The 60,948-nt window shown below is 38.9% G+C and overlaps 1 protein-coding gene across 1 annotated transcript; it reads left to right on the top strand.

Annotated features, from left to right (window-relative positions):
• Nucleotides 1-228: 228 nt before the first annotated feature.
• Nucleotides 229-44,677, top strand: SHCBP1 (SHC binding and spindle associated 1). Its single transcript, XM_075536903.1, has 13 exons — nucleotides 229-377; nucleotides 4,335-4,502; nucleotides 4,649-4,764; nucleotides 6,621-6,829; nucleotides 19,092-19,184; nucleotides 27,602-27,835; nucleotides 27,928-28,096; nucleotides 28,395-28,515; nucleotides 31,331-31,462; nucleotides 33,582-33,700; nucleotides 40,088-40,174; nucleotides 40,542-40,683; nucleotides 43,413-44,677. The coding sequence occupies exons 1-13, from the start codon at nucleotides 251-253 to the stop codon at nucleotides 43,736-43,738; spliced, it is 2,043 nt and encodes a 680-aa protein (XP_075393018.1). The 5' UTR covers nucleotides 229-250; the 3' UTR covers nucleotides 43,739-44,677.
• The last annotated feature ends 16,271 nt before the right edge of the window (nucleotides 44,678-60,948 follow it).

The following is a 60,948-nucleotide window of genomic DNA, read 5'->3' as shown; positions in this document are numbered from 1 at the left end:
CGGAAAAGATGGTTTCTCCCACGAACTTTTGAAGCTCCTCGTATTTAGTATAAACTGGTTTAAAAAAAAAAAAAAGGAAAAACGCCGTCACCCAATTAGTGAAGCCGGGGCGTGGCAGGGTGGGCGGGGCGGTTAGAAGGCGGGAACAGGGAACTCAGATCGCCTTTTGATTGGCTGCTGCACGGCCAGCCAATCCGGAGCGCCGGCGTGCCCACGTCAGCCCCGGCAGCGCAGCCCGCGGAGATTTGAAATGGCGAGCGGCCTGCTGACTGACGCCTGTCTGGAGTCTGACAGGATGGCGCCGGAGCCGGAGCCGGAGCCGGAGCCGGAGCTCGCGGGCTGGACCCCCGAGGAGCAGCCGGCCGGCGTCGGGAAAGGTGGGTGTCCTCCTCGCCGGGGCCTTTACCCGCCGCCGCCTGGGGTGTCGGGCCCCCGCATTAGCCGCGCTGCGGGGTGGTGGTTGTGGGAGCCCCACCTGCTCCTGGGGGGCGGGGAGGGTGTCAGAGTCGGCAGCTCCCGGAAAAACTCCTGACAGACCCTCAGCGTTCCTGGGGGGGGAGGGGGGGCTGCCGGGAGGGCGTGTCTTTGAACCGGGAAGTCCCCGCCCATCTTGCCTGGTCGGGCTTCCGGATCCTTGTGCCCTGGCATCTGTGGGAAAGGCTCACCTGCATCGCCAAGGGGGCCTTGAGTGACACCCCTCGCTCCCAGTGAGGACACTAGAGGCCTTTGTCAGCCAGCTTTCCCGAGCACCGGGCGCAGTTGATAGTCCCAGGGTCTGGGGAGCCGATTCGGAAAACATCTGGACGACCGGAGCTCAGCTTTCCACCGCTTCCTGCACATTTCCTGTTTAGTTGGTTCGTTTGTTTAACTGACGCCGAGCGGCGTCCGTTTCTCCAGCGATAGTGCGACTTGAGTCCATCGCTAACGAACCTGCTTAAGTAGCACTTGGCTTTGGCTTCTGTGTTTTTCCTTGTCCCTACAGCCAGGTGAAAATAAATAAGGGGTGAAGAGTAACTACTTCCGACGGGTAGGGAATTCGGTTGATGTGAAGTGTCATTTGTGAACGACACGGTGCGGACGGAGGGATAGTGGTGCTTCGGAGAGGATTCGGACTCTCGGTGACCCTCCGTCTGTGTTACTAAGTAGAACTGCTCGGTGGGCGTTTCTTGGAAGTCGATTGTTGTTGCTGTGTGGTGTCCTGTCGATTCTGATACAATCCTCGCATCTTTAGGGAAACTGAATGCCACGTCTTTCTCCCCTGAGCAACTATGGGTTCAAATACGCGATCCTTTGGTTAGCAGCTTCTCTACCAGGAAGGCAGATCAAAACCCGCTAACCAAATCGGCTATCGAGTGGATCTGCACTCAACACAACCCTGTATTCTAGGAAGTGGATCGCCTCACCTTTCCCCCTCAGCTCAGCTGGTAGGTTTGAACTACCAACTTTCAGGGTAGCAATCCAGGGCTTCCCTTCTGTTCAATTTTTAACTCTTAGATTAGCAGTCAAGTGCAGTGTGCACCTCCCAGGGACCTCACCAAATAATGGGGACTTTTATTTGTCTTATTTTAATAGAAGTAGGCATGCTATTTTTATCCTCCATTTATAGGCAAAGAAACTGAGGCCTTGAGATAATGTCATACAGCTGATAAGGCCCTGAGGTAAGGCTCCTGTGCATCAGGGTTTGTCTGAACTGTAGCCCCTTGAAGACACTGAGGTCAGGTCATTCTGGGGGCCACAATAGAATTTAGCAAAGAAATTGGAGGAAGGAGGAAATGAAAGTAGAGTGAGTGAGGAGGTGGAGGAAGGGAGAAGAGAGACTGCTGCTTGTAATGGTCTCAAATACTCTCTGAAACCACTGCTGGAAATTATTTTACTAATCCAAACATTTCATCTATTAAAAGTATCTTATTGCACAGAATTAGGTGTGCCATTGGCGGAATCATGCCTTATGAAACATAATTGCCTATAACCCAAACCTGATGTAATTAGTATTTTATAATCTTTTCCTTAGACATGTCACTGAAATTAGTGAGGAGAAACCTAGGAGCCTTAGTGAAGTAAACCATGTGCATTATTAAGAATCTCTCATCCCTTTCTCTGAAGGGCCATTGAGTGGCTGACAATGTAGAAAATAAGGGCAAACTTCAGCTCATATAATAAGGATTATAGCAAAAAATCAACTATAGCTCTATTTTTACTGCAGTTCTATTTTTACTGCAGTTTTTAGTAATTGCTTTGGAAAAAATGAAAGATCCTTGAACATTAATACATGCTAATGATTATACAGATCTTGCTGTTAGCTGCCAGCTAGTTGGTGCCCTTATGCCTGGTCCTGTGCTGTTTGCAGTCCTGGGCCATCCCCATGGTCATTTGGGGCTTGGGATGGCCATCCCCATGCTCAGTTGGGGAGCTGATTGTTGTGGTCCATGTGGTTTTCCTTGACTGATTTTCTGAAGTAGATCACCAGGCTTTTCTTATTCTAAGCCTGCCTAATTCACCCTAGTCTGGAACCTTCTCTGAAGGCTGTTCAGCATTCTCTTTACACACAAGCCTCCAGAGACAGATGGGAGACAGATGGTGGCTGTGCATGGCTGTGCATTGATACATTGACTGGGGATGGAACTAGATTCCCCTGCATGAGTGCATTTTGCTACTGAATCAGAATTATACTACTGAACCGCCACTGCCCCTTACATGTTCTCGTATGCCTTTGAGTGGTTTCATCGTAGCCCTATCTGACAGTAAAGCTGCTCAGTAGTGTTTTCTCAGCTGTAATCTTTACAGGAGCACATTGCCTGTTCTCTTTTCTCAAGGAGCTGCTGGTGGATTCAAACCACAGACCATTTGGTTAGCAGCCACGCTCTTAACCATTGAGCCACCAGGGATCCTTAGTAAAGACCTTAACTTGTATTCTTTTAAGTAGAAGGTGGGTGGTTTCCCCTGGATTAAAAAATGAACAAGCAAATCCTTCCTGTTGCCTTTTCCCAAACCTCACAGGACACAGTGCCAGGTAAGCTTTGGACTGCAAACCCGCCAGTTGCTCTGTGGGATCAAGGTAACCTTATCTGCTCCTGTAAAGATTGCAGCTTCAGAAACCTGAAATAAGGTCACAATGACTCACAATTGCCCTGATGGCAGTGGGTTTGGTTTTTGTTTTGGTGGCAGATCTTAAGTTGTTTTGTGTAACAGTTTTATTGATATATGGTTCACATATCATATAATTCAGTGGTTTAACTATATTTTAAAAGTTGTGCAATGATTACCACATCCGTTTTAGAACATTTTCTTTTTTCTTGTACTTATTAGCTCTCAAATTTTCCCAAACTTCCTTTGCCATAACCCTAAGAAAATATTGATCCAGTTACTGCCTCTATAGATTTACCTATCCTGGATTTCATAAGCAGAAAAAATAGAAAAACCCAAAAAATCCTAATAGCAACAACAACAAAAATAAGACAGATAAAAGAGAAAGCAGAAAAATATTTAAAACTAGGACAAATTTAAAATGGGGCCAAAAGGGAGGACAAAGGAAAAGGTGTCAAATTTTAACCTAACTTCAAAACCAAACTCACTGTCAATGAGTCAATTCTAACTCAAACCAACCCTGTAGGACAGGGTAGAATGCCCTCAGGGTTTTCTAGACTAACTTCTTAGTGAAGTGGAAAGTCTCATTTCTCTCCCACAGAGTGGGTGATGGTTTTGAACTGCTGACCTTGTGGTTAGCAGACCAAGTTGTAATCCACTGTACCACCAGAGCTCCCTCTTAGCCGAACTATAGCTGCATTAATCCACTTTCCAATGTACTCTTTTTGCTAGCACAGCGATTCACCACCAGAGGCTTAATCCACATGAGGATCCAACAGATGGATTTTGAGGCTTTCATTGTCATCCATAGCCTTCTGCAAACTGGGTGCTCAGAATTTATGTTCTATGCCATTCCCACCTTTTGTCTCTGGTTTTATTATTTACAGTCCTTGGATCACACAGACTTGTCTGCTTTTTCTGTGTGGACTTAGCTGACACTTCACTTCAATGGCTGTTTGTTTTAAGATAAATCTTTAAGACCCAAACACGATTCTTTCTGATAGCTGGACTCTGAGTTTTATCACCACAATTTGCTACAGCATCCATATTTTCATTGAGTCTCTTACTTTTTTTATTGTTCTGAAGTAGAGCTTGCATTTTGAGATGCTTAAGTTTGGAAAGCTAGTTTTTTGTTTTTTTCCCTTCTGACAATGATAGAGGTAAGTTACACCCAAATCTTCTATTTTGCTTGGATAGGAACACTGGACATGCCGGATATGGTTAAGAATGCTTATTTTTTGTTCTTTTAGGGTTGCTCCAGGATGAGGACTCCTGCAGTGATTGTAGCAATTATGTGAAGGCAGCTACTAGTTTACACAGTTTCGTGCTAGAAGGTAAAACACTTTTCCCAGAAATTTTCCAAACAAGTCAACTTTTGTTCTACGAGCGATTCAGAGCCTATCAAGATTACATTTTAGGTAAGTTCTTTCTTTTTTTCCTTATTGTTTAAAGGAGATTGTTTCAGACTGTCAGTGGTTGGGACCGATGAGAGTGGACCTAATGACTTTATTAATTTCTCTGCTTTGCGCAGTCTCGATTCTGACTGTGTTTAATTTGTTTGTAGCTGACTGCAAGGCCTCTGAGGTAAGAGAGTTCACAGCTGAGTTCTTGGAGAAGGTCCTTGAACCGTCGGGATGGCGGGCAGTCTGGCACACTAATGTGTTCGAGGTGCTGGTGGAGGTAAATTTAATTCTGTTGTTAAGACACTTGTCCTAGCTAAAAGCACTTTTACTTCATCCCGTTATAGCCAAAGTGCTTATTTTTAATGAAAGTTTATGAGCTGACTGAAATAGCGTGTTTTTCATGTCTAATTGCCATGGTGCATAATAAAACAACAACAACAACCCATGCGCATCAGGTTGGTTTTTCATTATGACTATCCTGTACAACAAAGCAGAGCTGCTTCACAGAGTTTCTAAAGTCGTGAATCGTTATGGAAGGAGATTGCCACATCTCTCTCATGGGGCAGCTAGTGGGTTTGAACAGCCAACCTTTTGGTTAACAGGTGAGCACATTAACCACTGTGCTCCCAATGTGGTGCCTAAAGTGCACTGCAAATCTTACAAGCAACTGAGGGGGAGCTGCCAGGGTGCTTTCCATTTCAGTGTCCTTTGATAGGGCCGTGGATTATCAAGTATGATGTGGCAAGAAGTATTTGAGATCATTTTAAAAATAAAGAGGCCTAGTTGTGAAGTCAACAGTGCTTCAATTTTTTTACCTTTTTAGTAGTAGCCTATTAAGTAGCTGAAATCAAATAGACAGGTTAAAACTAGCCCATTTGTTGCCTAACAAATTTGTTCATGTGTGGCTAATTCCTTGATAATGTGCCCTGCAGAAAGCTAAAAACAATCTTAATTTTCAGCCTACTGGCTCTTTTACATTAGATTTGCACTCTAATTACAGTTGTAAATTTTGCTCAGTGTTTGTTAACTGGACCACAAAAAAATCCCTGTTAAACTAAGATGTTAAACCAAGAAGTGTGAATACAAGGGGCTGCTGCAGTGTCTAGAAAATGACATCACATACCACAGTGATTATAGATGAGGCAGTGGGTTACTATGAAGAAAACTTGATGCCTTTGAATTATGTAGTTGCTGAAGAATATTGAACATGGTCTACCAGAAGGAATCTATCTTGGGAAAATACAGCCAGGATGTTCCTTCAAAGTGAGCAGGGTGAGATTTCATGTTGAGACATGTCTCTTTGGACTTGTTATCAGCAGACACAAGTTCCTCCAGAAGGGCATCATGTTGGATAAAGTAGAAGGTCAGCCGAAGAGCGAACGGTTCCCAAATGAGAGGAGTGATAGAGTGGCTCTAACGATGGGCTCACATGGCCATGCGGGATGAAGTGGGACCAGGCATATTTCCTTTTGTTTTGTTGTACATGGGGCTGGTATGCATGGCAACAGTGGACTGCAACTGTTTCTTGAGTTTAAGTTTGAATTGTGCTATCATTGGTTGTTCAGAGCTATGGATTTGGTTATACCAGTGCTCCCCTCCCCCATCGCTGTTATTGTTTTAAAAGAGAAATGTGCCTTTGCTCATCATTGCATTTCCCAGGCCCAGAGTTGGCTTTATGGTATCTTATTGTGGTAGGAAAGATGTGAGGCCCTGACACTTCTTGGTCTTTCGGTCTCTCTCCCACCTCTCTTCCTCATCCTGCGTTTCCACAGCCAAGCTTGTCTTCACCACAGGGTCCTGCTGCTCTCCCTGGCTCTTCCGATGGCAGTGTTCCTTTTTTTCCAGCTTCTCCCCTCAGCTCCCTGACTTCCTCTGACCACCCCGGCAAACCCAAGCATCCAGGCTAGTCATTTTCATCAGCATCTTACCTGCTGATTTATTTGCCTTCCTGATTACAGTATAAACTCCATGAGATTAACATAGGCCTGTCTGTTTCTCCTTTATGTTACAGAAGGAGATCCCCTGCCCCTACCCCCCATTTACACTTTAAAAAATAACCAGGCTATTGTTGGTGTTTTTACTGTGTTTTGATTTTCCCTGTGTGAGGTCAAGCCATGTTATTTTTACTTCCAGGTCACAGACGTGGACTTCTCTGCCCTCAAGGCAGTGGTGAGACTTGCTGAGCCATACCTCTGTGAATCTCAAGTGAGCACTTTTACCTTGGAGTGTATGAATGAACTCCTTGAACTGAAGGAGCACCGGTTGCCCCTGCAGGAGCTGTGGGTGGTGTTTGATGATTCAGGAGCATTTGACGAGACAGCCCTTGCAATTGAGCATGTCAGGTAGGAAGAGAAGTTCCTTAAAAATAACCCGTGTCCAGAGATGTTGGGTGAAATGAAGTAAATCTGGTCTGTGTTCCACCCAGATTTAACTCAAACTGTAAACATGGACATTACAGCTTTGTCATATTTTAAAATGTCCAAAGAGAGGGGAATCTTTTCAATTCAAAGTAAATGTAATATGTTTAAAATATTCATTTTGAAGTAATGTTAGACTTATAAAATTTTTTTGGAAAAAAGTACAAAGAATTCTGTATGCCCTATACCCAGTAAATGTTACCAAAATATAGATTTTTTTCATTTGGTTTATGTCTATTTAGAAGCTGCCTTTAGAGTTCTGAAGCTTATGGTTAGCATATTTGAGTATGAAAGGAAAGAAAAAAATGAAAAATGTTATATTGTGACCTATTGTGACCTATCCGCTGATAGCCTAAGTCAAGACTTAATCTAAAACTATAGCCGTCGATTTGATTCTGACTCACAGCAATGCTGTCGGACATTTGGCTTGCTGGCAGGGCTCTCAAGGCTGTCAGCTTCATGGAAGCAGACTACCACCTCGTTCTCCCACACAGCAGCTGGTGGGTTTGAACTGCCAGCCTTTTGGTTAGCAGCTAAGTGCTTTAAACTCCTTATTTCAAGAATATGTCTGTTCAAAGAAGAGTCTCTCTCAGGCCACTTCCAGGACACTTGAGGGAAGTCCTTGTTTTTCTCTATTTTTTTTTTTTTTTAGCATAGTTGATTTCTATTTACACAAGTGTACCACTGATTCCTGAGTGAGAAGAAAAAGGCATACCTGAATTAATAGGTATGTTTTTCAGTTAAGTGTTTTATCAGATAGTTTTGGCTTTTTGAATCATATATATGTGTGTATACACATATGCATATATATGTACTTATCTTTTTTTATTCCTAAAGAAAGTTAATTGTAGCTATTTAAAAATGAAGTGGCCTCCCTACAGGAGCTGGAAGGCTGGATAATATAGTAATCATGATGTTAATAATTGTGCTTAGTGTTTTGAATTCTAAAAAGTATTTGCTTATTTTTCTATAGTTAGTTAACCTAGCTCTGCCAAGTTTAATTCGAATAACCTACAGAGAAGTAGACTTTCTCAGGCCCTCCTTCTGATGTCTCAGAAAATTTTGAATGTTATAACAGATATTTAATCCTAGGCCAAGCATTGTGAATCTAAAGAACCAGTTCTATTCCAGAATCAAAATAACCCTGTTATGTTTCTGTCAATTTCTGATAAAAGCAGCAATTAAAGCATTTGAATATGAAGTAATAATTGTTGATTTTAGGAAATTAGGAATAAGGGAGTTAGTCTCTATAGGTATAGAAGTTGATAGACAAGCATCTGGAATTGGTAATGGTATTATTTAAAGGCAAACTTGGCTAAATGTATTCTTTTTAAGGGCTCACATTCTGGTCAGTGCCCAGAAAAGATCAGATAGTGAGGTTTTCATTTGTTTTTTATTTCATAAATTTGAGTTCAGTGGGAGGGGAGACACCGTCAATCTAAAGATGGAAGCAGAGTATGTGAACCATTTGCTCCACTCAGAAACTCCCAAGACCCAGTCAGGCCACTGTTAGTAGAGTTAAGGGGTGAAGAAAGATTTGCTGAGGACATGGCATTTGAGCTTGGGTCTTAAGGGTTGGCTAGGTGAAAGGGTTGTGACAGAGCTGAGCAGCAGTGAACTTGGTGAGCTTAAGGACCTGAAAGGCCAGCATGACTAAAGCACAGACAGAATTGCCAGGGTTGAATGGTATAGAGCTTCGTAGGCCAATGAATCATTTTTTTCTTCAAAGAGACATTGGGAAGCTATAGGATAGCTCTTTTTTTTTTTTAATATCTAATGTGTCATTTATTGAAATGATAAAAACATGATATATTCTTCATGGGAAAGGATGAAAATATAACAGTATGCACAGCGAAATTAATATTTCACTACATATGTGGAATTTTTTAGGTATGATGTATGTTTGGGGTGTGTTGCAAATGTTAAGAGAGATTATGACAATTTTGATGGACAGTGCAAAAAAAAAAAAGAAAATAGACTAATTTTTTAGAAATCCCTCTTCAGGCTCTCTCTGCACCTTGTCAGCACAATGTATCCTCATTGCAACTAAAGCTAGCTGAACAATCCTGCCAAGGTATATCTTTTTATATTATTTTAAAATCATTTTATTGGGGGCTCATACAACTCTTATCACAATCCATACATACATCAGTTGTGTAAAGCACATCTGTACATTCATTGCCCTCATCATTCTCAAATCATTTGCTCTCCACTTAAGTCCCTGGCATCAGGTCCTCATTTTTCCCCTCCCTCCTTGCTCCCTTCTCCCTCCTGAGCCCTTGATGATTTACAAATTATTACATTGCACCTTGACTGGCTCGTCTCCTCCCCTAGACCCCTCTGCAAGGGAATCTCCAGTGGCTGACTAATATGCTTTGGGTCTCCACTCTGCACTGCCCCCCTCATTCACTATGGTAAGATTTTTTTTTTTTTGTTCTGATGATGCCTGATAACTGATCCCTTCAACAACTCGTGATCGCACAGGCTGGTGTGCTCCTACCATGTGAGCTTTGTTGCTTCTGAGCTAGATGGCCGTTTGTTTACCTTCAAGCCTTTAAGACCCCAGACACGATCTCTTTTGACAGCCGGGCACCATCAGCTTTCTTCGCCACATTTGCTTATGCACCCATTTGTCTTCAGCTATTGTATTATTGAGGTATGCACCCAATGATATGATTTTTTTATTCTTTGATGCCTGATAACTGATCCCTTCGGCACCTCGTGATCACACAGACTGGTGTGTTCTTCCATGTGGGCTTTGTTGCTTCTGAGCTAGATGGCTGCTTGTTTACCTTCAAGCTTTTAAGATCCCTACACTGTATCTTTTGATAGCCTGGTCACCATCAGCTTTCTTCGCCACATTTAGTTGTTCACCCTCTTTGTCTTCAGCGGTTGTATCATGGAGGTGTGCACCCAATGATATGATTTTTTTGTTCTTTGATGCCTGATAACTGATTACTTTGGCACCTCATGATCACACAGACTGGTGTGTTCTTCCATGTGGACTTTGTTGCTTCTGAGCTTGTTTACCCTCAAGCTTGTTTACCTTCAAGCTTTTAAGACCACTTGTTTACCCTCAAGCTTTTAATACCCCATACGCTGTATCTTGATAGCTGGGCACCATCAGCTTTCTTCACCACATTTAGTTGTTCACCCTCTTTGTCTTCAGCGGTTGTGTCGGGAAGGTGAGCATCATAGAATGTCAATTTAATAGAAGAAAGTATTCTTGCATTGAGGGAGTACTTGAGTGGAGGCCCAATGTCCTTCTGCTACCTTAATACTAAACCTATAAATATAGGCACATAAATCTATTTCCCCATCCTCATATATAAATATGTTTGCATATGTACATGTCTTTGCCTAGACCTCTATAAATGCCCTTTGCCGCCCAGCTCTTTTCTCTATTTCCCTTGACTTTCCTCATGTCCCACTCTCATGTTCAGTCCCCACCTGGGTTTCAGCAATTCCTCTTGGCTACATTACCCTTGATCATGCCCTGCCAGGCCTCCTCACCACCCTCCACACCCTCCTCACCACCGATTTGGATCACTTGTTTTTCCCTTGTCCTTGGGTTTGTTAACACCACTACCTTGCCCTCCACTTCCACCTCTCCCATGTCTCCCCGGAACTGCCAGTCCCATTATTTTCTCCTTCAGATTGTTCATCCAGCCTATCTTATTTAGACAGGCCTTTGGAGATAATATGCACAAAAACAAGACAGAGCAAAACCAAGCAACAATATACAACAAAACAATAACAACAACAACAAATCAATGACGAACAAAACGAAACACAACAAGAAAGAAAAGCTTGCAGTTAGTTCAAGGATTTTTTGTTTACCTTTACGAGTGTTTTCCAGTCCATTCTGTTGGGGCACCACGTCCTGGCCCCAAAGTCCTCCTTCAGCATTCCCTGGGGACCTCACTGCTCCGTTCCTTTGCTGTTCTGTTGCACCCCCTTAGTGTTTTGCTTCGGTGTGGCGGGATCAGATCAGGTGCAATTCCACAGTGTGTCTCTGGTGTTGTCCACTGTAGGGCTGTGGGTCAGTGAGGGGCATGTCATGTCTCATAGTAGGGCCGGCCATGTGGTCCTCTCTGTGGACTGGCTGCTCTAATTGGGGTCATCGTCCTCAGGGCCTGGTGGGCTAGGATGTGCTGCACTCTCTTCTCCTCCTGCTTCATCTGCTTCCGTGTGCTCCGATCAGATATGTCCCTTTCCTGGAGCTGCAGCTTCAATTGAAATAAATTGATCCTTTGAAATAAATTCTTCTGTGGGGAGGGACTGGTGTCCACATAATAGTTGGGATTGGGGCCGGCCCTCCAGACCTCTCCACTGGTTCCCTACTCCACGCCGGAATGTGGCATTCACACCCTGGGGCACTGGGTTGAAGTCTGGTCCCTCTTTCCTCAGGCAAAACTTGCAATAATATTCACTGACAATGTCAAGCAGGTCTGCCAGAATAATACATATCTTTTAAAAAATCATTTTATTAGGGGCTTATACAACTCTTATCACCATCCATACATACATCAATTGTGTAACGCACATTTGTACATTCATTGCCCCAGTACATATCTTATATAGCAAGTAAAGCATTGAAGTAGTAGGTCAATGTTGGTTCACTTCCTAGACAGTTCAATACTCTTGGGAGGGCTGTTTTCTGCTTCTTAACACACCATGTTATTCCAGTCTTATGTCCTCAGCTTTCAGGTGTATTTGTGGTAGAGTCTAGTTCACTTAGTAGGGTTTCCACATCAGGTTCCTCCAGTATGGCCTTTGGAGTATGTTGTGCACATTGAGGATCCAGGATTGAATCCCCCAGTGTTCTGTGGCACTTGACCTGGGTCCCCAGTGGGTGTACAGAAACTCGGGCTAATGTGGCTTATTAGGTGCATATTACCCACTTACAGTCCTCAAAAGTGTTGTTAGTCATTTCTCCCCCCTACTCCATTTTGCCTTCTCCCAGATATGTCTGCTTCCTTTTCCTCCCTCCTGACTTGTCCCATCAGTTTCTCTCATCACTCTGATAGGATTTTCTGTCAGTCTAGGGGACCTCATCATAACTTTTCCTGGCAGCCACTAAACAGTCATCCTCTCCTCTCCCTTTCTTGAAAATCTGATCTCAGCTGACTTGAGAACCCCTCTGCCAAAGTGACCTTCAAGGTGCACACATAGGGAGCATGGTGCATGGTTCATTGATACCAGTCATGCTCTTTATCAAGCTGTCTGGCTGCCCTGTAGAGCAGACTGGATGACCAGCAAACCTGAGCTTGTGCCTGCACTGGTGCTTGTCCCTACAGCAGTAGACTCATACAGTATTTGTCCTTTTTGTGATTGACTAGCTTTACTCAGCATATTGTTTTCCAAATCCCTCCATGTCAGGTGTTTCATTGTTTCATCAGTTCTTTAGAGATACATAGTATTTTATTATGTGTTATACCAATGTTTTGTTTTTGTTTTGTTTTTTTTAATCCATTCTTCTACTGATGGGGATTTAAGGTGTTTCCAACTTCTTACTATTGTGAACTGTGCTGCAATGAATGTGGGAGAGCACATATCTGCTTGTGGTCTGTCTCTTAATTCTTTGGGGGATACACCCAGCAATGGTATTGCTGGATCACGTAGTATTTCTGTTGCCAACTGTTAGGAATTGCCACATTGCTTTCCTGGGTGGTTGTACGTAGTTACAAGCCCACAGCAATGCCTAGGAGTTCCAGTCTCTCCACACCCTCTTAAGCATTTGTTGTTCTGTTTTTAAAACATTTTTTTATGGGTGTTAGATGGTATCTCATCATTGTTTTGACTTCCATTTCCCGGATCGTTATTGAACGAGAGCATTTCCTCATGTGCTTGTTAGCCCTTCTGATGCCATGCTTTGTAAATTGTCTATTAGGGTTCTTTGCCCACCTTTAAGCAGCTTATTCAGTTTTCTCTTGTTGTGGGCTTATAGCAGTAGTCTTTAGGTTTTAGTAATTAGTCTTTTGGTCCATTATGTCATTGCTAAATAGCTTTTCCCAATCTATGGGCCCTCGTTTTACATTTTTAATGAAATCTTTTGATGTTCACAGGTGTTTTGTTCATCTACTTTGTCTTCCACTGTGTAAGCTCCCTTTGTTATATTTGGTAGCCCAGGAATGTCCTGCACTAGGGCCCTTACATTTGTCCCAATTTTCTCATTGATAAGCCGTGTAGCTTTGGGGTTTACATTTAGGTCTCTGTTGCACCTTGAGTTTTATCGAAAAGGTAATTAATCCCCTTCCCATTTGATGTTTATTTGGCCTTTGCCCAAATTGGTTGTCTGTAGGCAAATGTGTTATTTCTGAGTTTTCTGTCCTGTTCCATTGACAACTATGGCTGTGTAGTAGGTTTGAGGTCAAGTAGTGCAAGACCACCTACTTGTTCTTTTTTTTAAAAAAGTTCTTTGCATATGCTGAGTTTCTTTCCTCTCCTTCTGAAGTTGGTCATTAGCTTTTCCATATCTTTAAAGAATGATGTAGAGATAAGGAACAGCATTGCACTGAATTGGTAGATTGGTTTAGGTAGTACTGACATTTTCACAATATTGAGTCTTCCTATCCATGAACAGGGGATATTCTTTCATTTTTGTTAGGTCTCTTTTGGTTTCTTGTAATAATGTTCTGTAGTTTTCTTTATATGTCTTTTGTTTCTTTACTTTTAAAAAAAATCATTGTATTTGGGGCTTGTACAACTCTTATCATCATCCATCCATTGTGTTAAGCACGTTTGTACATTTGTTGTCATCATTATTCTCAAAACATTTTCTTTCTACTTGAGCCCTTGTTGGTATCAGCTCCTGATTTTTTCTGCTCCCGCCCAAGTCTTTTGTTTCTTATGGTTTATTTCCGAGTAGATTAGTTTTCCTGTGACTGTTGCAAATGGTATTGTTTTCTTGACATATTTTTTGGAACTCTCAGTCTAACTGATTTCTGCTTGTTAATTTTGTTTCCTGCTACTTTATTCAATTCCTCAATTGTTTCCAACAATCCTGTTGTGGAGACCTTGAGGTTCTCTCTCTATAAAATCATATTGTTGGCAAATAGGGAGAGTTTCACTTGTTCTTTGTCCAATTGTACTCTTAATTTCTTATTCTCTTATTCTAGGACTTCCAGCATAATGTTGAATAAGAGTGGTGGTGAAGGACATCCTTGTGGGTTCTCGTGTCCAGTGGGAATGTTTTCAGCTTTTCTTCATTCAGTGAGATATTGACTGTTGGTTTTCGTATATATTCTTTATTGTGTTGAGGAATTTCCCATCTCTGTAACTTTTTATTAGGAATCAGTGTTGGATATTGTGAAAACGCTTTTTCAGCATACATTGGTATGATCATATGGTTTTTATCCTTTCTCTTGTGAATGTGGTGGATTACACTATTTTTTGAACCATCTTTCCCTGGTATGAATCCCACTTGGTCAGTATGTATTATCTTTATGTTATGGCCAGAATTCTATTGGCCAGGATTTTGTTGAGAATATTTTGCATCTATTTTCATGAGGGATATGAGTCCATAGTTTTCTATATTTGTGTGGTCTTTGGTTGATATCAGGTTTATGGTGGCTTTGTAGAATGAGTTGGGAGTTTACTCTCTCATTCTATATTCTGGAATAGTTTAAGTAGAACTGGTGACACTCTGAATACTTTGTAGAATTCTCCTGTGAAGCCACTGGTCCTGGACATTTTTAGGTTGGGAGGTGTCTTGATGAACTTGTTGATTTCTTCTTTTGCTATGGGTCTGTTCAAGTTTTTAAAGTCCATCTGCATTAATTTGTGAAGAGAGTGTATTTCTGGGTATTTGTTTATGTCATTTAGATGATTGAATTTGTTGGAATATAGTCTTACAATACTGTTACCATTCTTTTTATTTCATTTGGATCTGTTGTGATGCTACCTGTTTTATCTCTAATTCTAGACATTGTTGTCTGCTCTTTCTTTATCTTTGTTAACTTTGCTAGCAGTTTGTCAATTTTGTCGATCCTTTCAAAGAACCAACTTCTTGCTTTGTTGGTTTCTTGCTCTTTCTCTTTTGTTTCTAGATAATTTATTTCTGCTCTAATTTTTATGATTTATTTGCTTATATTCTTGGAGGGCCTATGCTTTTGACTCTTGTAATTGTTGGGGTTTGTGTTAATGTGTTGAAATTATTTTTTCCTCGTTTTTCTTGTATACATTAATTACTATTAACTAACCTCTGATAGCTGCTTTTGCTGTGTTCCATAAGTTGTGGTATGTTGTGGTATCATTCTTGTTGGTTTCTAGGACCCTCCTAATTTCATCTCTTACTTGAGCTAATACCCAGTCTTTTTTGAGTAGTGTGTTGCTGAATCTCTGTGTGTTTGTTTTTATTCCTTCTATTGATGACTTCCAGTTTTATTGTACTGTGGTCTGAGAAGATGGTTTGATTGGTCTCTGTGTTTGAATTTGTTAAGGCTTGCTTTATTGCCTAGCATTGGTCTATTTTGCAATATGTGCCATGTGTGTTGGAGAAGAATGTGTTTTTTTGCTGTTGGTTGGAGAACTCTAAATATCTAGGAGGTTGAGTTGTTTGAAAAAGACTGCTGTTCAGCTCTTCAGTTTCTTTCCTGTTGATCTATCTTTGATTGAGAGTGCTGTATTGAAATCTCCTACTATGATTTGATGTGGTGATTTCTCTTTTCATCTCTGAGAGTTTGGTTGATATATTTAGGGAGTCTTTTGTTGGGCACATGTAACATATATACTCAAGTATAAGCCAACCCGAATATCAGCCAAGGCACCTAATTTTACCACAAAAGCTGCATTAAAAATGTGCTGAAAAACTCAGCTTATACACGAGTATGTACGGTATGTTTATTATGTTATGTATTTTTAGTTTATTGATCTTTTGGTTATTATGTAATGTCCATTCTTGTCTCATGCTGTTTACTTTGAAGTCCATTTTGTTGGTGATTAATATTGCTATTCCTGCTTTTTATTAATTGCCATTAGCTTGGTAAAATCTTCATTCTTTGACTCTCAGTCTGTTTTTGTCTGTGAGTTTGAGGTGTGTCTTGAAGGCAGCAGATTGATGGATTTTGTTTTCTAATGCAATCTGCTACTCTTTGTCTTGATTGGTTTATTTAGTTCACTGACATTCAGTGTTATTCAAAGTGTAGATTATTTGCTACCATCTCATTATTTGTTTGGTATTTTCCTTCCTCTTTTTTTGTGTGGGGCAGTAGGGGTCATTTATCCATGTCTCGTTTCTCCTCGTGATCTGTATCGTCTTGAGTACTGCTTTCAGTGTGCTGACTTCTGGGTGGTGTTACACCCTGTGGTGGTCTCGTGTTTGTGTGCTGCCATTGTTTTCTGACCATAAAGATCTGGATATATTTTATAATGCTTGATTTGTTTTTATGCATTCTCTAAAAATTTCCTTGTTGAGAATATTATTATTTCTCCTTTATATTTGATGGGCAACTTTGCTGGATATAGGATTTTTTCTTGGACAGGCAATTTTCGTCTTCCAGATTTGGAATCTGTTGCTCCATTTCTCCTTTCCTGCATGTTTTTTTGTGGAGAGGTCTGTGTTTATTCTTATCTCTTTCCCTTTGTAGGTGACTCTATTATTTCCTCTCGATATTCTCCAGATTCTGTCCTTTCCCTTGATGTTAGATAATTGACTACTATATGTCTTGATGTGATTTTGGGAGAGGTTTAATCCATTTCATGTTCTCTCTGCTTCTTGGATGGTTATCATCTCCTCCTTTGTGATATTGGGGGAAACTTTCTTCCACGAGTTCCCTTACTATTTTATCTGTAGAATTGTTTTGTGTCTTCCTGTTCCAGTATTCCAATGATTCTTTTCATGGTGTCCCACATAATCCTCAAACTTTCTTCAGATTATTTTGCTTTTTTTGGATTGTTTCCCTTGCATGCTGAAATCTGCATGGTTGTCTTTGAGTTCCCTGATTTGATTTTCCATTATTTCCTTTCTATTGCTAAGTTAATATGCTGTGTTTTCAATCTCTGCTATGTCATTGCTTAGTTTCTGGGTTTCTTTTGGGTGTGAGGTCTTAGTATCTTGATTTCTTTCTTTGTTTTCAAGATTGATCCCCAGGTTGCTTATATAGCCCTAAACATCATTCTCCTGTGTTCTCTTTCTGACAGACCAAAGGCTTCTTTTTTTGTGTGTATTCCATTTGCTTGGGGTACTCTTCAGTTGTTGACTTGTTTTTCTTGTTTTTTTTGTTGTTGTGATAACTGATGCTGGCTGTTATTTGCGCAGCATAGTGGTCCATCTGCAGATGGTGTGTGTGGTTCTGGATTGTGTGTGTGTGTGTGTGTGTGTGTGTGTGTGTGTCAGGGAGGGTTGGGGTTGGTTAGAGGAGGAAGATCACATAGGAGAGTGTTAGAATTGGGTGTGTAGCAAGAATAGGAGATAAGGGCTCAAAAGTTGCATTTAAGGGATGGTAATTATCATAGGTAGTCTTCTGGTTAAATATAGCGATTTAAAAAAGTTGGAAGAAGGGATTTTAAAAGGTGTTCTAGTGTTTGTTAGATTATGTGAAAATGTGTCTCACTGAGAAAGTGGGAGCAGGGTCTTGAGGTAGTGTGGATTGGGGAAGGTGGAGAATATATTTAATAATTTACCAGAGTCATATATTGTCCCTGTATATAATATAGGGAGAGTGCCACCTAGTGATGTGATGATGTTTATAGGAGAGGCCCTTATTTTGGCAGTACACTGCCTCCCTGTTCTCAGGGAGGGAATGTCTTGTGGTAGGTAGTGGAATGATATCAGGATTCTGTACCTCCTGCTAACTGCCCTCTATTGCCAGGATCCCAGGGTTGAAATAGGCTATAGGAATGGAGCCCCTAGGTGAAAGGGGACTTCTAATTAGGTGGAGGTTAAAAGTGGGTAAGTCCACACATTGACAAATTTCAGAACTGGGGGAGGGGAAGCTGCCCAGACTTGCTGAAATACAGATTTCCCAGTTCTCAAGCAGGAAAAGAATTTTGTGTGTGTATGCTTGTGTTTTATAAAAGAAAAAAGGGGGAAAAAAGTACTTTGAAGTTCTTGTACCCACTTGAGATTAAATTGCACACTAATAATAATAAGCCTTTATTAACCACTAGGCCAAGAGGAGGCTTGACCTTGGAAAGCCTTCAACCCAGAGCAAAGAGAAAAGAGTTTTTATAGTTAATGGCAGAGGGCCTAAGGTGTGTGCGTGTGTGTGTGTGTATGTGTATGTGTATGCAGGCAGTTGCACTTTTTGCTTATCAGACAGGCATGATACCAGGAGGGGCTAGGAGAAGCAGCTGCAGGTAGTAAATCAAGTCTGGCAGGATAGATTACATTTCTTGCTAACTGCGTAGTAGGATATTGGGCAGGAGGGGTCTGGAAGCATCTTGAAAGAGAATCAAGGTCTGTCAGGAGATCGGGAGAGGAAGAAGGGGTAAGGAGCAGGTAGCTGCTAGCAGTGAATTGAAGGCAGTTTTAAACAAAATGGAGTTCTTCATGATAAACTGGGTAACTACAAAGCACCCAGAGTTCACGTTGCACATTACTGGATGAGATCCCTACCTGTGAGATACTGGGTGAGGCTAGGTCGCGTTAGCTAGAAGTTTCTATCTAGCGGGAAGGTGGATTAGGTTATAGTGTGGAACTATGGAGATTCTGCTCTGGCCACCTTGAGCTCCTTCCTCAAGCTCCTGCCTTCACACAAGGGCTCCCAGGGTCAGAGAGGGATGGGGGCACTAGGTAAAATGGTGGTTCTAATGGTGGGGCATGAGGGGGTGTAGCTGGAAGGAGGTTTCCCTTGCACAGGCATGTACCTGTGCTAGGGGAGGGCTCTGCAGAGGCTTGCTGCTGTGCCAACCCCTATGGCATTCACCAGGGGTGAAAAGCAGGGAGAGAAATCCAAAATATTGCTGGAGTAACTCAGATCAGTGTCTGAATCCTACCTGTTGGTCTCTGGCTTGGGCAGGAGATTCTACCCAGGTACCATCTTCCTGGGTCCTCTGGAGAAAACTTCTATAGCTGATCAAAAGAAAGGTCCCTCATGAGTTTTTAGAAATGGTAAGACATGAGGTGATTGCTGGAGTTGATAGAATGTTTTCATTTATTTAAAACAGTGGAGCTTTCACTCTTTCCAAATCCAGAACTTTGGAGCCAGTGATTGCATTTTGATGATACTAATTTTTTTTCCAGGTTTTTCTACCAAAACATTTGGCGGAATTGGGATGAAGAAGAGGAAGATGAGTATGATTATTTTGTCCGATGCGTTGAACCTCGATTGAGATTGTAAATATTATTTATCTTAAAACATTTTGGGGGAAAATAGCTATTCTCAGTTTAATTTTATGTGCTGTGTGTGTGTATGAATTTATCAGGGATCCATACACAGGAATGTAATCATGTATAAGTGATACAACCTATTGACAAATTATTAAATGAAACTTGTACAAGTGTAGAGAAACCTGAGTTTATTTATAAACTAAGTCAAAAAACAGAGTTGGAGAATACCTTTGCTAATAACACACTGTTTTACAAAATTAAGATCTAATTGGGATATTATGTTAAAGCCCCTTATTTAATTATAAGACAATTTCATGAAAAACAGATTATTATTATTTTTAATAATTTGTTGGAGGCTCTTACAGCTCTTATCACAGTCCATTCATGCATCCATCTTGTCAAGCACATTTGTATATACGTTGCCATCATCATTTTCAAAACATTTTTTTTTTCTACTTGAGCTTTTGGTATCAACTCATTTTCCTTCCTCTCTCATGCTTCCTCCCTCATGAAACCTTGGTAAATTTATAAATTATTATTGAAAAACAGATTATTTGAATTACAGAATTGTTTTGCTTTAACATTTTCAAAGACTATTTTAAAGGATACATAACTTTATTCCAAATTCTTACAGGCAAATGCACTAGATTAACTTAATAGACTTACCTCGGTCGGCTTTGTCAAATTTATTTTACATGTTTTATTTATTTATTTTTTTAAGTGGCAAAAGAAGTTTATTTACTAGCTCGAGCTACGGCTTCCTCCCTCCGCTGCCCGACACAGGGAGGACCTAGCATCCAAAATGGAATCAGCCTTTACATGTGTTTTAATTACTGGTGATGAATACAAAATTTTAAACTACCTCAACCCATTCTTCTAATTTATCATTTTGATAGGGAAGCTCTTCCATAAAAACACCCAAATAGTTTGTACTGACCTGATTAATTTGGCTTTAGGCTTCCACTAGATGGTGTTCTAAGACTAGGTAACTTTTTCTTGTACTCAAGAGAGGTAATTTATTAGGCAGTTCAGGAATAAGAATAAAATTAGAACTTGTATTAAAATAGAAGATAAATTTTTCCTCTGTGTAAAAGATAATTCATTATGTAAGATAACTTTACATTTCTGGGAAGTCCAGTAAGTTTTTCTTGACTTAAATAGAAATAATAAAAATATATAATACATAAAAATAATTTTATTCTCTAGTGAGAATTATATATGTAAATCACAATTCCTCATGGACTGTGGCTTCTCTTCAGTTATTTCCCCAGTTTTTCCATTGTGTGCTTCCTGCTTTCCCAGGGTATGTTTAAGAAAAGCCAGAGTTTTCATTTTCAGATTTTCTAGATTTGATACATTTGTTCTTAAAGAGTAATGATTGGCTTGATTACAGTAAAATCGAATGGCAGGTAATATGTGTATCTGTCAAATTTGATCTTTATTTGGAAAAAATTGTATTCCCATTTGACAGTGTTGCATGCGCTAACAAGAAATGATTTACAGACCATACCTTGTATAGCACTGGCAGATGGGATAGCAGAAGGGCGGAATTGTTTTCAGCTATAGAGAAGAAATTTGATGGAAAGTCTGGGATGTTATCAGATGTAGGCAGACTAAGATGGTCTCTGGGCTCAGATAAGAGTGGAGCTATCAGTAGCCAAAATTCAAGAGGGATGAAACCATATTGTTTTGATTTTGCACTGCGCAGTAAATATTATTCCTTTCTAATTCAAAACACTCTGCTTCAAAGCTTATGGGTCTAAGACTCAACAGATGTTGGTTCACAGCTTCTAAACAATGAAATCTCAATATCATGAGAAGGAATAAGCTGATTGGCAAGGATATTAGATAGGCTAAGAAATTTCTTTTAAAATTTGAATTTTAATCTGCAACTTAATTGACCTTAGTGGTTTAGTTCTCTGTTTCATTGTTTGCAAAGTGAATTTTCACAATATCTTTAAATGAGTATGGATTAATCAAAGCATACAAAATTCTTGCCTTGTAAGTGGTACCTAATCCGTTTACTTGAAAGCAGACCAACATCTAGTTTTTACTTATCTTAGATACTATTTGAGTATTCACCATAATTTGATGTAAATTTGTTTAGGGCATGGTTCTATTCCCCCCCCCCCCCCTTATTTGAAAAAGTAGTGTCAATGGGAATGAGGGATGCGCTCAGTGAGATGACATGACATAGTGGCTTCAGCAATAAGCTCAAATATAGTAGCAATTGTGAGGGTGTTGAAGGACCAAGTGTGGGGTCACTATGAATCAGAACTGACTGGATGGCACTTAAAACCAATAATAGCTTACGTAGAGCATGACTGCATTTAGAGAACAAAAGATCAAAGACAATAATTCTCAACTATTGTATATTAGAATCTCCAGAGATACTTCTTTCTCTACCTCCAGAGATAGATATAACTGGTTCGGGAGGGGGCCTTAGCAGCTGAATTTTTAAAAACACACCATAGTGATTCTAATAAACAATCAGGGTTGAGAACTTCTGGCCTCAAAGACATCTAGGCAATATGCTTTTAAATGAAAAGTAAAGCAATTATTTGAAAACTCTAGGTAATAGAAATAATACATTTAATTTAAAAATCTCTTAATTTCAAATAATTAACTTCATTGCACACAAATTATTTTATCATTACATCTAGAAATAATTTTTACTCTGAATTTATCTTATATTTGAGAAGGTATCTAAGTAAATATTGAATTTTAAATTATAATAAGATTTTCCAATAATCTTCCTGAGGAAAATTCAACATAATTTGGTTCATAGTACTTTACATATGAGGAAGGAATAGCTAGTTTGAATCACTTTCAATTTCTGATCATATAAATATGGTTTATTAAACACTGTTATGAAGCAATTTGGAATATTTACACTCCCTATGTATTGCAACCTATATTTTCATTGCCACCTACTTACCATTAGATTTTAAATCTAATAAACAAGAAGAAAATCACTTACTGAATAATGATATAAATATACAACATGAACTTTCACTGTTGTGAAAGCACAAATGATTACATCATTATAAAACACAACTAACTCCTCAAAAGAAAAATCAGTGACCAAAATCAAGTGCTTAAAGCTTTCAGTAGACTACTTATAATAGAGTACTATTCACAAAGACTAATGTGTGCTTGGGATATGTACTGTGAAACACTTTTCATACTGGGTCATTTTCTTTCTTTTTTTTTGAGAGAGAGGGAGAGAGTGAGAGAGAGAGAGTGAGAGTGAGTGAGTGAGTGTGAGAGAGTCCTGGGTCATTTTCTTAGGCTAACTACACACACACACACACACGCACACACACACACACACGCACACAGGCATCGCCAGGGCAGGTTTTCTCTGGTCACAGTGAATTTTTTTGTAAAGGCAGTTTTCTTCGACTTCTTTTTTTGTGATGACTGATTTAAGAGAACAGCATGTGGCTTTGAGATTTTTGTTTCTTGCTCAGGAGAAATGCCACAAAATTGTTGTGATGTTGCAAGGTTACAAGGCCAGTGCTATGGGGAAAGTTCAAGTGTACGAGTGATTTTCCCATTTCAAAAATGTTAATTCGCCGAGCTATGTTGACCTCCTCCCCAGAAGAATGTAATACAGAGGACAGCATTGAAGATACAGCCTCAGGAGACTGATGGGTCTGCCCAGACCACACAGGAGCCAACTAAGAGGGAAAGGGAGAGAGAGGGAGAACACTTCATCATGGCCCACAATGGCCTGGGGATGACATGCCTGCTCGGAGAAGCCAATGCACAGGGTGGATTGTAGGCTGGCCACCACCATGAAACTTTACATTTCTCACTGACCCATAGTGCTACGGGGACAGCACTGGAGAAAGAGTGTGGAAAGTGTGCCTGGTCTGCCCTATGCACAGTGGGGTGAAACTTGAAGGAAGTGCAACAGGGCAACAAGAGGAGCAAAGTAACAAAGTCCCTGAGGAATCCTGAAATAGACTTCTCACTCGGCGGACAGGGTTTGCCACCTCATCAGACCCAAATGGAAAACACTCATAAAGGTCAGCAGACAGACCTGGAAATATCTATCTTTTTTTTTCCTCTTTTGCCCTATGTCTATCTATAAGATAGGCAGGACAAACAATCCTGAGGAGAAAACAATGGCACTGGTGGTTCTGGGTAGAAAAGGGAGAGGAGGGGGTGGGGGAGTGGGGTGCCAACAATTTAGGGCTAAGGGAACAACAAAAGATCTAAAATTGATGTTCAGGATCAGGTAGAATATCTGGTGGAGCTTGATCAAGTGCAATGTGTCCAAGAGGAATTACTGAGAGCTTAATGGAAGATGAGCATGATAGTGGGACAGGAGGAAGGTTAAAGGAAATAGGAAAGAAGTATGAGACAAAAGTTATTTATAGAGGTATAGCTAGCTATAGGCATGTATATCTGTAAATATATTAATTTATAATGAAAGGGACCGAGGCCAATGTACATATATTTATATGTTAAGTATTAAGATAGCAGATGGACTTTGGGCCTCTATGCAAGGGCTCCCTAAACACACGAATATTTTGTTCTAATAACCTGGCATTCTTTGAAACTCACCTTCCCACCATGATCGCTGAAGCCAAAATGTATGCCGAAGCAAATGTGGTGAAGAAAGCTGATGGTGCTTGGCTATCAAAAGATAGTGTCTGGAATTTTAAAAGGCTTAAAGTTAAATAAGCGGCTATCTAGCAGGGAAGCAAATAAGACCACATGAAGAATCACACCAGCCTGTGTGATCATGAAGTGTTGACGGAATCAGGTATCAGGTACCAAAAGATTCAAAACAAAAATTGTATCGATCTGAAAGAGGGGGTTGGAGTGGATACCCAAAGCCCATCTGTAAACCATTAGACATCCCCCCATAGAAAAGGTACAAGGAAGGGACAAGTCAACCCGGGTGCAATATAGTACCAACACACCACACATCTAGTTCCTGAATGCTTCCTTCCCTCACTACTATGACCCAGTTCTACCTTATAAATTCTACTAGACCGTAGTATACACATTGATACGGATAAGAGCTTTTGACACTTGGAATTCAGGACAGATAAGACCCTCAGGAACAGTAGTGGGAGTAGCGATATCATGAGGCTAGGGGGATGGTGAGGGCTAGGGTGGGGGAGAAAGGGGGAAACCATTACAAGGTTGGATATGTAGCCCATCCCCCAGGAGACCGAGTAACAGAAATTTGGGTGAAGGGAGACAACTGACGTATATAACTACTGATCAAGGATTCATAAGGGTGGGGGAGGAAGAGGAAAAATGAGGAGCAGATACCAGGGGCTCAAGTAGAAAGAAAATGTTTTGGAAATGTTGATGGCAACATATGCACAAGTGTGTTTAATACAATTGAATGATGGATAGTTATAAGATTTGTAAGAGCCTCCAATAAGATGATTAATAAAAAACAACTGAAAATGCTGATTGATGACAAACATCATTCTGGATGTCTGTCAACTTCCTGAACAGATGAAAAGTTGACAAAATTTATGGATTTGTGCTCAAAGACCGACTACAGACCATTGAGGAGATGGGGAAGTTATTTGGACTGTTTTGGAGCTCAGTTCAGGGAATTTTAACAGAAGATTTGGGAATGGGAAGGGTTGCTGCAAAATTTGTGCCTTGGGTTCGGACTGACCAGCAAAACAAGCATCGACTGGAAACATGCCGTCCTTTGAAAGAACAGCTCTGAAGAGACCCAAGGTCATTACTGGTGAGACATGGTGCTATTCTTTTGACCTTGAGAACAAGCACCAATGAAGCCAGTGAAAGATGCACCATCATCACCTCGCCCCAGAAATGCTCATCAAGTGAAATCAAAGGTCAAGATAATGCTATTTTGTTTTTTTTGATGTGAGGGGGGTAGTGCATTTGGAGTTTGTTCCACTAGGTTAGATTGTTCATCAGGCTTTCTATTTAGAGGTTCTGATTGTGTAACGGTGAGTGACAAAAAAGGCCTGATTTGTGGCAGATAGAGAACTGGTTTTGCCACCATGATAGTGCACCTGCTCATGCAGCCACTCAGTGCACCAGTTTTTGGCAAAAAACAGCACGCCTCTTCTGCCCCACGCACCATACTCACCTGACCTCGTTCTGTGCAACTTCTTTTTATTTCCCTAAATGGAGAGGGGCATTAAAGGACAGCAATTTGATACAGAAGGAGTGAAGAAAAAATGAGGGAGTTGTCAGCCATCCAGACAGATGAGTTTGAAAAATGTTTCCAAGATGGAATCACAGATTTGACATGTATTAAGTACAATGGAGAGTGCTTTGAAGGTGATATGGTTGTTTTGTAAAAAACATGTAAGTACATAGTTTTGGAAAAAATTCATTTTTTTAGGGGGAGGAGTGAGTACCTCTGTGTGTGTGTGTGTGTGTGTGTGTGTGTGTGTGTGTGTAGTGGTGTTGTGGATGAAAGTTTACAGAGCAAATTAGGTTTCCAACAATTCGAACACATTTGGATTTGTGACATGTGATTGCAACCCTCACAGCGTAACAGCCATCATCCTGTTTCCCCGTGTTTACTGTTACCATTTCTCCCTTCCTATCCTTTCCTGCTTTCTCAGCTTTCTTGTTGTTGTCTTTGATTTTTCTAAGGAGTGCTATTTCCCTCGTGTCATTGTTAACCTAATAGGCCTGTCTATTGTTCACTGAAAGTTCATTTCAAGGCCTTAGGTGTGACGCAGGGCCATAGTCTTGGGAGTTCCACCAATCTCTATCCAATCAGTGATTGTGAGTTTTCTTTCACACTTTTTTCTCTACCCAGGGCCTCTCTACTATGATTTATTTCAGATTTCATCTAGCTCTTCAGTGTCAGGGTCACAGAGGCTGGGGTTCATGTGGACTAATTGTTTCCTTGTGCCTTTGTTTTTTTTCTCTGGACAGAGAGAGGCCAATACTTGTACTCTCACCCAAACTCCCTGCCATTGAGCCAATGCTGACTCATAGTGACCTTATAGGGCAGGGTAGAAGTGGCCTGAGTTTCCTCCCCAAAAGCTGCAAATAGACTTTTAAGACCCTAATTGCTACTCATCAAAGTAGGATGTAGAACATCATCTTGGTGTGTACTATGGTATGCCAATTGACCTTGATGTCTCCCAAGACTGAGGTCCTGAACTGTCAGGTCCCAAAACTCATTCCCTCACAGTGTTTGGTTATGGCTAAGAAGTTTTTATTACCGCCCCCCCCCCCATATACTAGAGTATACAGGTATATGTAGTATACCTATGTTGTTGGTCATGGTGCAATTCTTTGAGTTGGTTCTGACAACAGAATGAAAAGACTTCCATGCATAGATTTAGAGAACATATAAACACATGTAGAAATGCCCTCTTATAGCCTAAACATATCCTTATAGGTCCATTCACCTTCCTTCCTTTGTTCAGCTCGAGTATCTCTGTTTTCAGTGGTAAATTGTTGCTGTTATTGCAGGATTCCATACGTACTAGAATTTTCTTTTGTTGCCTTTACTCTCGTGCCTCTCCCAGTCTTTTCCTTTGCCTTGACTTTTGCACGGACCTCCTCCTCTTTGTATACTGCCTTTCCTGGAAGGAAAGCGAAGGAGCACTGGTGGTGCAGTGGGGTAAGCTTTGGCTGCCAACTCCCAGTTTGCACTCACCAGCTGCTCTGAAGGAGGAAAATAATGTTGTCTGCTCCTATAAAGATTACTAGTCTCAGAAACTCTACGGAGTAGTTCTACTGTGCCCCATAGAGTTAAAGTCAGAATCAATTTGATGGCAGTGGGTTTTTCATGTTCACCCAGGTCACTGGTTAGCTATCCTCTAGGTAGGGATTTCCCCTTCCTTGCTCTCGCACTCCTGCTAACCTTCCACAAATAGTTCTCTCGTGTGTCAACTTTCTCTTGCCTTCTTATCGTAGTGGTCTTTTACAATCTTTGTCTTTTTATAAGTGACCAGTGTCACACAGTGTAACACCCTCTAGGTTCGTCCATGTTATGAAGTGTTTCACAGAGTTGTCGTTATTTCATACTGCATGGTAATCTGTGTGTACCATAGTTTGTCCATTGATATTTCTATCTTTTTTGCTTTTTGTTTCCATCTTCGGCTGTTTCCATCTTTTTGCTGTTGTGGATAAGAATAATGCTACAGTAAACATGGGTGTGCATATCTATTTGTGTCAGGGTTCTTAATTCTCTAGGATATAGGTAGTTGGGATTACTGAAGCATAAGGTACCATATACACTTGAGTATAAGCCGACCCGAATATCAGCCGAGGCAGCTAATTTTACCACAAAAACTGCATAAAAATGTGTTGAAAAAACTCAGCTTATACACAAGTATATATGGTATTTTTATTTATCACTGGGTCTTGGATAACTAATTGGACTGTCTTAATGAAACTGTGGTTGAAAGGCAATTAATTTTAACTTGCTTTTTAACTTTCAGGCATTATGACATTCTCGAAGACCGTGTTCCTTCAGGACTAATTGTTGACTATCGGAATCTGCTGTCACAATGTGAAGAGAGTTACAGAAAGTTTTTAAATCTGAGGAGCAGTTTGTCAAATTCAAACTCTGATTCTGAGCAGGAAAACATCTCTATGGTGGAAGGGTTAAAACTATATTCAGAGATTGAACAGTTGAAACAGAAGCTGAAACTCATTGAGAATCCTTTGCTGAGGTGTGCATATCTTTGTTACTCTTAGTTGATTGACATCTTTTTTTTCCTCCACCATTTTCTAAAAACCTTTATGTCTGTTTGATTTCTTTAAGATATGTGTTTGGTTACCAAAAGAATTCTAATATCCAAGCGAAAGGTGTCCGTGTGAGTGGCCAGAAGGTAACCCATGTGGTCTCCTCCACCATAAGGACTGGCCTACTGCAATCTCTGCTCAGGGACAAGCTTTGCCAGGAGTCCTGTAAGGAAGAATTAGAAATACAGGTAAAAGGAGACTTTCTAATCCAGGTGGCTCTTTTCCTTTTGATTTACGAAAATTTTTATGAATCCTACAAAATGTTTACAGGAATGTCCCATTGCTGCCTTTTGATTAATTGGGAGCTAATGAGAGGCACTGCTTTTTGTCAATGATAACCACATGTATACTGGGCTCTGTGCACTATCAAGCAGATAATTTAAGTACTCAGTTTTGACTCCCATTTTCAAGATGACACAAGAAGGCCTCTAGAGTAATACTTGGTTTTGTTTTGGGAAGTATAATTTTTAATGTGCTGTTTTCTAGTTCCATAGTGATCCACTGTCTGCTATAAATTCCTGCTATGAAGGTGACACTGTTATTGTGTGTCCTGGCCATTACGTGGTACATGGCACATTCTCCATTGCGGACTCCATTGAGTTGGAAGGTGAGTTTGGAAGATTATACAACAGACTCTCATGCATGATACGCTCAAGAAAATAGTACAGGAGTAGTGTGATGACAACTTTAAGAATATAATTTTAACTCTTTTATTTCAAATGAATTTCTCTGAAACTAACAGTATTTAAATTTTATAGGGGATTGACCCCTTGCTGATGAGTTTGAAACATGTATATGTGTGGGAAAGCATTAACATTCAATATATGGTAAAAGGAACCCTGGTTGTGTAGTGGTTATAAGTTGGGCTGCTAACTGCAGGATCAGCAGTTCGAAACCACCAGGTGCTTCACTAGAGGAAGATGGGACTTTCTACCCCGGTAAACAGAGCCTTAGTTACGTAACAGAGGCAGTTCTACCCTGTCACATAGGGTGAATATGAATTGGCAAAAACCTGATGGCAGTGGGTTTGGTTTTGGTATATAGTTAAAAACCATCAGCAAGAAGGGTACTTTCCAAATTGTAAGTCAGTTGTACAAAATTTTATTTCTAGAATAAATATTATATATTTTTTCAGCATTTTATTTTAGTTGAATAGTTTTGGACTTGATGCTTGCTCTTAATTCATATATGAGGAGCTTCAAAAGGTTTGTGGAAAAATTCCATGTTTTTTAATTCTATTTTTCATTGACCTGCCAATTTAAAGCCTCCTCAGATCTTGTGGACATATGGTGTATGATTTTTAAATTTATTATTTGTTAATTTAAAAAACCCTTTAAATTTAAATTTAGTTTATAGGCAATCTCCAGATTATGAATAAATTCAGTTCCTAAGACTTGTTAAGTCGAATTTTACATAAATTACAATAGTTGGGTATGGTTCATATCTAAGGTTTGTTAGATAAATAAATGGTTGTCCTAGTATATAGTATATAGTGTACTGTAACTGTGTAAAAACTTAAAGAAGCATTTCCAGATACACTAAAACATCTTTAACATAGTACTACAGTAAAATGATATTTTAATGTGCATTGTACCTATTTGTTATGATTCACTTTTTATACTTCAGTTTTTAAATGTATTAGACCTTAAATGGGTTGGTTCACTATGAGTTGTACATAAGCATCTCACAAGCCAGGGACTGCCTTTATTTTTGTTAGAGTATAGGGAAGTACATTTAACTTAAGATTGGTACAAAATAAGCATCTTAATTCTCTAAAAGCATGTTGAATGTTACAAACTCTACACTTTGTGTCTTGGCCAAAGTGTAATTTTGGGAAAATTAATGTTGAAAGATTTTACTAAAGATAATTTTTATTTGTTATGATCTTATTGTACATTTAGAGTGATTCCTAAATTTCAGTTATTTTACAATCATTCATCTTGGGCCCATATATTTCTATAAAATGTCAAATTTAGATGCACCTGTTCAACTCTTTACCAAAACAGCTTTAAGTTAGCAATAAAACTTGTAGTGCAAAAAACTGTATATCATTTTAGGTCTCGTGCAGCTGTTCACAAACTGCTTAAGCTATGTTCTTTATCTTTATCTTGTCAGAACTTCTTAATGGAAGCAAGGCTGGGAGTTTAATTTCCTGCTGTTCACTAGTACATCATCTCACCCGTTTTTTGTTTTATGTGTATAATTTTTGTTCTTTCTCCTCTCCAATATTTGATTTATATAGATGTGTGTGTATAAATAACACATCTGCAGGATAAAACACTGCAATAAAAACACTTTATTTTTGGCATAGTGAAAATAACATTGATATTATAGATTGTTTGGTGGATAAGAGTTCTTTTTAGATTGGCAAGGAAATTATATTGTAATTGCCAGTGTGTCATAAATAACCATCCAGAATTCTGATAGTTAAGTGTAAAAATGACTGTAAATTTACCAATAGAGGACATTTCAGAGAATTAGGGTGGGGGGGGGAATCAGATGGTATCTTTACTAGTGTGAATAGAGTACTTATTCATGAGTAAGATGAAGTTTATTTGATAACAACCTATAGCTAACACTTGTAACAGATAAATACTGAGTCCCTACCGTGTACAGGGTATTAACATCATATAATGGGGCTTTTATTGTTTAGAACTTCTGTTTACTTAGTTGATGGCTTTATGTTTGAAATTGGTAAGCATACATAATTTCTTCATCTAATAATTTCATGGCTTTTTCTTTATGGTAATTCTTTGTAGATTTTTTTATTTTCCTGATGAGAAAAAAAGTGTTTTTTATCAGAATTGTTTATTTACAGATTTGTGTCTGAGGTTCTGTTTCATGAGATAAAAATCAGGCTAGTTCTCTAAATTTCTGATCCTCCATTGTTTTGTAAGCCCATGCAGCAGTCCTGCTAACATTCTGTTTGATTTAGATTTATAGAGGTCCAGTAATTTCTATTAGTTAATAAGATAGGCTTTTTCCAATAGTGAACTATTTTAAGTTAAGTGGCCAGATTTTACAAAATTCTTTTTCAAAGCTAATTTATATTATTTTCATAGTATCTTAGCTTTGGGGAAAAAGCCCCCAACAACTTAGAAAGATTGAATGCTTAAACCCCTTTGACTCAGCTATGGCATTTGGATTGCTTATTTATTGCTTTGTAGTAGTTTGGTAAGTGAATTTGATATTGAACTTGTCCAGGATGGTCCATAGGATAGTCTCCCTGATATGGGGCAGGTTGAGGAGTTTTTAAAAATGGCATACTACGATACAAATTTAGCAAGATATATGAAGAGAGATTAATTAAATGCAACTGGTTGATTGCTTTCAAATATCATGCGAAGTCATTTCAACCAAAGCAATCTGTGTTTTTCTATGTAGACATTTCCCCTCACCCATCTTCTTGATCTTTTGCATAGGATATGGTCTACCAGATGATGTTGTGATAGAAAAGAGGGGCAAAGGAGACACCTTTGTGGATTGTACAGGTGCAGATATTAAAATCTCAAGTTTAAAATTTGTTCAGCATGGTGCTGTAGAAGGAATCATAAGTAAGTATATGAATATTTGGTGTATCATTTGTTGTCGCTTTGAAGAAAAACTGGATATTTTTGTAAAAGAAACACTTTAATGAAACAGTGCTCTTGAATATATGGAAAGCTGATTAATATTGGTTTTTATAATGCAACAATTTAGGAAGCTTCCTCTAAAGTGAAAAATAATTCAGTCAATTCTTCACTATTTGTTGGTTTAGAATTACCTTCTGGGTTGTCAGGGTTTTCCTCTTAAATATTCCAGTGTTCCAATTTTCTTTGTGTGGCTTTAGCTCTAAATTCAGCTTAGCTGTGTCTTCTTGTTGCCCTGTATTTGCTAGGAGCTGCACCCCCCTCTCATGCATTACGCTGCTCCTCTCCCTTCCCAAGGAGCCCTGAAGGTGTAGTGGGTTAGGCATTGTACTGCTAACCACATGTTTAGTGATTTTAATCCACTAGCTGCTGCGTGTTGTGCTGCAATCTGTATAGTGAGCATTTCAAAATCAGCAGCTCCAAGGGAGAAGGACTGGGTTTTCTACTCTTGTTAACTCTTAGTCTAGAAATCCACAGGGGGTTTCTGTGAGTCAGCATTGACTCAATGGCAGTGAGTTTTTGGGAACCACTCTGGGAGAAAGATGGGTCTTTCTCATCCCTTCTTATAGCCGCAGAAACCCAAAGGGGCAGCTATACTTTGTCTTTGAAGAGTTGTTATGGGTTGGAATTGACTTAATTGCACTGGATTTGGGTGGATTTCCCTTTTCACAGTGCACTTAGCAAAGTTTTCTTGATGCTTTTTTACCCTGTAAACACGTTTTAAAGAAATCATTTTATTGGGGGGTTGTACAACTCTTATCACAATCCACACATACATCTATTGTGTCAAGCACATTTGTACATTTGTTTCCCTCATCATTCTCAAAACATTTCATTTATCCTTGAGCCCTTGGTATCAGCTCCTCAGTATTTCCCCTCCCTTCCCACTCCCCCTCCAACATGAACCCTCAATAATTTATAAATTATTATTTTGTCATATCTACACTGTCCGGCGTCTCCTTTCACCCGCTTTTCTGTTGTCTGTCACCTAGGGAGGAGGTTGTACGTAAATCCTTGTAATCTGTTCCCCCTTTCTCCCACCCTCCCAGTATCTCCACTCTCAGCACTGGTCTTGAAGGGATCATCTGTCCTGGATTCCCTGTATTTCCCATTCCTATCTGTACCAGTGTATATCCTCTGGTCTTGCTGGATTTGTAAGGTAGAATTGGGATCATGATAGGTGGGGGTAGGAAGCATTTAAGAACTAGAGGAAAGTTGTATGTTTCATCATTGCTACACTGCACCCTGACTGGCTCATCTCCTCCCCATGACCCTTCTGTAAGGGATGTCCAGTTGCCTACAGATAGGCTTTGGGTCCCCACTTTGTACTCCCCCTCGTTCACAATGATATGATATTTTGTTCTTTAATGCCTGATACCTGGTCCCTTCTACACCTCTTGATCACACAGACTGGTGTGCTTCTTCCATGTGGGCTTTTCCATCTCAGCTAGATGGCCTTGCTTATCTTCAAGCCTTTAAGACCCCAGATGCTATATCTTTTGATAGCCAGGCACCATCAGCTTCCTTCACCACATTTGCTTATGCACCTACTTTGTCTTCAGCAATTGTGTTGGGAAGGTGAGCATCTCAAAGTGCCGGATTATTAGAACAAAGTGTTTTAATCACAAGTTTTTGAACTTGTGATTTCTGCATTTCTGAGGTCGAGTCACAATTTTTTTTTTAAGAATGTTGCCTTTGGATTTTAGAAAATAACTCAAAATAGTTACTGTGTTATGTATTATGAATTTATAATTCCCATGATAAACTTTGAAAGCTAATATATAAACCATACCAAATGCTAGCTCAAGGCCATTTCTTTTTCTTTTGTTATTAAATTCTTTTATTGGGGGCTCTTACATCTCTTAGCACAATGCATACATTCATCCAGTGTGTCAAGCACATTTGCACATATGCTGCCATCATCATTTTCAGAGCATTCTCTTCCCACTGAGCCCCTGATATCAGCTTCCTGTGTAAGGCCATTTCTAAGAGTGGCAAAAGCCCAGCACTTCGTCAAACAGTTGACTGTATGTTTCTATCACAGGCATTCACCGTGGCAAGACGACATTAGAAAACTGTGTACTGCAGTGTGAAACTACAGGCGTTACAGTAAGAACCTCAGCGGAATTATTAATGAAGAACTCAGATTTATATGGTGCCAAGGTATGAGAGTCTCCTGTCCTTTCAGTGAAGTAGTTTGTGTTTATGCTCTAAATACATCACTAGAATATGAGGCCATGATGTGGTGCACGTTCCTAGTCTTCAGAACAGTTCAGACACTTGCGCATACTCAGTCAGCCAGACTTGTTATACAAGATTATCCTTTTTTAAAAAAATTAATTTTAATTTAATAAATAATTTGATCAGGGGCTCTTATAGCTCTTATAACAATCAGATATCACTTGTATCAAGCACATTTGTATGTATGTTGCCACCATTATTTCCAAAACGTTTTTTTTTTTTTCTACGGGAGCCCTTGGTTTCAGCTCCTCTTTTTTCCCCTCCCTCCCCGACCCTCCCACCCTCGCGAACACTTGATAGTTTATAAATTATTTTTCTTTTCATATTTACACTGTCCACTTTCTCCCTTCACCCATGCTTCTGTTGTTTGTACCCCTGGAGGTGGTGGGGTGTGTACGATGATCATTGTGGTTGGTTCCCCTTTTCTCCCACCTTCACCCTACCCTCTTGGTATCACTAGTCTCATTATTGGTTCTGAGGGGCTTATTTGTCCTGGATTCTGTGTGTTGAGTGTCTTATCTGTACCAGTGTACATGCTCTTGTCTACCCAGATTTGTAAATTAGAACTGGGGTCATGATAGTGGGGGAGAGGAAGCATTAAAGAACTAGAGGAATGTTGTGTGTTTTGTTGGTGCTATGTTGAACCCTGGGCTGGTTCCTTTCTTCTTTGTGACCCTTCTGTGAGGGCATGTTCGATTGTCTATAGATGGGCTTTCGGTCTCTATTCTGACCTCCCTCGTTCTCATCAAAATGGTTATTTGTTTTGGGTCTTCTGATACCTGATTGCATCAATACTTGTTGATCACACGGGTTGGTGGGCTTCTTCCATGTGGACTCTGTGCTTCCCTGCTAGATAGCTGCTTGTTTCATCCCAGACCTTGAAGACCTCAGGCTCTATATACAAGATCATTCTTGTTTAGCATTTTCAAAACAGGTTTGGAAGAAAAAGAGTAATTCTCATAGTTGATCGCTAGTAACTTTAATAGAGGCTTAGGCCCTGAAAATTATAACTTTTTGAAAAAGTTGACACCCAAGAGTTGTGTGAGCCCCAATAAAATGATTTTTTAAAAAAGAAAAAAAATGAAGTATGAGGTCCAGGATAGAGTGGGAGAAAAATGTGAAACAAAACTCAAAGTTATTAAAAACAAAACCAAACGACTACAACAAAAATAATTGCGATTTTAGTAACTCACAGGGGCAGTTCTACCATGCCCTATGGGGTCACTGTGAGTTGGAATAGACTCGCTGGCAGTGAGTGAGAAGATTGACACTCAGTTACTTTTTTAGAAAAAGCACTTTGAGATAATTATAGATTCATATGCAGTTGTAAGAAATAATATGCAGAGATCCTATATGCATACCCTTTACAGTTGTTCCCAAATGGTAACTTCTCATAAAACATTAGTGCAGAATTACAGTAAGCGGCTGACTTTGATACAGCCGAGATACAGAACGCTTCCATCACCATAAAGGATTCTTCATGTTGCCCCTTTATCATTCCAACCAGGGTGCGTCTCCTCCCCCAACTCCTCCTTAACTGATGGGAAGCATCCTTTCTTTAATTTTACCATTGCAAGAATATTATGTAATGGAATCATTTTGTATGTAACCTTTTGCAGTAAGTTTTTTCTCTGTCATGTCTCTTACTTAAGAGGAAAGTGTCTCGCTAGTAAGTATGGTCTGTAATTATCTTGTGTCTTTGTCAAGATTTTAATATGCAAGTAATGCTGGTTTCAAAAAATGTGTTTGGAAGTGTTTTCTATTTTTGGAAAAGTTTGAGAAAGAATTTGAATCACATCTATAAATATTTGGTAGAATTCTCCAGTGAAACCATGTGGACTTTTCTCTTTTGGAAAGTTTTTCATTAGTCATTTAATTTCTTTACTTTTTATGTATTTGTTGAAATTTTCTGTTTCTTCAGTCAGTGAAGGAAGCTTATTTCTTCATTTTATTTAGTTTGCTTGTGTACAGTTGTTCCTAGTCTTGTGATCCTCTTTATTTCTATTATCAGATCCCCTACTTTCACTTATGATTTTAGGGTTTTATATCTCCCATTCTATTTTGCCAATCGAATTAATGTTGTATTGATACCATTGATTAAAAAAAATCCAGCCATTGTTTCAAGATTCTTTTTGTTTTTTTATTCTCTTTTATTTATCTCCTCTCTGGTCTTTGTTATCTCCTTCCTTTCAGTTGCTTTAGGTTTTGCTTGTTCCCTTTTTAACTCCTCAAGTTTTTCGGCTAGGTTATTGATTTGTGTCCTTTTAAAAATATAATTTGTGTGTGTATGTTCTTTAAGTATTTATAGCTACACATTTCTGTCTAAGCACAGGTTTGCTGCATACCATATTTTTGAAATATAACTTCATCTTCATTTGACTCCAAATATTTATTGATTTCTTCTTTTTTTTTTTTAAACAATTTATTAGGGGCTCATACAACTCTTATCACAGTCCATACATATACATACATCAATTGTATAAAGCACATCTGTACATTCTTTTCCCTAATCGTTTTTTTCTCCTCTTTTCTTTTTTTACATTTTATTAGGGACTCATAGAACTCTTATCACAATCCATACATATACATACATCAATTGTATAAAGCACATCCATACATTCCCTGCCCCAATCATTCTCAAAGCATTTGTTCTCCACTTAAGCCCCTTGCGTCAGGTCCTCTTTTTTTCCCCCCTCCCTCCCCTCTTCCCCCTCCATCATGCGCCCTTGGTGATTTATACATCGTTATTTTGTCATATCTTGCCCTATCTGGAGTCTCCCCTTCCCCCCTTCTCTGCTGTCCCTCTCCCAGGGAAGAGGTCACATGTGGATCCCTGTAATCAGTTCCCCCTTTCCAACCCATTCACCCTCCACTCTCCCAACATCGCCCCTCACACCCTTGGTCCTGAAGGTAGCATCCACCCTAGATTCCCTGTGTCTCCAGCCCTCATATGTACCAGTGTACAGCCTCTGCCCTATCCAGCCCTGCAAGGTAGAATTCGGATCATGGTAGTTGTGGGGAGGAAGCATCCAGGATCTGGGGGAAAGCTGTGTTCTTCATCAGTACTACCTCACACCCTAATTAACCCATCTCCTCTCCTAAACCCCTCTATGAGGGGATCTCCATTGGCCGACACTTGGGCCTTGGGTCTCCATTCTGCACTTCCCCCTTCATTTAATATGGTATATATATGTATATATACAAACATATATACATATATATACACATATACACATACACACACACATCTTTTTTTTTTTTTTTTGCATGATGCCTTATACCTGGTCCCTTGGCACCTCGTGATCACACTGGCCGGTGTGCTTCTTCCATGTGGGCTTGTTTGCTTCTGAGCTAGATGGCCGCTTGTTCACCTTCAAGCCTTTAAGACCCCAGACACTATCTCTTTTGATAGCCGGGCACCATCAGCTTTCTTCACCACATTTGCTTATGCACCCATTTGTCTTCAGCGATCCTATCATGGAGGTGTGCAGTCAATGATATGATTTTTTGTTCTTTGATGTCTGGTAACTGATCCCTTCGTGACCACTCGATCACACAGGCTGGTGTGTTCTTCCATGTGGACTTTGTTGCTTCTGAGCTAGATGACTGCTTCCTTATCTTCAAGCCTTTAAGACCCCAGTCACTATCTCTTTTGATAGCCGGGCACCATCAGCTTTCTTCACCACATTTACTTGTTCACCCACTTTGGCTCCAAATATTTATTGATTTCTTCTTTGGTTAACTGATTGTTTAATAGTGTTTCCTTTAATTTCTATGTATTTGTATATTTTCTAATTTTCTCTTTTTTCATTTCTAATTTAACTCTCACAGAGAAAATATTTTGTATGATTTCAGCCTTTAAATTTTATTGAAACTTGCTTTCTGACCTAATGTATAGATTACCCTATAGCAGTGGTTCTCAACCTTCCTAATGCCATTACCCTTTAATACAGTTTATCATGTTGTGGTGACCCCCCCAAACATAAAATTATTTTCGGTGCTACTTCATAGCTATAATTTTGCTCCTGTTATGATATTTACTGAATGTAAATATCTGATATGCAGGATGTATTTTCATTGTTACAAATTGAACAAAATTAAAGCATTGTGATTAATCACAAAACAACATAATTGTATATTGTGAAATATTTATTTCTAATTAAAAAGAAATGAAATTTTGCCTTGAAGCATGGGTAGCAGTCTTCACACCGGGTGCTCGTATGTTCGCGTATCTGCATGTGGGTGGACCCGCTTGGAGATGGATAGAGGAGTGGTGTATCGGTTCCTAAGACCATCGGAAATATGTGTTTCCAGATGGTCTTAACTGACCCTTGTGAAAGGGTCATTTGTTTCCCAAAGGGGTCACAATCCACAGGTTGAGAACCGCTGCCCTAGAGGATGTTCCATCTAAACTGGCGAAGATGTATATTATATTGTTTTTAGGTGGAGTGTTCTATTTAATTTAGTTCTTCTTGTTTCATGGTGTTGTTCAGTCTCTTTTGTTTCCTTATTGATCTTCCCAGGTGTTATGTCCATTATTGAAAGTAGTGTGATGAAGTCTCCCAACTATTATTGTAGAACATTCTGTTTTGCCCTTCAATTCCTTCAGATTTTGCTTCATTTTGGGGTGCTGTTGATGGGTGCATATATATTTGATAAATGTTGGGCATAGTTATTATATATTGATGAATTGACCCTTTATTTTTATATAATATCTTTTTGTTTCTTTTAAAAAATCATTTTATTGGGGGCTCATACAACTCTTATTACAATCCATGAATCAATTGAATCAGACATATTTGTTCATATGTTGCCCTCATTCTCTTCTAGACATTTAGTTTCTATTGAGCCCTTGGTATCAGCTCTTTTTTTTTCACTTCCCCCCTCCTAACCCCCTGATACATCATATATTGTTATTATTTTCATCTCTCACACTGACCGCTGTCTCCCTTCCCCCGTGTTTTCTGTTGTTCTGTAGAGGGGGGTATGATTATGTGTCGATCTAGATCTGATAGACATATTTAGAGCTTACCATCCAAATGCAAAAATACACATTCTTCTCAAGTGCGCATGGCACATTTTCTAAAGTAGACCTCATGCTGGGACACAATTCAAGCCTGAGTAAATTCAAACATATAGATTACGAAGACATCCTTCTCGGATCACCATGCCATAAAGCTGGAGATCAATAAAAGGATGACCAGAAAACCAAGGGCAGACAATTGGAGGATGATTAATGATCTTCTGCGACATGAGTGGGTACTGACCCAGATCAGAAAGTTTCTAGAAGCTAATGAGAATGACAATACATCATATCAAAACCTTTTTGTTTCTTATAACAGATTTTGACTCATATTCTTTTTGGTGTAATATAAAATTCTCTACCTTAGGTCTCTTTTGTTACTATTTTCACTTGACTATGGCCTTAAATTGTTCTCCTTTGAAAATTTTTAATGATTTCTAGTAGTTTTTTAATTCCCTTAACTATTCTCTTGTAGATGTATTTTTTTTGGTGGAATATCCCCACTCCTAGAAAAACAACTCTAATTGAGTCAAAAATGGTTGACAATTTGAATGCGTTGATGAAATTGTGCATTATTCCCCAATGATTTCTTAAGTATAGATGTTTAATTAAATCTTTTTCACGGCCCCATGTCCCTACCATAGCATCTAGAGATAAATTATCCCTACTTTTTGCTGGTTCCTTGTGGTGCTGAGGGACTGAGTAAGAGAACTGGATCATACATATAGCTTTCTGATTAATGTATAAACAAGACACTTGAATGGGCTCCTGATTTTATTATGTATCTAGTAGTGGAAACCAGGAGAGATTTAACAATTAGATGGAATTTTTAGGTTAGTTTGTGTATTATTAATTTAACATATGGTGTCTTGTTTTTATCCTCAAATTATAATCTTTTACTAGTCTCAGTTGCTGATCTTTAACTAATTTAGTGTTTCTGAGAGAGGCTACTTTGTACTCAAATATATCCTTATCACAATGATTTTTTGTTTGTAGAATCAGTAAACTGGTTTGTCCAGATTGAGATAATGGAACAAAAATTAAGTGTTGACTTTCTTATCCAGAGGGGTGTATGTTTGTATGTGTTTTATTTTTGAAAGTGATAAATAGTAGACAACTAGCTTGAAATGAAGCAAATGGAAATGTTGATAAAAAGTACCTAATAAAACATATCCCTAAGACATTTTATATTGCACTGTGTTAAGGGTGAGAAGTGATTGTAATAAACCTCTCCTAGTTCTGCCTTTTAAAAGCTCATTGTCAATACTTCAAATTGAAACTTGTAGGGTGCTGGTTTAGAAATATATCCCGGGAGTAAGTGCACCTTGAGCGACAATGGGATCCATCACTGCAAAGAAGGGATACTCATTAAGGTGAGTGCCTGCAGAAACACCCTCTTTCCAAAGATTAGAATGGCATCATCAAAGAAAAATAACGTTTTATGAAATGTCCACGTTAAGTCTGCTGTTTCCTGATTTTGAAAAGCATGAAAAGTATATAGGTTTTAATCATATCACTAGTTGATGACTGAAAGCCTCCTGTGAGGATGTGTTACTGTCTATAGATCTGCAAGAATGACAGGAATGCTGTATCACCCAGCGCAGACTGTGCTGCCACATATTAATAAGCAGAGCTTTTCTACTTATTTTTAGAATAGCCTGGGAAAAAAAGTGAGAAGATTTTTAAAGCAGGAAGTGTTGAATGTGACAGTTCCTTAAACATTTGTTTTCAATGTCACAGGACTTCTTAGATGAGCATTATGATATTCCCAAAATAACTCTGGTGAATAACGTCGTCCATAATAACGAGGGCTACGGCGTTGTCCTGGTGAAACCGACGATTTTCTCTGACCTGCAAGCAAATGCCCAAGATGCAACGGAAGGTACGCTACATTTCCTTGTCTTTTGTATAACAAGACCTAATTTACTTTAGCATTAAATTCTGATGGAAACTCTAGTCTTCCCTTCTTAAAATTACATTATTATGTCATACATGGGCATAGAGACAAAGCAGCTTAGTAAAACCATTACATGGAATCTCAGAGTGGAAGAGACTTTCAAGGTCAATTTGTTCAATTATTTATTGTTTTATAAGTTCATATGGTAGTTTTCTGATCTTGCTAATCCTTCTTATGGTGCTTTCTAAAACGTATAGAATAATATGGGCATATGATAGCAATGGTGTCTCCTGCTGGCTTTTGTTAAGGATCTTGTGGTTGTTATTGAATTGATTCTCACCCATAGAAACCCTAGATAGTGGTAGGACTGCCCTATGGAATTTCCTAGAATGTACGCTTGATGGTAGCAATTGTCAGGCCTTTTTTTCTTCATTAGATATTTTGGGTTCAGCCTAGCTGTTGCACTTTAACTGTTGAATTTTATTTAGTAGCTTAGTGTTTAACTATTGAGCCACTAGGGCAGGAAAGAAAGTTCCAGGTTGAAGCTTGCATTTTCTGAAGACAGTAGAGTTTGCCACTCATTGGTAGAAGTAAACACTTTGCTTTCGCCTCCCTTTCTCTTTGTAAAAGTTGCAGTAACTCAGGGAGTAACTCATAAACATCAAATCATGATCCAGATGATTATACAACACTGAAGTGGATGGGCAGAGTTGAAAGGATGACCTGTAGCCCATACCATCCTTCAGGATTAACTTTACTTACCTCTGTGACTGTTTTGTTATCTCACAGTTTTGTACAGAGGCCTGGGAAACTTTACTGTCTTTGCTAAGTTCTTACAAGGGTGAAATCAAGTTGGGTAAGGCTCTGATCTGGAAGCTTTGGGGAAAATCCACTCCCAAACTCATTCATGTTGGCAGAATCTAGTTTCTGGTAGTCATAGGTCAAGTCTCTTCCTATTTTCTGATTGTCGGCCAGGGACTGCTCTCTCACTTTCAAGTCCTTACCTTGCAGCCTTCTCCTTCTCAACAACAGAAAATCTCCCAGTCGTAAAATTATTTGTGTGCTTTGAATCTCTTTGACTTCTGCAACCAGTTGAAAAAGTTCTGTTTTTCATGAACACATTATTAGATTAGGCCCACCTGAGTATTTCATAGTTGGGCACATGTTATATTCTTTAATATATAGTAGTGTTTATTATGGTCAGTTTATTAGTGACCTTGATTCCAAAATAAAACCACAGCTGTTGATTTGATTCCTACTCATAGAGGCCTGATAGGACAGAACAGAACGGCTCCACAGGGTTTCCAAGACTGAATTTTTCCAGAAGCAGATTGTCTTATTTTTCCCACTGATTTACTGGTGAGTTTGAACCGCCAACATGTTAGTTGCCCAATGTGTCACCCACCACACCACCAGGACTCCTATAACCTGCATGACATCTATCCATTTCTTTTGCCATGTAACAATCATGGGAGCGATTTAAAATTCTATTACAAACACTCACTTTTAATTCGTAAGTAGCTGTTAGATTGAGTTTCTTTAGGAAAAGTAGTACTGCCTTATTAGTTTTTTCATCCTAGCACAGTACTTAACAGCTAGTAAATATTCTGGTGGTGCTAATCATAAGATCAATGATTCAGATCCACCTGTCTCTATGAAGAATGTCCATTCCCCAAAGATTTATAGTCTTAGGAACCCTATAGAGCATATAGGGTTACTATGAGTCAATATTGACTTGATAACACTGGGTAGAAATATCCAGGAAATGTCTGATGAGCCAATGAAGTTCTAGGATTAGAATGAGAAGGATTTGGAAATAGGTGATCCTGTAAGAGGTTAAGGAAATCTGGACAAACAAGACAACTGATCCTAGAGATTCTTACGGTAAAGAGTGTGTGAAAGCAGACGCCAATAGACATTTTTGTGGTAAAAGAATTCGACAGGGGATGGAGGGGGGAAAAAAAAGAGGACCTGATGCAAAGGGCTTAAGTGAAGAGCAAATGCTTTGAGAATGATTGGGGTGGGGAATGTATGGATGTGCTTTTATACAATTGATGTATGTATATGTATGGATTGTGATAAGAGTTCTATGAGTCCCTAATAAAATGTAAAAAAAGAAAAGGAAAAAAGAAAGAAAGAAAGAAAAGAAAATGATTAGGGCAAAGAATGTACAGATGTGCTTTATACAATTGATGTATATATATGTATGGACTGTGATAAGAGTTGTATGAGCCCCTAATAAAACGTTTAAAAAAAAAAAGAATTCGACAGCTCTTGTTGGTAGGTTCTGTTGAGTTGGTTCCAACTCACGGTGACCCTAAGTACAATAGAATGCAACGCTTCCTATACCTGTGCCATCATCCTCACAACTGTTGCTATATTTGAGCCTGTTTTTGTAGCTACTGTGTGATTCCATCATGTTCAGGGGCTTTCTCTTTTATCCTGACCCATTACCAAGTGTGATGCCCTCCCCTTCCTGTTAGCATGTCCAAAGAACATGAGAAATCACCTCACCATCCTCACTTCTAAGGGGAATTTTGACTGTGTTTCTTTCAAGACAGATTTGTTACTTCTGGCAGTCCAACACAAATGCCTTAGTTCTTCATTCTTGTTTCTTCATTGTTAAGCTCTCACATGGATGCCTGGCTCTAATAGAGTGTGTAAAATATTGATATATGTTATTTAGTGTAGTTTTCCTTTTATTCTTTGTCCAGGAAATAAAGCACTTAAAATTCCGACAAGTGGAGAGGTAGATGCAGATGAAAAAGTGGATTTTGAAGAGATAATTCAATGTGCAACAGATAAAATGGAGCTGTATGCAAGAACTGACTTTTCTGATCAAGTTGAAGGCAATTATGAAATCATAAATGAACTAGTTGCTGCCTCCACAAAGAAAGGCCAGATGAAGAAGAAGAGGTTGAGTGAACTGGGAATCATGGAAGCTGACGACAACCTCATGTCCCAGGAGATGTTTATTTCTATTGTGGGAAACCAATTCAAGTGGAACGGGAAGGGGAGCTTTGGAACATTTCTTTTCTGACCACTACCATGCGACTGGATATCAAAATATTGCAATCACACGTGCTGCCCTGAGAACCACTGCTGCTATCACAGTTGGCTTCCTGTCTACGTGTTCTACTCAGTAGACGCACTTGGGTTTGCGTGTAGTGTAGATTTATCTCTATCTGCAGACATTGCACAGACAAGACTCCTCCTTTACACGAACGGTCATCAAAGCCTGCAATAGAAACTATTTGGCGATTTTCTTAAATCTAGGAAGCCTGGCTTTCCTAAACACATACTTCTCTTCTATTAAGCTTGTTTATAACTCCCCAGTGTAAATACACTTTAATCTAGTCTCTTCACAGAGGAGCAAAGGCAGGAATGAACCAAGCGTGCACAAAAATAAGTGTCAAATGTAGTGTTCTTCTCGTAGTTGTCTTTGTATCCCAATTACAGGGAGTCTGATTTCTAAGTCGTATTTGCATAATACTTGTCTTAAAATAAAAGCTTTTATGATTGGGAAGTTATCTGTTTAATCAGACTTATTATTCAGAATCTGAGTGGGTTGCATTTTTATGTTAAACTATGCAGTCATTAAAACGGTAATAGATAGCATTGAAGGTTTGAAACAGAAAATGAAATGTATTGTTCAGACCCAGTACCTATGTAAGGCATTTTCTTTATTGATGAATGTGAATGATTGAAATGAATGTGTTTTTCTTTCACTTGAACAGCCTTCTTATCAGATTTCTTTTCTTATAAAGTCAAACTGATTACTTATACAACCTGTATTAGCTACATGTTCTTGATATATTGTAAAACACAGCCACTAAAAGTATTTATATTAAAAATATATATGTGATAATAATGTGCCTACTGATTAAAATTATACTGATGAATTATCAAGCTTGATTCTTGTCCTTTCCTAAATCTGGTGATTTAGCATGCCTGGGTAGCAGGTATGAGCCTTTGAAGCACCCACACTAATTCAAACTCTTCCTACTGTTTCATAAAGAATATGCACTTTTTTGAAATGTATTTGCTTTTTAGATTTATATTGTAAGATTTATTGTTTGCTTAATATTTTTCTTAATCTTACTATAAAAAGGCATAAAAGGCAATGCTTATTAATTCCTCATCCGTTTTAACCAAATATTGACTTGAAAGCAACTTATTCAACATTTTTTAATCAAACTGGTTTTCTGGTTGTGTTTCTACTTGATATTGGAGTTTAGATTTTGTGCACTCCCCTTTAATGGCTGGAGTGTCAAAGGGATGATATGCTACGGTCAATAAAGCTAATATCTTTCTTGCTCCTTTATGTAGAAAAATCGTGTCTTAGATTTTAGTTCAGTTCTACTTTAAAAATCTAAGCTTATATTAATTTATATTCAAGTGATCAGTTATTAGTGAATTGGCTTGATGTGTTCTGTAAGCTACTTAAAATACATTTTACCTCAACATGAAGAGTTGAGCATCTCAGACCATCACATAGAGAGGACCCTGGGAGATTATCTATTTGACATTTGAGAAAACACTGACTCAGCAGTATTGATCATGTTACTAGGTTGTTCTGTCCTTTAGATGTTCCTTGGCTGTGACCCCGATTTTACTGCAATTTAACCAAGTTGAATATTTATTTTGAGTTGAATATTTATTTTGCTTGAGGTTCTTTAGAAGCATCTCTCTTTCTCAGATACTTGTTCTTTTACTGAACCACAGGAACATACATTCATGTATTGTCAAAACTGACTATCATTTGATCTCAAACTGTGTATGCTTGTTAGGTGCTGCCAAGTCAGTTCCACTCATAGCAACTCTTAGGTTACAACAGAATGAGACACTGTCTGGTTCTGCCCTGCTCCCTCAATTGCTATGTTTGAGCCCACTGTTGCAGCTTCTGTGTCAATCCCCCGAGATGATGGTTCTTTTTCACTGACTCTCCACTTGTGTTAGACTGAGTTGACTAGCGAAACGAATCTAGGGACATTCATATATGTATAAGAGAGAGCTTTATAGGGAAGAGTGATTGTATATTGAGAAGCCATTCCAGCTCAGTCTAGATCAAGTTCCTAAGTCTGATATTAGCCTGTAAGTCTGATGCTAGAACATAACTCACTCTTCAGATTCATGCAGCCACATGCAATGATGCAGAATGCAGGAGCATCACAGGCTGATGGATGAAAAGTCTTGAAGGTCAACCGTGGTTTCATGTGGCTTGTCAAGTAACTACCACACCACTTTACCAAGCATGATCTCCTTTTCCAGGAATCAGCCCCTTCTAAGACCATTATTCAAGTATGTGATAGGAAGTCTCACCATCTTTGTTTCCAAGGAGCATTCTGGATGTACTTCCTCAAAGACAGGTTTGTGTGATCTGGCAGGCCATGGTACTGTCAGTATTCCTCACCAACACCGTAATTCAAATGCATTACTTCTCTGATATTCCTTATTCATTGTCCAACTTTCACATCCATATGAAGCAATGGTTAATACCATGGTTTGGATCAAGGATGCCTTAGTCCTCCCAGTGTCAATCTTGCTCTTCAACACAGTCAAGAGGTCTTGTGCAGCAGACTGACTCAATGCAATACTGCCTTTGATTTCTTGGCTGTTTCGATCTACACAAAATGAAATCCTTGCATCAGTCCTCTGTGTTTGTTTTTGTTAGTCTTTCCTCTCTCATGATGTTATCTATTGGTCCAGTTGGAATTTTGGTTTTCTTTACATTGAGTTGCAGTCCATACTGACTGCAGCCACAGCCTTTGATTTCCATCAAGAAGTCTTCCCTATATTCAGCAAGCAAGTTTGCAGTATCCATCTATTGCAGTTTGTTAATAAGCCTTATTCTGATCATGATGCCTCATTCTTTATGCAATTTCTCAGGAGTATTTGCTCAGTATAGAGATTAAGTATGGTAAAAGGATGCAACCCTAGTGAACATTCAAAAAAATTTAAGCCAGCATTCCCTTGTTCTGTTAAAACAGCCTCTTGGTCCATTTATAAGTTTTCAATGAGCACAATTTAAGTGTTCTGGAATTTCCATTTTTCACAATGTTATCCATACTTGGTTATGATACATTTGAATATCTTTGCTTGATAATACATAAGTAAACATTTCTGCTACTCCATCTGATGTCAGTTATGATACCCCTCATTACATGCTCTCTTCTGAACCTGGCTTGAATTTCTGGCAGCTGTCTGGATGCCATTATTAAATAATCTTCAGCAACATTTTGCTTGCTGTGATATGATATTGATCCATAATTTCTGCAGTCTGTTGGATTATCTTTGGAATGGATACAATATGGAACTCTTCCAGTTAGTTGGCTAGGTCCTCTGAATTTTGTGGCATAGGCAGATGGATGCTTCTAGTGCTCTGTCAGCTAATAAAACATTTCAATTAGTATTCTATCAATTATTTGAACCTTAAAAATTTTTGTTTTGTTATTTTCAGAGCAGTTTGGACTTCTCCCTTCGATGCCATTGGTTCTTGATTATATGCTATCTCTTGAAATACTTGTTGGTCCACCAATTCTTTTTGATACAGTGACTCATATCCCTTCTACTTTTAATGTTTCCTGCATCATTAGTATTTTACTTGTGGAATCCTTCAATGTTTCAACTATAACTTCGGGTTTTCCTTTAGCTTTTTAGCTTGTGATACACTGAGCATGTTTTTCCTTTCTAATTTTCTATCTTCAGATCTTTGCACATTTCCTTATAATGTACTTTGTCTTGAGCTACCTTTTGTTTTTGTTCAACTTTATAACTTAATTTCTGCCATTTACTTTAGCTGATCTTCATTCAAAAACGAGTTTCTCCTGACGTCCACGTGGATCTTTCTTTTCTTTCTGTTGCCCTTTTGCTGTCTTAATATATGTGGTTCTTGATGTCCTCCCTCAGCCCATCAGGCCTGCTGTCATTAGTGTTCAATACATCAACTCTGTTCTTGATGTGCTCGCTAATCTCAGGTGGGATATCCTCATGGCCATATTTTGGCTTTCATGGACTCATTTTAATTTTCTTCAGCTTCAGCCAGAACTTGCATATGAGCAATTACTAATCTGTTCCACAGTCAACAACCTAGTCTCATTTTGGCGTCTTATATTGAGCTTATCCACTATTCTTTACAACTGGACCAATATGATAAATGGAGAAAAGGTTGAAGTTGTGAAGATTTTGTCTTTCTTCTATCCACAATCAATGCTCATGGAAGCAGCTGTCAAGAGATCAAAAGATGTATTGCATTAGGTAAATCTGCACAAGATCTCTGGAGTATTGATCAAGGATGTTACTTTGAGGACTCAAGCCATGGTATTCTCCATTGACCCTATGCATGTGAAAGTTGGACATTCAATAAGAATAACCATAAGAGAATAGATGCATTTGAATTATGATGGAGAAGAATATTGAAAGTACCATGGACTGCTAAAATGACAAATGGATCTGTATTGGAGAAAGTTTAGGCCAGAATGCTCTTTAGAGGTAAGGATGGCAAGGCTCGTTCTTACAATCTGTGTACATATTGTCAGACCAGTCCTTGGAGAAGGGCATCATGTTTGGTAAAGTGGAAGGACAGCAGAAAAGAGGAAGCTGACTCAATGGCACCTAACATTTTCTCTTCCTGCAGATGGTAGTCAATTTCATTCCTTTGCAGTCCATCTGGTGAAGTCCATGTGCATAGTTTCCATTTATGATGTTGAAAAAGGTATTTGCTATGAATATGTCATTATTCTTGCAAAATTCTATCCTGTGATTTCCAGCTTCATTTCTATCTCAAGATTATCTTTACTATTTGCTATTTCTTCCTCTTTCCAACTTTCACAGTGTATACAAATATTTTTCCCCTCCAGAGTATAAACTTGGCTTTTACTCAGAATGTAACCTCACTATGCTGATTATGCACTGCTATTAAAGTATATTGGATAAATAAAATTACAACAGGCTACAAAAAACATAAACTTTCAGCTGGGTAAGTAGTGGGTAGGTAAAATGATTTGGTGTGGTTTTCCTTCTCTTAATGTTTTACTATAGGCTTTTAAAAAACAGTTTTATTGACACATAATGTACCATGCAATGGTTTGAATATAATAAAAAGTTGTGCAGTCATCACCACAATCAATTGTAGACTTTTCATTTTTGTACTCTGTTATTAGGTCCATACTTTCCCGACAACATCCCGTCATAACGCTAAGAAACTGTTAGGCAGGGTTCTCTAGAGAAATAAAACCTGGACACTTATGATATATATTGAACAGCATGAAGGAGTACAACAGCTAATTAATCCCCACAGCAGTACAGAAGACTCAGTTCAACTCACCTCCCTTGAGGGCTGCCGGTCCAAGGTCAAGGAAGCAGACAGTTGAATCTTCCCTTGGGCAATGCAAGCAGAGTCTGCCCACAGGCAGCAAACAGCAGGTCCGGTCACCAACAGTCAGCAACTCAGGAGCTTAGAGAAGCAGGCTGGGATGAGCTATTGAACTCAAGGCAAGATGACAGGATCCACCAGCCTCAAGCTTAATAGATGTACACACCCACAGCTTGGTGTAGCAGGAACGGAAGGAACCTCAAGCTCTAGTGACATGATCCACATGTTGGCTTCCCCACAGGTAGTGTAGCTCACAAGTTGAGGCAGAGAACTAGCTAAAGCAGCTGCAAGCTGGTCCGATCACCAGAGAGCGAGGGGTAGGCCTTGCTGAGCCATTTATATCTTTGCCCTCCAATCAAACCAGCCTGATTAATTCCACATGATCCTTTTGGCCAGGTTGGCACAATAAACCTACCTATCACAGAAACTACTAATCCTAGTTACTGTCTATAGATTTACCTATCTTGGATGATTACATATAAAGAAAATCATACAACCTCCCTCCCCAGCAATAATAACAAAGCACAAAAGACTTCAATCCAAAGGAAAGGATAAAATAATAGAAACTAGAAGTAATTAAAGTGAATCAAAAGGGAAAACAAAGTAAAAATTTAAGTATATCTACATTAATTTACTTTCTGATGCACTTTTCCTAGGTACAGGGTTTTCCATATCTTTGGCCAATGGACCATGGGACTTCAATGAAGGCTTAATCCCTGTGGATTAATCCCTGCAAATGGATTTTGGAATTTTACTGTCTTCCATAGCCTCCTGCAAACTGTTATATGTCTCACCTTTTTGGAATTGTAGAAAGAGGGTAAAATATCTACTTTCTAGATTTGGCTATTTTCAGGAGGTTGAGCTACAGTTGAAATATTGAGGAGCACCTAGCAGTAATTCTACTTCTGTTTCTTAGTATAGCAGGCCCTCAGAATCCATGAGAAATTGGTTCCAAGACTTCATGGTTGCTCTCCCATCCCTGGGCATAGCCTCCCTTAGACTTTAATAAATCTCTAGATTACTTATCCCTAATACAATATAAACAGAATTTTATGCTCTTAGCTTTTGAGGGATTGCTTTGATGACTTAATTGCTTATTTTTCTTAGTTTATTCAAACATTTTTTTAATATGAGGATGGTCGAATCTGCCAATGCAGGATCTGAAGATATGGAGGGCTATAATTTAATTTGCTGTTATCGCTTTCCTAGTTAAGGGGAAAATTGCATAGATTCTGTGAACATTAATTTGGGATAAAAAATTAGTATTTGCCTCTAATGGAAATACTATGCAAGTCTTTGGTTTTATAACACTTAATTTTGTTCTATAATTAAAGAGAAAAATACAAATTTATTAAACATTTGGGAACCATAACTTGATAGGATTGCTTTGTTTCTGTGTTTCAGAAGTTTTCTACCTTTGAAGATTAAGGGTTTAATCTAACATTTTTCTACTGCTATATGTGTTTACTACTTCAGTTTCCCGTTGCTGGATTCTATCATAGGTTCCAGCATTTTCAGCTTTCACTGTATGTGCTAAGTGAAGTTCTCTTTTCTTAGTTCAATAATGGAGCTGGTGTCTTAGTTGTCTAGCACTGAATAATAAATAACAGTTCCCTTTTAACAAGCTGATTTGTTCAGTATAGGTGGCCAGGAGGACCAGCTCTAAAGGAAGGCCCTTATCTCCTTTTAACATCTGGTATATTCAATATTTTTCACCAGCATTAAATCCAAGGGAATCAATTCTATAGTCCAGCATTTGAATGCTTATAGGGCTAAGAAATATCATGGCTTGGATCAGGGACACCTTAGTGCTCAAAAAGATGTCTTTGTTTATAACCCTGAAGAGGTCTTTTCCAGTAAATTTATCGAATCCAATACATCATTTGATTTATTGACTGCTGCTTCAGTGAGTATTGAATGTCAATCTTTTCTCTGTAATCATGTTGCATATTGATCCAGTTGTGAAAATGATTGCCTTCTTTTTTCACTAGTCTTTGATCGTTATCAGTAACTGCCCCAAGTCCTCTACCCTTTCAGGACCTCAAGTTGTGTCATGTACATATTTCTTATTGCTAAGGAGTCTTCTTCCAATCCTAATGTCACATGGTTCTTCATATAGTCCAACTTCTTGGATTATTTGCTCAGTATGCAGACCGAATAAGTATGTTGTTCTTTGTATTTATTAGGAGAAAATATAGTGCCCCTTCCATTCCATTTTTCTTTTCCAAAAGTTTCTTGACAATTGAAAAGTTTATTAATTAAAAAAAACCAGCTGTATTTTGTTTTATTTTTATTACTCTCTAGTATTAAAATATTTTTATTTTATTGGGGGCTTTTACAGCTCTTATCACAATCCATACATATATCCAATGTATCAAGCACATCTGTACATACATTTCAAAACATTCCTTTCTACTTGAGCCCTTGGTATCGGTATCAGCTCCTTATGTTTTTTCCTCCCTCCCCTCCCTCTCCCATGAACGCTTGATAATTTATTTTTTTCTATCTTACACTGACCTCTGTCTCCCTTCACCCACTTTTCTGTTGCCCATCCCCCTGGGAGGGGGCCATACGTCGATAATTGTAATCAGTTCCTCCTTACTCTCAGCCCCTCTTTCCTTACCCTCCTAGTATCGCTATTCCCATTATTGGCCCTGAGGGAGTTATCTGTCCTGGATTCCCTGTTTTGGGACCTCTTATCTGTACCCGTGTACGTGTTCTGGTCTAGCCAGATTTGTAAGGTAGAATTGGGGTCGTGATAGCTGGGGGGTAGGTGGGGATTGGTGTGAGGAAACCTCAAAGAACTAGAGGAAATTTGTATGTTTCCCAGTGCTATACTGCACCCTGACTGGCTCTTCTCTTTCCTGTGGCTCTTCTGACAGGGGATGTCCAATTGACTACTGATGGGCTTTGGGTTTCCACTCTGCCCTCCCCCTCACTCACGTCGATATGATTTTGTTTGTTTTGAAAAACCAGCTTTATAGATAAAATTAAAACCAACTATTAAAAGTATATATTTTCTGAATTTTAACTAAGATCTTCAGCTGTGTAATAACTTCTACCACAATCACAAGATGAAGATTTCCATCATCTGCAAAATTCCCTTATTTTCCATCTGCTTGAGGAGTTTTCTCTTTCTTTCTTTCTTTTTTTACTGACTCTCTACATGATGTCCTTCTTCAGGGACTCAACCATCTTGACACTATGTCCAAAGTATGTGAGATGAAGTCTCATCATCTTTGCTTCTAAAGAGCATGCTGATTGTACTTCTTTAAAGATAGATTTGTTTGTTTTGTGGGCAAACCAAACAAAAAAAAGCTAAATCCATCGCCATCAAATCAATTTTGACTCATAGTGGCCTTATATAGAGGTTCTGAGGCTATAAATATTTATGGGAAATACCACCTTTTCCCACAGAGCTGCTGGTGGGTTTGAACCACTGACTGTGGTTAGCAATCCAACTGTTACTCATAGTTCTTTAGGCAGTCCAAGGTATAGCCAAACTTCTTTGTGAGCACCCTAAATTAAAAGCATTAGTTCTCCAGTCTTCTTTACTTATTGTCCAACAGATTAAGACCATGACTTGGATCAGGTGTACCTTTGTTCCCAAAATGGCGTCTTTGCTCTTTAGAACTTTAATGGTCTTCTGCAGCATATTTGTCCAATACAATATGTTGTTTGATTTCTTTTTTTAATTCAGACTTCTTTATTCCAGGGTTAAAAGCACAGAAAGTGAACATCATTTATGCTTAAAATACATCATTGCATACTAAAAGTTTGAGAGATGATACTTGTGCTTGCAGCTAGGTAAAAATAAAATTAGTTATTAGAAGGATTTTATCCACTCTAAGTTATTTACTATGTAGCAACAGTGCACACAGCACAAATGTATATCAAGAGAGTTGGAAGGCAAAGCAAATCATAAGAGCACAAGGTATAGTTTTGTTCAAAAACAAAAATACTATATATAAGAAAAAAACATATATTGTTGCTGTGTTAATCCAGGTTGACCTAGAGAAACAAATTCATAGACACTCACATGAGTATAAGAAAGAGTTTTACATACAAGAGCAATTGAATATTGAGTAAACTACCCAACCTAGTCCAGATCAAGTCCATAGGTCTGATATTAGCCCACATGTCCAATAACAATCTATAAAGTTTTCTTCAGACTCATGCAACACATGCAATGATGCTAAAAGCAGGAAGATCACAGGTGAGTGGGTGGAAAGTCTTGTAGATCCATTGGCAGTATAAGAATCTTGTTGCTGGTATGGGTCCCCATGTGGCTCCTCTAGCTCCAGGGGTCCAGTGTAGCTCCATGTGTCTTGTCATCAGGAATATTAAGCAGAGAGTGTGTGTGCCATCTCCAGCGAGGAAGATAGTAGTTCTGAGAATCCTCAGGAGAAGGCCATGCCCACAGAGGAGTCCTCATGGGCTATGACCTGATTGACAAGCTCGACTCCATCCCTGAGCTCACTCCATATGACTTCTTTTTGTTTCTGCAAATGAAGAAGGACATGAAAGAACCAAGATTTGATGACCTCAGTCCTTGGCTCCACGTGAGAAAGAATTCATGCCAAAGCCTGGTTTGTGATCCAAGTGAGTTTGATGAGCGTTAGATGTTTCATGGCTACACAGGCACCCACAGGGCTCCTCCCGAAAGTGCAGCCTGCCTGGAAGCTGCTCCCAAAGTCTCATCTGTTGTTTGATTTCTTGACTGCTCCTTCCATGAGCATTGATTGTGTATCTAAGTAAAATAAAATCCTTGACAACGTTGTTCTTTGCTTATTATATTGTGTTTTGGTCTAATTGTGAGGGTTTTTGTTTTCTCACTTTGAGGTGTAATCCAAACTGAAGGCTATATTCTTTGATCCTGAGCAATAACTATTTCAAGCCCTCTTCACTTTCATCAACCACATATAGTCCAGTATTTCAGACTATTTGCTCAGCATATAGACTGAACACGGGAAAAGGATACAAACCTGATGTGCTTCTTTTCTGATTAGAAACCACCAACTAGTTCCTTTTTCTGCTTGATGAACTGCCTCTTGGTCTATGTACAGGTTCCACTGAGTACAAGTTTAGGCTGAAACTGAAGAGAAAATAAGTCCATGAGAACCAACATATGAACTTCAGTATAACCCACCTACATCTAGAGACCATCTCAAGAACAGATTTAACACATTTGAACACTAATGATGGTATGCCAGACAAGTTGCATGGTGATATCAAGAACATCATACATGAAGAAAGTAAAAGGTCATTAAAAAGGAAAGAGAAAAGACCAAAGTGAGTGTCAAAAGAGACCCTCAAACTTGCTCTTGAACTTTAAGAGGTTAAAGTGAATGCAAGAAACGATGAAGTAAAAACTGAAGAGAAAATTTCTAAAGGCAGCTCACCAAGACAACGTAAAATACTATAATGAAAAACACAAAGACTTGGAGTTTGAAAATCTAACAAGCAAAAATGTCAAGATGGCACAGAATCAGGCAGTGTTTTTTTTCTGTTGTATACAGGAATAAATCAGAGCTGACTCATGGCCCCTAAACCTTCAATACAATGTTGAACAAAAGACACAAATGGGTATTTTGAATTTTTCCTAATTTAACTCTCATGCTTCCTTCATTATTTGTGATATTAGTCGTGTGTTTTGTATAAATGCCCATTGTCAAATTGATGAAGCTCCCTTCTACTTAGAGTTTACTAAGAGTTTTTTTTAAACCAGGAATGGATGTTTAATTTTATCAAAATATTTTTATGCATCTATTGTTAGAATTTCTTTTGAAAGCCTGTTAATAGGGTGAAATATATTGACTGGCTTTTGAATGTTCAATCAATCTCATTTGATCATGATCCATTATCATTTTTATAAATTACTGAATTCAATTTGCTAATTTTATTAAGATCTTTGTATACTCAGTAGGAACGTTGGTTGGTAGTTTTGTTTTTAATTTTTGTGATATATATGTAATGTTTGAGCCTAGGATACTGATATATATATATAACTGAGAAGTGTTCCTTCTCTTCAGTGTTCTCAAAGTATTTGTTGAGAGTTGGTTTTATTTCTTCCTTAAATGTTTGATAGAATTCATCAGTAAAGCCAGCTGGTATTGAAGTTTTCTTTTCTTTCTGTTTTAATTGCTAAAAAAAGTTATTTAACAGATACACAGTTATTCGAGTTATCTATTATTCTTGAGAGTATTAGTATCTTTCAAGGAATTTATCTATGTAATAGAAGTTGTTGAAATTCATGCATAAAGTTTATCATAACACCTTATTATCATTTGTAATGTTGTGCCCTTCCATATTTTATTTGATAATTGGTAATGTTTTTTAATCAGTCTGGCCTGAGATCTATCAACCTCACTTTGATAGGTTGTCCTTTCGGAGACTCACTTTTTTGGTTTCATTGATTCTCTCTATTGTTTGTCCATATTATACTTAATTGATTTCTGCATTTCTCTTTTTTATTACCTTCCTTCTATTTGATGTGGATTTAATTTGTTGTGCTCTCTGGGTAGATATTGCCATGACTTGGGGAGACATTTCTTCTCTGAAATTTTGGTTATCTTCTTATTCTTTTGCTCCTGGTGAATAAAGATCAGGAGTTGTGTCTTACATGGCTCCTTGCAGGCTCCACGGTTCAGATATTACTTACTTCACTAGGCTGTAGATAGTGATGTTTGTGAACTTTGTTATGCCAATTAACTAAGTTGTGGGGCTTCCTTTTGTAATATAAACATGCAATGGGTTGTATGCAATCCACAAATATATGCATTTTAACTCAGTTTGAATAATTTCTATTTCCCTCTGATTGTATTCTTTGACCCATAGATTATTTAAAATTTGTTATTTGAGTCCCACGTATTTGACAAATTTCAAATATCTATTATTGCTAGTTTGATTCTGCTTTGGTTGGAGAACTCTATATGATTTCAATCATATTAAATTTATCAAGACATGGCTTTTACTTTATAATGTGGTTAATCTAGTAATTGTCCCATGTGTACTCCAAAAGAATCTCTATCTAGTTGTTGGATTGGATGTTCTAACATCACTAGTTAGGTCAAGATGGTTTGTAGTTTTGCTTCCACCTTTTATATCCTTATTGATTCGGTTTGTGTGTTTGTTTACTTGTTCTCTCTAGTGCAAAGAAGAATGTTTCAATATATATTTTTTATTTGGCATTTACCTATTTATCACTTATGTCCTATCAGCTTTTGCTTCATAAGAGTTGAGGTTTGATTACTGAGTCCGTGCATTTAGGATTGTTGTGTTCATGAATTGGCCCTCATAGCAGATAGGACTCTCTGTCGCTATTAGCACTCGGTGCTAACATTCCTGTTCGCTACTTCAACCGTGCCATGTCACTTTACTTTTACTTAGTGTTTGCTTTGTATACATTTTTAATCCTTTTAATTTTAACTCTGATTAAAAATGGGTCTTGCCTTTTAATCCAACTTTATAATCTTGGCGTTTGGGATATTTAGATTATTTACATTTGATTGGATTAGCTACATGTTTTGCTTCAAGCCTATTATTTTGCTACTTGTACTGACTCTACTCTCTTCTTTTAGTTTTCCCTCTTCTTTTGGATTGAGTTTATTTTTTCTAAAAAAAAAAATGCTGCTCTAAGGCAGTAGGATAAGTCCAATCCTATAAGTCTACTTTACTGAAATCAGATATTTGTACATGAATCCTCTGGGTTGGAACTATTTGCAAATGAAGTGGGAGACCCTATATCAGCAGTCCATTGGTTCCTAGGCCAAATTTCCAAGAATTCCTCCAGCTCATTTTCTATGGAAATATTTACAAAAAGATTGGAATTTGATCATTAAAAACTTCTGAGGGCACTTAAATTCAGAGGAGTGTGGGTCCAAGTGTCATTGTGGGACACTACTGTTCCACTTGAGTACACTCACATTGCAGACTATGAGCCTATCCTAATGCAAGTGTGTAGGCAAGGCCAAAGTCAAGCTTGTTCAGCAAATAAGATCCCACCCCAGCTAAGTATGTGAGCTCATCATGTATGTGTACTTCCACATTCAACTCTCAGGCCAGGTGGGTTGACAGTTCCCACTGAAATATTGTGAATCATGGTGGTGTGTGACTCTTTAAAGGTGATTTTGAGTAAAATGGGATCGATTTAGCAAGTAATTAAAAGCTAATTAGGATCTTTGCATTATTTCCATGGGAAGCATAATGCATTGTAGTTACTCTTGAATGCTCTTGCAAAACAAAACATCCTAATTTGTAGTTGGCTTTTACGCTACAGCCCACATTATCGGTGCTCTCTCCCAGCAAGGCTTTCAGGAACTCACATACTGTTTTATTTTAGGTCGCTAAAACTTTCCGAAGGTGTCAGGCATACCAGCATTGATGTAGCTTCTGATACATTAATAAAGGGCGCCTGCACATAGGTGTTCTTCAGTGCTTACGAGGTACCCAGTGAGGTGCAGGGAAAATGAACAGACAGTTTTGAAGTAATTTTACACTTTCTGAAGTAATATTAAGCTCTATAGCCCTAGAAATCTATTTAATTCCCTGTCATTGCTTCTAAAATGCATTTCAAATCTGTTGTCATTGGTAAAATGCTCAGAGTAATTGGGGAATTATTTTTGACTTGGTGTTTATATCTAAAATTTGCTAGGGAGACAAATCCTCTCTGGTGTTGGAGGAAATTAACATTTTGGCTTTTCCACATAGTATTGATATTAGGTTGAGAGCTTATAGTTTTCGTGGGTTTTTCCATTTTCAGGGCTTAAAAAGACAGACTTTATACTCCTTGCTTTTGGAAAGTCACATTGTCTTGGCCACAGAGTTTTCCTCTAAATCCATTTTTTTCCTGCTCTTCAAAATAACTGTTTAATGAAGCCAATATTTTTTTAATTCCACATTTCATAGATGTGTGCCTTAATTTGAAAAATAGCATCAACTGCTGTAATTCTTTGTAAAATCAGTAAAAAATGCATATGTCCATATTGTAATTGACCGTCCATCAATTGACAGGGGACAGTTCCCATAGGCTTGGTGGGCTGTAAGGACTAACTTGCTGACAGTGGAGGGCTGTGATGGGGGGTAGGAAGTGTGCTCTGGAAAATATTACTGGTAATGTTAGACAAGTGCTTACACTGTGAAATGAAATACATAATGTCATATGGGGAAATGTGATAACATCAAGGCAAATATTGACAATGGTAAAGCTCAATCATTTTCCACAAAATGTAAATGTTGGCCTACAGATCATTTGCTGTGGCATTTATTGGGGCACCTAGGCAGCTTGTGCAAAGAGACCATCCAGTATTTGAAGGAATCAAGAATGTGGGAGGTGGTAGGAGACCCTCAGAAGAAACTATTTTAGGGATCCTGGAAAGGTATGGATATCTCATGTTTACTTGGCACTTTACCTCTCTCAGCATCTAAGGATAATTTTCATAAACAAAACGTGGAATTATTTGAGGATTTTCTCTTGGACATGCGTCCAAGGTTTCCAGGACTGCTCAAAGCCATTCCTAAAGACCAAGCTTTCCGTGGCATTATTTCAAACTTGTGACATTCTTTCCTGTCTGCTCTCTAAAATGACAGAGCTGAAATGCTAGGTGGTGTTTCTCAGCACATTAGAATCACTCTGAACAAAGTCTTATTTAAGTATGCTTAAGTTCCCTGGTGCTCTCCTCAAGATGCTGAATTAACTGTCTGGAGGCAGTCCAGACAGAAAATTAAAAACAAAAGAACAAAAAGCACCTTAGGAGTTTTTAATGTGCCGCTCAGGTGACCACTGTACAAAGGGAAAATGTGCTGCAGGGACAGTAACTTAGCATTATATTTGTGTTCTGCATGAAGCAATGGGGTCTGATTAATACTCAAGGATGGAAGGAGTACTGGCATCCTTGATCTAACGTCTTCACAGCTGCTACATTATCACCTGGTGACTATGCTTGCAGAAGGCCCAGAACGCTTCCTTTCTAGAATTCTTTGCAAATGGAATACTGTATGTACTCATGTATAAGCCGAGTTTTTCAGCACAAAAAATGTGCTGAAAAACTGGGGTTCGGCTTATACACGGGTCGGTGGTACCCCAGCGAGGTGTAACATCTATCGGGTGATTGCCGTACCTCCGCTGTTCATTCAAAGCCCCGCTGACACTGCAGGGCTTTGAATGTTTGTCTACTCACATCTAACCAATCAGAGCCGTCCTATGACGTGGACGGCTCCAATTCACAGAAGCACCCCTAGTGATTCACTTAGCCAGCAACTGAACTGGTAAGGATGTGTCTGTGGCTGCGCTCCATCTCTCCCTTCTGGTCTCAGTGTTAATTCACATCCTGCATTTCCCACCCTAGGCTTATATTCGAGTTAATCAATTTTTCTGGTTTCCCAGGTAATAATTAGGTACCTCGGCTTATACCTGGGTCAGCTTATATTCGAGTATATACGTAAGTAAATTTGCAAAGAACGTCTATCTTATGGAAGTCAAGCTATCAATCAAGGTATGCTGAGGAGAAAGTGTGGTAGCGTAGGCGGCAGAATTACCAACTCATTCTGTTTACCCGAGACTTTAATACTCGTGTTCTGCCAACACAGGATTCTCTACTTTTCCTCTAGGTTCTATAATTCATTGCACTAGCTGCTCACACAGAACTCTCCGACAGTGCTCACAATTATTAGGGTTTATTAAGGCAATCAATAGGTTGCAATCAATCTTGCTTGCAGGTGAGAAATACTCAGTATACAGATGTTTAGCTTGGTGCAAAGTTCTTTCAGGGCTATTAGGGCGTGCCACCCAAAGGCTCAGTGAACTCAGCTTCCTGGATTAAGTGTCCCAAAGCACCCCCTTACCAGTAAATTACAACCAGAAGGCACTAAGTTCCAGTTCTGTGGGTCAGCAAACTCAGCTCCCCCAGTTAAGTGCCCAGAGGCACCCCACTCCACAAATCAGCCTGCTATCCCAAAGCACTCAGCTTTATTTGCTGTGTGGACTGGGAAGCCCATGACTCCACTTATGCAAACTTAACCAATGCAACAGAAGAAAGAATAATTGGTTATCTTTGGGGAATGTTACTTGAGAAGGAATTTGAGGGACACTCCTGGTACACGAAAGACTTTCTATTTCTTGATCTGGATGGTAGTTACATGAATATGTTCATGTAGATATCTAATTCACTGACTTACACACATATCATTTGTGCACTTTATTGAATGTATTGTTCTCACGCACTGCCATGGAGTCAATGCTGACTCATAGCAACCCCTTGTGGGTTTCTGAGTCTGTAACTGTTTAAGGAAGGAGAAAGCCCAGTCATTTCTCATGGAGGTGCTGGGGGTTTTGAACTGCCGACTATTCAGAAAGCAGTCCAATGTATAACCATTACACCACCACGGCTCCATGTATTATTCAAACAATTTTCTATAAGTGTCATTAATGAAACACTGTGAATATGATCAATGGAGCACTCATGGCATGGTTGGTTATACATTGGGCTGCTAATTGCAATGCAAAGTCAGTTCAAGCTCACCAGTCACTCTGCAAGCAGAGGCTTTCTGCTCTTGTAAAAAATTAGTCTCAGAAACCCTAGGGGACAGTTCTGCTCGGCCTTACGGGGTTGCTGTGAATCTGAATCAACCTGATGGCAGTGGGTGTGTGAGTCCAGATAGAACAGAGAAAGACATTCACAGACACTCGTGTGTGTATAAGTAAGAGCTTTATATACAAGAGAAATTGCATGTTGAGAAAACATCCCAGCCCAGTTCAGATAAATTCTATGTCAGATTTTAGCCCATATTTCTGATACCAATCTATAAATTCCTCTTCAGATTCATGAAACACATGCAATGACACTGAATTCAGGAAGATCACATGCAAGCAGGTGGAA

The sequence above is a fragment of the Tenrec ecaudatus genome, chromosome 18 (assembly GCF_050624435.1).
Source record: "Tenrec ecaudatus isolate mTenEca1 chromosome 18, mTenEca1.hap1, whole genome shotgun sequence".
Classification (NCBI taxonomy): Eukaryota; Metazoa; Chordata; class Mammalia; order Afrosoricida; family Tenrecidae; genus Tenrec; species Tenrec ecaudatus.
This window is presented reverse-complemented; position numbering and strand designations above follow the sequence as displayed.

What these genes read in the sequence shown, in the direction of transcription:
- SHCBP1 (XM_075536903.1), top strand. Translation starts at nt 251, where the DNA reads ATGGCGAGCGGCCTGCTGACTGACGCCTGTCTGGAGTCTGACAGGATG. An exon ending in CTATCAAGATTACATTTTAG is followed by an intron (nt 4,503 to 4,648) that starts GTAAGTTCTTTC and finishes ATTTGTTTGTAG; the next exon opens with CTGACTGCAAGGCCTCTGAG. An exon ending in TGCCCAAGATGCAACGGAAG is followed by an intron (nt 40,684 to 43,412) that starts GTACGCTACATT and finishes TTCTTTGTCCAG; the next exon opens with GAAATAAAGCACTTAAAATT.